The 72,089-nt window shown below is 41.8% G+C and overlaps 1 long non-coding RNA gene across 3 annotated transcripts; it reads left to right on the forward strand.

Annotated features, from left to right (window-relative positions):
* Nucleotides 1–17,361: 17,361 nt before the first annotated feature.
* On the forward strand, nt 17,362–57,063 carry LOC106149394. Of its 3 annotated transcripts, none has more exons than XR_001235549.1 (6): nt 17,362–17,447; nt 23,462–23,534; nt 23,736–23,821; nt 25,199–25,284; nt 26,384–27,858; nt 56,871–57,063. It is a non-coding gene; the product is annotated as an uncharacterized LOC106149394 (long non-coding RNA). The 3 variants fall into 3 exon arrangements; XR_001235550.1 differs by lacking the exon at nt 56,871–57,063 and adding an exon at nt 53,523–53,669; XR_001235548.1 differs by lacking the exon at nt 56,871–57,063 and adding an exon at nt 39,580–41,146.
* Nucleotides 57,064–72,089: the final 15,026 nt, after the last annotated feature.

The following is a 72,089-nucleotide window of genomic DNA, read 5'->3' on the forward strand; positions in this document are numbered from 1 at the left end:
CTTTGCAGGAATAAAAAGGGCACATTTCTCTTTTCTGCACCTTTTTGTTATATATACACCTTTAGAAGAACTGGATGATGCCCAATTACACTGCGGAAAGCCATCTGCCTTCCCATGTCCACCTGTTTAAATATGAATATCATCGAGAAGCACCCTCACAGACACAACAAGAAATAATGTTTGACCAGATATCTGGACCCCATCATGCAGTAAAGTTGAAACGTAGAATTAGCTGTCACAGGATGGTTCCTGGAAAGAAATAGGAAGAGATAGTGGCTGTGTGCAAGGAAAAAAATCTTCATGTGCACTGTCCTGATTGGATAATAAATGTGTTATTACCTGTTCTTGTCCCATTACTCTACGTCTTCATTATGTCACCATGGCTTACATAGGCCATAATTTGTTCTATATTTTTAAATTAAATTGATTTTTGACAGGACCCCACACAAATAATTTGTTCAGGGCCCCACATATCCCAGGGACTTTATATCTGTTTTACAATACCCCCAGCTCTCTCAAGAGACTACTGTGCATGCTTATATTTCATACTACACTGCCTCAAATAATATCTCAATTTGGTGGATATATTTCCATTTGTTTTTCAAAAGTGTGTTTGGCTACTCAGAGGTACCTACCCTTGACTTAAATATAGAGGAATATAGATGTGGTTGAAGAATCAATCTCACTGATGGAGTTTTCAGGGGTGGCAGTGACAGCAGCATTCAAGGCAGAGAACAGAAGTTCAGACAGACAAACTGTGTTTACTGAAGGAAATATTCTCAAGAGAATTTCAGGCAAAGCATACCTAAGGGGTATGCCATAAAGATACCCAGTTTTACAGCTCTATGATAGTAAAGAGGTATGATTACTGTAATTTTAGAGATAAAGCTCACACTATTAATGATAGAGGTAGGTGAGATTTGAGTTACTGTGGACATGATTCTAATATTCATGTTCCTTCCATTGTGTTATCTTGATAAGAATGAACTAGAAGATAATATGACCCCATAGTATCATCTCTGATGGGCATGGGTTTTTAAAAAATAAATATTAAAAAAGGGTACACAGAACAACAGGTGGAGAAATGACCTACACTTTTGACAACTGTGTCAGAAAGGCTAAACTGAAAAGGAGCAAAGGCTTTTGAAAAACTACTGAAGATCAACATGAGGGTTTTACTGAGCTGTTTAGAAATCAGTGACAGGGTAGTTGGCAAAGTCCACAACTTGGATATGATGGTATAATGTTGAGAGTTATTGGAAAAAACATCACAGTTCATCAAGTCAAAAGGGCTTTAATCTGAAAAGAATGAAACTTGAAATAGGAGAAAGATGGAAGCTACACCCCCCACTTTTAATTAATTCAGGTCCCAATCTCACAGGAATTATCTTGCCCAGGGCTTACAAAGTCTTTGTAGAATCTGTCAGTTTCCTTTGAAAAGAATACTGGGAGGTATTGGGATGGCAGAGGGTTGAGGAGGATGGGTAAGATTATTTTGAGTTTCAAAACCTGGGTTCTAGAAATTACAGGCTTAATCAATCTTTGGCAATGAACTAGAAATATATTTTTTAAATGGCATAAGGTTTATGCATGCTTAGAGAGGAAAGAATCAGTTTAGTGCTATAATAGGTCCACTAACAACATGTAATTTCAAAATATCCTTCTTCCTCTTTTTAGAAGTAAGTTTCCTAGAATGGCATCATGGATATTTGTCATTATTTTTTATTTCTCTATAATTTGAATAATTTGGATGAATAATCTTCTCTATGCTCATTGGTGAGATGTGGCTTTACCTTCCACTATGAAGCTGAAATAGCATAATTTCCCAGCCTGCTCTGCAGGTGCTTTAGAATTGATCAGTCAGAGACAACTACCCATGACATGAAGCTGGGTTTAAATAATATTAAAGAACACAATGTGGATGAACAATCAACCTTGTTGATTGAGTTTCCAGGGGAGGCAGTGGCAGCAAAATTTAGGACAAAGTCTTGTGTCCCTGCCAGTCAGATCAGAGGGGTGCAATAGTAACAACTTCTACCCACATCAATTTTACTGTATGATATAAATGGCTGTTTTTGATACTTATTTGTAACTGGTCCTCTCTTCTTCCAGAGGCTTTGTGAGTTTGAAATAAATTAAAAACAAGTGCCTTCTAGGCAAAGATCAGCCAAAATCACTTTCTGTTTCTCATAATGAATAACTGTAAAAGGATGGCCATGTTTGGTATGTCTGAGTAACTTTATAGACCGTTAGTCTTGATTGCAGAAGGCATTTGTCAATGGTTGTCACATTAAAATAAAAAAAGATGGAGAATAGGGGATGAATAGTGAAGTGAATAGGGTGTTTACATCTTCAGATGTTAAGTAATTTGCCCAGGCAGGTCTCCAAAGAGGTCGTTAGTGACGTCTGTAGAAGGTAAGATATCTGTCCTTTGAACATGTCTATATACTAATGTCTGGAAACTGTGACTATGCTATGTTAGATTATATGGTAAAGGGAAATTATGGTTGCAGATGGAATTAAGATTGCTAACCAGTTGTCATTAAAATAGGGAGTCTATCCTGGATTATCTTGGTGGGACCAGTGTAATTACATGGGTACTTACAGGTAGAAGAGGGGTACAGGTTAAAGAGTCAGAGGAGATGTGATGAAAGCATCAGGGTGTAAGAGGAGCTACATTAGTGATTTGAGAATGGAGAAAGTCAAAGAATGTGGGTGCACACTCTGGAAGCTGAATACAACAAAGAGACATACTCTCTGCTAGAGCATCCAGAAGGAACACAGATCTGCTGACACCTTGATTTTGGTGTCAGAACTATATAACTAGAATATATGAAGAACTAAAAAATTAGAATCCCCAAAATAAAAGACCCAGGAAAAAGATGGGCAAGTGAAATGAATAGATGCTACTCAAAAGAAGAGGAAATTGTCAATAAATACATGAAAAAAGTTCAACATCTCTGGGCATCAGAGAAATGCAAATTAAAGCAACACTGAGATTTCATCTTATCCCAGAAAGAATGGCCATTATCAAGAGATGAATCTGTGTTGAATGTCTGACCTATAGAACTATAACATACTACATTCATGTTTTCTAAGCCACTTAGTTTGTTATATCAGTAATAGGAAATGCTACACATTCCATGTTTTTGTGATTGGCTTTTCCTAGGGCAACATTTCAATTATTACATGGATTTGTAGTACTCAGAGTAGACAAGGAAGAGTCTTAAGGTTTTAATGATGTTTCTCAGTAGTCATAAAAGAAGAGGAGTAGGAAAATAAGCAACAGGACTCTGGGATACTCCTACATACTATCAGAGTAATACCTCTGTGATCCCATCTGTGATTCTAACAAAAATGTTTGAAAGTCATCACTGATATAACACATAATAATAATAAAGTATAACTATAATGATAAAAGGTAATATTTACTGAGCATTTATTGTGTTGGACAACATAATAGTTTATGTTTATTATATTAGTTAGTCCTAATATCTACAGGTAGGTATTATCTTTATAAATAGGAAAACTGAGGTTCAGAGAATTTAAGAACTCAGCCAAGTTTTCACAGTGAATAAATGGCAGAGATGATATTTTAACTTAGGCATTCTGGTTCTAGGGTCTGTACTCTTAGGCAATTAGATTCAAATTTTTGATAGGAAAGAAAAAAAATTGGGGGCACAATTTAGAATCTAGCCATATTTTGTATAGTGGAAGATATTTATTTGGTGAAGAGGTGGATTAAAACACAATTACATCAAAGAATGGATATTTCTAAAGAGCTAATTGTGTTATCTGGGGGTTTGTTGCAGAGAGTTATTTCCACTGAGTAGAAACTCATCATCTTCTGGGTATGTACTGAATGTCAGATTCCAGGATTCTGTGACAGTAAAGTCCTTCACACAACAGAATAGGCTGGCTTTTGAAACTGTAAGCTTCCTCTCATTGGCAGAAGTCAAAAAGAGAGAGTTTAATGGCAAGAAGTTGATTTAAGCCCCCTTTTAGATGTAGGATTCTAAGACCAAGGGGTTATTGAACACAAGACCAAATATTTCAAAGCATGAGTGTTTAGCTTTAAACAACCCATCTTCCCTAGACTCCTCTGAAGAGGAAATCCAGGACTGATTCAGCTTAAGGTAAGACACCCAGCCTATGGGGAATGGGTGCTAAACTAAAGAAAATGAGAATCTTTTACACCTGATGTGAACTGATTTGCACTTTTGAGGGTGAAGTATTTCAGAGGAGAAGAAATTGGATCAAGGTTTTAGTAGCTATTATAAAGACTCACATGCCAGGGACACATTCCTGGACCAGAGCAAATAGAGACAGATTTGGGCTGAGAGGGGAAAAGACAGGGTGGAGTCCATGTCAGGACCAGAGAGGTGTGGGTGGGGTGGAGCTGTCCAGAAGTGGTGGTGCTGGTGTCTGTAGGCTGCAGGAACACTAGAGCCCAAGAAAGTCTATAGGGAAGGCTGTCTGGGTAGGAACCCTATGGGAAGTAGGGCATAGTTTTACATGCCTCTACATATGGGTTAGTTAGAAATGGGTCAGGAGCTGGGAGATCAAGCCTCAAGGCAGGTGTAATCTCCACCTCACCTTTGATTTAGAGCCCAAGAGGGTGAGAACAAATGAGAGCCTGACAGTGATGTGAGCCTGGACTCTGAGTAGGATATGGGCTTCTGGGAGGAATGGGGTAAGGGAGGGAGAGAGAGAGGTCTGCCTATGAATTGCCCTTATCAGGAAGCCCAGCATTACAACCACCCCATTCCCCAGCTTCCTGCCACTATATCAACCAGATACAAGGGGAAAAGCACTATTTTGGGAAATCAGCTGTCTTCCCAGAAAGTCTTCACCTCTTCATACCTTCTTATGAGCCTTCAGACTAAAATAGTTCACTATCTCCCAAAATTCAATCACAGCTACCTAATCCTCTAGGACAACTATGTAACACAAGTAGAGTTTTGATTATTAGTTCCTTAATTTTATCTCATTATTGCTGTACCTCTCTTTTCCCATACAGGAAACTGCCTCAGCCTCAGTTTCTTTATCTGTAAAAGGAAGGCAGTAGTAATGACCACTATTGTACAAATAGGAATGCATATAATGTTCTTAGCATATAGAAAGTTCTTCATACAAGTTAGTTGTCAAGAATACAATGTTAAAGCAAACAATCAGAAGTCAGCCTACCCTCAGAGGATCAAATGGTACTGGGTTGTACTGATAAAGCTCAGCCAGACTTTTTGTGGAGGAGATTAGGAAAAGGAGAATAATACATAAAAAGAAAGTGTGACCAGAAGCACAGGAAAGAAGAGAGAAGAGGGGGTAGGATGACAGTTCACAGTATACCAAAGACACAAATCAGAGCATCACTCAGATGCATCTGCTCATAATTACCTGGCCTCTGAATCTAATGCCTGGGTAATTTAAGGATGAGCTGGCTCAGGATGGAGTAATTTTATTTTATTTTTTTGGTTTTTTGCCTGTACCAGGAATCAAACTCACGACCTTGTGCTGGCCAGGCAGGTGCTGTGCTGCTGAGCTAAATCTCCAGCCCCTAGAATGGAGTAATTTTAAACGTGCATATCTATATACATTTTAATCATTGGGAAAATCTAGTTCTGTTCCAAGTTTTTACCATTTATACATGGTGTGACTTTATGCATTCTACTTACCATGTCTGTGTAGATGTTTTTTTGCTCTAAAATGAGGAGTTGGGTCATGTCAACAGTCCCTCTGAACTTTGATATTCTAGGATGTTAAGCCAATTTAGTATGACCTAGCAAGAAATACATCAAACTGAATGAGAGTTTTGAATGACCTTTGTTGAGGGCCTACAATGTGTCAGTATGTGGGTTAGGCATTTTTTATCTTCATTGACATATTTGATCTTCAGAGTAGATTTACAATCAAGGTGTCGTGAATCTCATATTGATAATACTAATAATATATCATCATCCTTATTTCTTTTCATGTCTTATTGCATTGGTTGAATGCTATTATTTGCCTAGTGCCTTGAATCTTCTCAATATTGATTTCTATTGTCTTTCTGAACCCTACACTACCTCTCAAAACTCTTCCTGATTCTTCTGTCCCCTCCTGTTCTTTTCCTTATGACATTCCCAAGGGAACAGATACTATCTGTTCATAAAAGCATAGAAAATACATATGCAGTCATTTTCAGACTACTAATTTTACCATAATTCCAGATATCTTGTGTGAGACTTCTGCTAGTACACAGGGAGTTGGAGTTAGGAATAAACTTTAGGGCACTGAGCTGACAAGATTTGTACAGAGCCAGAAATCATCTAAATAAACTATGTCCTAGTGGCCAGAGATAAATGTGCCTGACATTAATTAGGCATACACACTTTTTCTGGTGTTGGGTTAAACCAGTGGTTTGCAAGCAGGAATGATGTCAAGAGACTTTTGAAAATATCTGGAGAAGACAACATGGGAAATACTTCAAAGAATCAACAACTGGGATCTTATTGTATTACAAAGCTTTTGCACATCAAAAGAACCACCAACAGTGTGAAAACACAACACACCAAGTGGGAAAAAATTATAGCCAGTTGTCCCTGAGACAAAGGATTTATATCTAGGATATATAAATTTGAAAAAATCAGACCCCCCCAAACTGAAATACTCAATCCTATAATGGGCATCTGAGGTGAGTACACACTTCTCAGATGAAGAAATACAAATGGCAAATAGCTATGTGAAGAAATGTTCAACATCATCAGTCATTCAAGAGATGCAAATTAAAACAACACTGAGATTCAATCTCTCCCCAGAAAGAATGGCTATCATCAAGAAATCAACCAATAACAAATGCTAGATGGGCTTCAGGGAAAAAAGAACCCTTCTCTACTATTGGTAGAAGTGCAAACTGGTACAACCACTATGGAAATCAGTACGGAGATTCAGCAAAAACCTAGGATTAGAGGTCCCATTCAACCCGGCTCTTCCCCTTCTGCATGTCTTCCTGGAAGAATGAAAACATCACACTACAGTGATATATGTGCACCCATGTTTGTAACAGCACAATTTGTAACAGCTAAATCTTGTAAACAACCCAAATGCCCATCAACTGAGGAATGGAGGAAAAGATATAGTCCTTTTATACAGTGGAGTACTACTCAGCTCATAAAGAAAGATAAACTTGAGACTTTTATATGTAAATGGATGCAATTTGAAATCACACTCATAAGTGAAATAAATCAGACTCACATGTGTAAACATTTTATTGTCTCCTTGGTGTGAGAAATTGTAAGGTCTAAAATGTACAATAGATATTGTAAAATGGGAAGAAGTTGCTCAAAATAGCAATTTCTATTGGGGGAAAGGGAAAAAGAAGGAAAGGAAAAGGAAAAAAGATGCAAGTTAATTATACTACTGGTATGTTTTAATTCACTGAAAAGAAAGTTTTGTGCTAATATTGTTTGGAGGATTTTTTATGCTCATATCTTGTAATCTGAGTAACTACTTTAAAGTAACAATATGCAATGTATTAATTACTGTTATTTTCCTATTATTTTATTATGAAATTTAAAAATAAACAATTTAAAATTTCCCATAAAATAAAAAAAGAAAATGTCTGGAAATACTTACTTGTCATAACTGAAGGCTCTAGAGGGCCTGTCATACTATGGGCTCTAGAGGGTAGAAGCCAGAGCTTCTGTTTAAGATCCTACAACATACATAATATGTTGGGGGTTTTATATGGGGGTGACATAAGGTTACCCCCATATAAAAACTATTTCTGGACTGAATTTTCAGTAATATTGAGGTTGAGAAACTTTGGGTTAACCTGTCTTTGTATGTTATCTCATTTAATCATAAAACTAACATTTTTAAGCAGATACAACTACTATTACTATGCCTATTTTATAATGGGAGAACTGAGGATTAGGCATATGAAGCCATTTGTTTAAACTCACCAAGGTAGATGGTGAAAGAATTCTGCTATGGTGCCAAGTTTGGCTGACTCCAAAGCCTGTGTACTTCATCATTTAGCTAGAGGTTAAAGGTCAGAGCAGCTGACAATATAGGTCAGTACAAGGAGTATGGGCTAGATAGTAATTCTTAAAGATACCTGAGGGGACCAGGGCTCCCTGTATTCCAGTAACTATGAAGTTTTGTTGCTATGGCAAGAGAAAAAGCAAGATCAGGCCTACTTGCTGGGGGCAGGATCTTCCATAAGCCCTTGGGTTGACCTTGGAGCTGATCTTGATTGTTCCCAGGTGAACTGAGCTGGAGGAGGCAGGGCTTCCTCCCCAGTGACTTTAGCAGCATAATCCTTTGACTCTGATCTCTGCAGCTTCGAAATGAAGTGGAGAGAGGAGACCGATAAAGATCTGGAGGCACCTGCTTACAGTAAGTGAATAATGCTGCAACTGGCCAGGAGTCAGATCTCCTTCAATTTTCTCGGCAGTAACAGGCCTGCCACATAGTAGGTCTTAATAAAGAGTGAATGAATAAATCAATCAGGTGAAGAAGCACATCTTTTATGAAGTCAAACCTTGGAATACAGTAAAGGTCAAAGAAGGCAAGGCAGGGCTGGGCCGGTTGGTGGTATGTCAATGGATGGGATTGTGCCAAGTTCTCACAAAAGGCCAGTACCACAGCAGCTGGAGTTGTATCTCATGGAACACCAGCTACAGATCCTCAAGGAAGCCAGGCTTCAAGCACCTTGGAGGTTTGACTAATTTTTAGATTGCATCATTGGAATGCTTTGGCAACCAGGGTTTAAACTTAGTGACCTCCAGCACCAGGGGCAACAGAGTTTGGAGCCTTTTTCCCAAGGACCTCCCTTGGGTGAGGTTTGAGGTCATGGATAGACTGAGGAATGTGGTTTATTGTTCTTGAGGTAGAAATAATTCTCAATATTCTGATTTCCCTCTTTCTAAGCCTTTTGAAACATGGTTTCAAGGAATCCAGCGAGGCCAGCAAAAGTCACATAAGCGAGATCTTTGTTGTATTTATTCTTCTGCAGAGGAAAGGGGTGAATGAGGTGAGGGCAGAAAAGGAACTGAAATTCACTGATGGTTTATTTAAGGTTGAAGGCTTTCATGACCAAATTAGGAAAGTGGCAGGATGCCATGTCTTAAAGCACGGTGTTAGACAGAACTGGGTTACAAGCAACTTGGAGATGTACCTTAAGTTCTTTAAGCCTTAGTTTACTCATTAATAATATGGGGATATTTATACCTACCTTTTAGAGATGTGGTGATGATTTAACAAGTAAATGCCATAAATGTCCCTATTTCACTAGCCGGTACAAAGTGAGTGCTCACTAAGTATTAATAAACATTATCACTATTTTAAATTTAAGAGTCTGTACCACCCCAGGATGTCCTGGAGATGGGACTCATTGTCTCCCTTTGGACATGAGGAAGCTGAGGCTCTGAGGGGTTATTGTGAAGCAGCTTTGCTCTCAGTTCCTCTGCCAAGTCTCTGCTGACCTCCAGGCCAAGTCAGGTGTCCCTTCTCTGTGCTATTCCAGCCCCCTGTACTTCCCTCTTAGCTTGGGTGGCAGCATGGTGTGAGTGCTTGTTCAGTCACACTTCTCAACTCTCTGTAAGTCCATAAGCACCAGCCCTAGGCCCAAAGGAGCACCCTCTGCTGTATTCCCAGGATTTAGCAGGATGCTTAGTGCATGGCAAAGTTGACCCTTTATCAGCTGATGACTAGGTCATTCTAGACCGTTTGCCTTGGTCTGAATAGTGTTGTTTCTTTCTCACAGTGTGTGTTCATGTAGTGCGTGCGTGCGTGCGTGTGTGTTTTCTTTCTTAGAAATAATGAGCAAAGCAAGTGGCTGGGGTCATCCTTTAGATCTTATCAGGTCTCTTCTTTTTTGGTGAAGTAGTGATAGCAAACCTACCAAACCAGTTTTCCTCTTCTTGATGTCCATTTCTCTTCTCCAATTTGTAAGGAATCCAGGGAATAACCTAAAATTCCTAAAGAGAGAAGATGCCATCTGTTTAGAAAGGATTGAGAGTCAGTTAAACAATTGCTTGTTGTAGAAGTATGTAAATTACAATGGGTCCTTGCAAATTACAGGAAAATAATGGCTGATTTTAACATTAGGTTCTTAATCTTTCAGCAGCTCAGTTTATTTTTTCACTCTAGTTTATCTTTTCACTCTTAACTCATTCAGTTCTCCTGGATCTCATGAGGATTGCTAGATGTGGAACCTTGGCCGGTGGTTGGAGGTTGAGCTTCCCGCATAGAAGAGCTTCTTATTCATTGGCTGATTAATGCATTCACTCATCCATTCATTTGATGATTTGAGCTACTCTGTTCTGGGTCCTACAAATACAAGATAGCATAGAAGGAAACATATTACTGCTCTCAGGAGTCTGCAGTGTGGTGAGAGTCATACAGTCATACCAGTGAGTCCATATTTATAAATAGACATAAGTGCTCAGGAGGAAAAAAATAGTTCTTGGAGGATTTGACCTAGACTCTATGGTCAGGGAGTACTTTCCTGAGGAAGTGAAACTGACTGGGACCTGAAGAATGGATAGGAGGTGGCTAGTGCTTGGTAGTGAAAGAATGTTCTAGACAAAGGCATCAGTGTGTGCAAAGTCTTGGTAGAGCTTTGGAGCCAAAAGGTGGTCATCAGATTAGAACATGGGAGTTGGAAGCCCACAAGATGTGAGATGGGGTGGATACACAGGCAGTATGGACTGCAGGGACCTTGTAGGTTAGGGTAAGGATTTAGCTTTTATTCTAAGAAAAATGAAAGCATAGAAGCGTCTTTAAAAAGCTATTGTATATAATTTTTTGAATATTTTATTACTATGAGGAGAATGCAAGATGTTTGAGTGGATATGAGGAGACAAGTGATGAGAAAAGTGAGATTGTCCAGGCAGAGATACTGTTTACACTCAGTGGGAGTGGAGATGGGGACCCTGGACTCATGGGGAGCTTTGGGAGGATGTGGGAATTGAGGGGAAACATATTGTCAATAGAAACTTAGGCTTTTGGTTTAGGTTTAGGTTTAGGTTTAGGTTTAGGTTTAGGTTTAGGTTTAGGTTTAGGTTTAGGTTTAGGTTTAGGTTTAGGTCTAGGTCTAGGTTTAGGTTTAGGTTTAGGGTGACTGGAAGGGTGATGATCCCCTCAGAGACACACAAGTTGCTGACAAGGGATGAGGTTGGAGGGGAGGAAGGAGTAGAAGGTGAACTTGGCTTTGGATCTAGTTGAGCTTCAGAGCCTATGAGATCTATTAAGAGAAGAAGAATGGTTAGGAAGTGGTTAGTAGTTGACAGTAGGGGAACTCACTTCATTTGAGTATATGAAGTGTCACAGAAAAATATGATGAATGTTTAAAATTTTAAAAATGTATTACAATAAAAAACATACTGCCATTCCCCTTAAAGCACTCTCCCTTGCTTCAAATACATCCCATCATTCTTGCTACTTTCTGAAGCTGTTCTGGAACTGTTTCTTTCTTTAGGAGAAACACTCTTTCTTGTCTGTAGGAGTTATGGTCAAAAATAGGGTGACTATTGCTGTCAAGTGCCACCTGAAAGAAAAGCAGGGTCATAAAAATATTACACAGTATCCTCATCCACTTTACTCACTGGATCTGGCACTATGGAACTTCTGCCTCTTCCCCAAAGTGAAGAGACATTGAAAGCTAGTTGTTTTGAATCAATTTAAGATAATGAGGCAATGACAATGGTGCAACTAAAGACATTCAAGAAAAAAGACTTCCAGAACTGCTCCAGAAAGTGGCAATAATGATGCAATATTTTTATGCCAGTCTGATTTTCTTTCCTTTCTAAGGAACTTGATGTACTTGACTGAAAGAGTATTTTTTTCTTTGAAGTCCCATAGTTTTACTAGAGTATGAGTCAGAATTGAACTTCTGGGAGCAATAGTCAGGTATTAGTGGAAACAAGGACACTTTCAACATGTAGAGTTAAGGTTGTATTGTATGTGTTAGAAAAGTTTTAGGTATATTTTATATATTAAAAAAATGATGGCATAAGTGTTCTCAAAATGAGGAGGAGTATTTTGAAGAATATTAAAAGCAGCATGTCTTTAATTGTAATAAATTCTTTAAAAAAGTAAATATTGACTAATGGAGACCGCTATGAAGCAGCCCTGAGCAGGACTTAAATTAACCAATGGGCTTTTCATGTTTACTTGTAAGTCTGTCCTAAACCTAGGCCCCTTGTCTGGAAATGGGTGGCAGACTCATAGTAAGTGAACCTCTGTGAGCCACTAATCCCTACTGAGGTGTATAATGGCAGGTGAAGCTGGGAAGCCTCAAACAGTAAGACAAAATCACAGCCAAGGATACCAGGATCTAACCTCATCTACATAAAGACTATAGCCTCAGGTATCTCACTCATAGGTGGATCAATTTAATACCTTACTTGAAGAAGTCCTGCAGTAGTTCTGCCCTTGTGGAGTATTCCCCACCCTTCTTCTTACTAAGTGAGTATGAGCCACCCACAGATGGTCTTGGTTTTAGTTCCAAGAGAATTCTGTTAGAGGGCTTTGGTCCTCCTGGAGCCCTTTACCTCTTTTTATTTAGCCTTTGTGGTAGTACACTTGCTCAGGAGATTGTGTACCTGTTCAGCCCACAATAACTAAGGGATATTATTAACCTGATAATTGACCATATTTTTCAATCATATTGTGTAGATGTTGAGCAGTAAGAAAATGGATATGCGCGGCTCTCCAACTTTGTGGTCTCTAGAGAACCAATTTTGTAACTCACTTACTTTTCCCAGTTTAATTTCTTTTCCATCAACTTTGGTCAGGCCATGGTAAAGGCACTTGGATTCCCTTCTTCCATAGTAAGGTTTTTTGAGTGAGAAAATGTGATCTTTCCAATAAGAGGTAAACTTGATTCTATTTATTACTTCTGTAAAGGAGGTTAAAAAAAATGCCAGGTTGAAAGGGCTTCACATAGGCCCTGAGGCAGTGTTCCCTCTTAGAGACAAATCTCTAAGCCTGGGCCTGAGAAAGTTCTATCTCTCTCATATAGAAGTGACAGGAAGAGGTCTATTAAATTGGAGGTTGTATCTATCTTTATTCTAATCTGATCAATACTACACATCTGTTTTGATCACTTTTAATAGTGTCATTTGTTTATTTATTGATTCATGTAGTCAGGCTTTATTGAGCATAAAGCTTTTGATGCTCAGGATACACATGGAATAAGACATGAGGTCTCAGTTCCCATGAAGATTTCATTCCATTTGGAGGAATAGGTCATAGTCAAGGAAACAAATAACAAAGTAATTTTTGATGACACTAGGGAAATTCTCCCTAAAGAATGGCATTTGAGGTATACCAGATGGATGAACTGGCCAGTCCTGAAAAGGACAAGTGGAGAATGGAGAATGGAGTCAGCTGTGGAGTCAGCAATGGGCTGGGTCCTAAGGATGCATTTTTGAGGCATAGAAGGAAGGTCAGGGTATTGGCTCAGACAGCCAATGGAAGACTGATAGAAGATAAAATTATGGAGGCCACAGAGGCCAGATCAGGTAGGCCTTTGTAGACTATGAGAAATTTTGCCCTAAGAATGTTGGGAAGATACTGAAGTTGTTAAAGCAGGGGGAATAAACTGCCCAGGGAACTGATTGGACTGATTTGTTACATGAAAAGATTACTCTAGCAGGTGGAGAGCAGGTGGTTGGAGACAAAGAGAAAGAGTTCAGTGGAGAAGATGTTGCAGTTACCCATGGGAAGTGGATTGAGACTCAGGCCAGAATGAGGATGGGGATCACTGACTTTCAAACCTCTCTTTTATGGGCTTAGGTGGGTGACACATACCACAAGTTCAGAAATCAATTCTGCCATCCATGGCTTACCCTAGGTAACATTATAGCTATTTTCAAAACCTAAGAACTGTAAATAGCGTATCTCTTTTCATTATGCAAACTATAAGTTTGATTTCTTTTATCAGCTGATTTCATTGTCGTGATTTTCACCAATTAGAGTATTGACCAATGAATGATATCTACAATCCTTAGGGAGATTCAATCATGGAAACAAAATGGACAAATGGACATTACTTTAGACATTCAGGTGAGGATAGCTCTGACTGCTAACAGATATCTGGGTTTTGGGAAATATCACAGAAGGTTGAACTGCATTTTCAAAAGCATGAAAAAGTATGACAGGTTTAGAAAAAGCCAGCTTGTTCACTGTTCCCAGAACACATTTGACTTGGTAGGGGTATTGTTAGGAGATGAGAACAGAGAGACTCTGACAGATAGGAGTTTGCAGCAAGTAAAGGGCTACAAAGGCTGTACAGTAGTGCAAAGGAGGGGCATGCTCAAATGGAAGCTTTAGAAAGATACCTTGGCTACATGGAAGACAGTGGATTAGAGACAGTGAGGCTGGAGGCAAGGAACATGATTAGGAGGCTGATAACATAATCCTAAAGTGCAACTGGAGTCCCTGGAGTCAGGGCCAGAAATGGGTCTGGAAGGAAGGGAAACAATGTGGTGTATATGTAGATGGCAGAGGTGGCAGGTTCTGGCAGCTGATTGGATATGGAAGGAGCAGGAAAGAGGCGGTGGGGGGGCGTATCTGAGGTTTCTGGCTTAAATGACTGGAGGGATAGCAATACAACAGTAGACTGTTATAGCTATGAAAATACCTTGCTTATGTGACTTATGAAATAAATTAGAAGCAACTCTAAATTGCAAAAAAATGCTTCAGTTCTCTATCCTCTTCTGTGTCTTTGCGTAGCTGACCTATCTCTTTAAAGCTCCTGTTATCAAAAGGTGAGGCCTTGTTTCCCACCCCATAAACCAGGGCTGGTCCTATGATTAGCTTTCTGGCCCACAGACTGTGATGGAAGTGATGTTGTACCCATTTTTGGGTCTAGGTCTTAAGAGGCCTGGTGCTCTGAGACAGTCGGTTTTCTTGTGAACAGCTGTTATGGGAACAGGTAGACTGCTGGATGATGAGAGGTCTTGGGAAGGCAAAACAAACCCTTCCAGCCAAGGCCATCCTCCACCAGCCAGGCCCCAGCTGACCAAGCAGCTGCCCAAAATGCTATACCTCTGCATAGCTAAGCACTGGTTACCAGAATCTGACCCAAACTCTTGGTCTGCAGGATCATGAGCTAAAGACATGACAGCTATTTTAAGCTATTAAGTTTATGGGTGGCCTGTTAGAGAGCAAAAGTGAGGTGATGCAGATATTTACAAAACAGGTGTAAAGTTGAAATCAATTTTGGTGAGGTTGCCGGCCATCATCCTATTATATAAGTTTTACTGAACTCTGCAGTGCTGATGGAGGACTAAATTAGAATTAGAAGCCTCTTGATTAAAGATCTCATAAAGTTCCTGGAATATTTTGTGTAATGAATCAGTCTGTATATGTTTCCAGAGAATGCATTCCACCCCTTGATAACTGGGTCCTTATTCCTACAATAGTAAGGCTGTGCTAGATTTAGAAGACAGGATGACCAACACTCTTGGTTTGTCTGGGACTCTCCTGAAAGTCTCACATCCCAGAAAATCCTTCAGTTAGTCCTAGGCAAGCTTGGACAGTTGATCACCCTCCATTTCCACTATACTTTGCTGTTTGAGAGTCAGCTATACCCACATTCCCCTACTGATGCCTGACACTGAGGGGGGCTTTACTGTTGCCCGTTTTATTGACAGTGAACCTGACACCCAGGAGGAGGGAAATGCTCACTCAGGATTGACAGCTAGAAGACAGAGCAGAGAGAAATTGTATCTTGATCAGCCTGGTGCTCATGCCTGAGCACTAGGCATGAGCTGTTTGTCTATATCTGCTGCTTCTAGGGCAGCTATACCAAGCCCTTATTGCTGGGCTGAGAAGGTGAGGGCAACATCAAAGACATACTCCCCAGCAGGGCAAACCTCTCTGTTCCTGTGGTTTGCAAACACTGTTGGTGAGTGCCGACACCAAGAGAGAAGAGTCAGTGGCTAATTCTGCAACTCTCTATGTAGAGTGGTGACTCAGGCCACTGGCAGCCCTGATGCCTCCTACAAAGGCAGGAGAGCTGCTGCTTCCGTCTCAAAGTGGCCATGTACATGAGTCTCATAGAAGAAACTCAGCTCAAGGAACCCAGAAAAAGATGATATGTAAGAGGGAAAAGGGACAGGAATAGAGAACTGGTTTCATCTCTTTCAGGAACCTTGTTGATTCTTTATCGTGAACTCTTTGTTTAAAAAAAATCCATTTTTCATACATTCAAAATTCCAAGCTGCTGAAAATTTCCTCCTGTGATGAGACGCATTCAGAACAAAACGTGCGGACTGATTTGTCTTTCCCTGAAATCAAAGGCAGTATTCTAAAGAGATTGCGTTTGCCACACAAAGGTGGCAGATGTTTGCCAAGATTATAGCTGCACAAGCATTCTGCATGCTCGATCTTGGGCGCTTTTCGTTTTTGAAAAGAAGCAGTTTTGTGTCATTCCTGGATGCCTGGGGAGCTTCTGTTCCTGACAGTTTGGAGCCATGGCTCAGGCCAGGTGTAGATGAAGGCAGCTGTGCTGACCTGGCCTTCTATACTTTGGCTGTTCTGCAGAGTAGTTTCTGGGCAAGGCTGGGATCTTTTCTTTCCCTTCTGGTGCTTGGGTGGGACGTGCAGCCTCATGTATGTTAAGCATGTGCTGTATGACTGAGCTACACCTCTAGTCAATTCCTAAGTAAGATTAGGCCGAAGTACAGCATAGGTGGAATTAGTCAGTTCGCTAGGAGTTCCTTTAGCACCCATATGTATCCAGGGTGGTGTTAGGTCTTCTGGGCAGTGTGCTACACTTTTGAGAGATGAGATCTAGCTTTTGCGTTAATTTGACATTCACTGAATTTCTTGAATTAACGAAGTGATAATGCAAACGATGGACTGTTCTTTAACCTGTCCCACCACATCCTTCAGACCTCTTTGTCTTTGTTGCCCTCCCCCAATTCCTATACATCCCTCAAGATCCAGTGCCTGTGTTAACCCCTCCAGGAGCTCTTCCCTGACACCTTCAGCATATGTTCCTTGCTTACCTTTCCATGCTTCTATGATACCCTTTGTGCATACAAGATTCAATACCTCAGTAAGTGTAGGTATCTGTTTTCTTCTTTATCTCTTCTGGGAGGGACTGACAGATTTAATTTTGCACTTGTTTGTTCTACTGTTGTTGCTGGGAATCATGTTCAGCTAGATCCTGAGGGTGGTTTTCATCATTTTATGGTCTGATTCTTGTCTGTCAGAAGCAGAAGGCTCAGTTTCTCACAGTAGGAAATCTAAAGGACATATAGTCAGTAGTAAAGAGGGAATCTTGTGATCTCGTGTGTGTGTGTGTGTGTGTGTGTGTGTGTGTGTGTGTGTGTGTATGTGATGACTCATGTGGCTTCTGGGACAGTAAGCCTTGCCAGTGAGAGGAGCCAAACCTTACTGATCCACAAGCTTGAGTGGAGAAGTGACCTATGGCTGTCCTATCCTCAGTGGTAAGTTCTTTCTTTTCACAGTCTGCTCCACGCCAGACAGGCACTAGGTGTGAGGGTAGTACTCTGAGAGTTAAAGGTATGGGTTCTGCATTTAGAAAGATTGGGTTGGAATCTTCACACCACTACTTACTAGTGGTATGATTTAAGACCAGTTTCTGAATCTATCAAAACTCCTATTTTCTTAGTTACTGAAGGGAATTCATACTAAAATTCAGCCTTTGTAGTGCCCCTATTATGTGCCAGATGTAGTATTTTATTCTTTGGGGTAAGAATCATGCAACATGAAATGTTCAGTGTTAACCATTTTTAAGTGTACAGTAACATTAAGCACGTTCACATAGTTGTGTAACAGATCTCCAGAACTTTGTCATTTTGCAAAACTGAAACTCTATACCCATTAGACAACTTCCCACTCTCCCCTCCCCACAACCTCTGGTAGTCACCATCCTATTTTCTGTCTCTACCAATTTGACTGCTTGAGATTTCTTCATGTAAGTGGAATCATGAATTATTTTTGTTCTTATGGCTGGATTATTTCACTTAGCATAATGTCCTGTAGGTTCATTCTTAGTGCAGCACATGTCAGAATTTCTTTCCTTTTTAAGACTGAATAAATATCCCATTTTATGCATGGACTATGTTTTGCTTATCTAGTCATTTGTTGATAGACAGTTGTGTTACTCAGACTTCACTATTGTTTATAATGCTACTTTGAACCTGAGTATGAAAATAGTTCTTTGGGATATTGCTTTTCATTCTTTTGAATATATACCAAGAAGTAGGATTGCTGGATCAGATGATAATTCTGTTTTTCATTTTTTTGAGGACTAGTCATATAGCTTTTCATAAGTCATGCCATTTTACACTCCCACCAACAGTGTACAAGGGTTTCAATATCTCCACATCCTTCACAGCACTCATTACTTTCTGCTTTTTTTGGTTGCAGCCATTGTAATGGGTGTGGACTGAAATTGCATTGTAATTTTGATTTGCATTTTCCTAGTGATTAGTAATGCTCAACATTTCTTCATATGCTTTTGGCCCTTTGTTTATGATTATTTTTCAAGAGATGTCTGTGTAAGTCCTTTGCCCATTTTAAATCAGGTTATTTATTTTTTGTTGAGTGGTAGAAGTTCTTTATATATTCTGTTATTTATCTTTTATCAGACATAGGATTTGTAAATATTTTCTCCCATTTAGTAGGTTGCCTTTTTTTTTGATTGTGTCTTTCAAAAACTATGTGTAAGATTTTTGTGTTTCATCAATATATAAATCTGTTTTTCAAAATATTTTATATTTTTATTGACATAGTAATTATATTTATGAGGTACAATATGATATTGCAATTTATATATTGCATTATTTAATCAAGGTAATTTGCACCCATTGCCTTAAACTTTGATTTTGTCCTTTTTATACGCAGAAGCTTTTAATTTTGATATGGTCTTATTTATTTATTTTTGCTTTTGTTGCCTACACTTTTGGTGTCATATCCAAGAAACAACTGCCAAATCCAGTGTTATGAAGTGTTTTCTTATGTTTCTTTTGTGAGTTTTAGATCCTGTGTTTAGCTCTTCAATCCATTTTTAGTTAATTTTTATATATGGTGTGAGGTAAGGGTCAAACATCATTTTTTTCCATGTAGACATCCTGTTTTCCCATCAACATTGTTGAACAGACTCTCTTTTCCTCAATAAGTGCTCTTAGAACCCTTGCCAAAGGGACTTTGTCTGCACACATGCCTCTTTATTTTATTCCATTGGCCTATATGTCTGTCTTTATACCAGTATCACACTGTTTTGATTACTGTAGCTTTAAAACCAGTTTTAAAGTCAAGAAATATGAGCCCTCCAAATTTGTTTTTCATTTTTAAGGTGTTTTGCCTATTGAAGGCCCCTTCAAATTCCACATAAATTTTAGGATCGGTTTTCCTTTCTCAATAAAAATGCCATTAGGATTTCCATAGGGATTGTATTGAATCTGTAGATTGCTTTGATTAACAATTGACCTACTAACTATTTTAGGTCTTCTATGCATGAGCATAGATAGGCTGTCTTTTCATTTGTGTCTCCTTCAGTTACTTTCAGCAATATTTTAGGGTTTTTCAGTGTGCAAGTCTTGTATTTCCTTGGTTAATTCTTTTTGATGCCATTGTAAACAGAATCATAGTTATAATTTCCTTTTTGGACTGTTCATGATTAGTGTGTAGAAATTCAGCTGATTTTTGTATGTTGATTGTATGCTGCAAATTTGCTGAATTTATTATACAACTTAGATGTGTTGTTGTTTTATCTCATCTAATTTTCATAATCACCCAATGAGGTAGGCATCAGTACTACTCTCATCTTACAGATGAGGAAACTGAACCTCATAGATCTTGAGTAGCATGTCCATGGTTACCTAGTGGGAAAGGCTCCCAACCTGGACAGACAGTCAGCACCCTGACTTAACATCCATTTTAGCTATGACGTTAATCATTTTATGATAATGGGTTTCATGGTAATGAGTTTCAGGAGTTAATATTTAAAAATGCCTGGAAGAAGGACCTAAATATTCAACAAGTGTTTGTACATATGTCTAAGGTATGTATGTACATACATACATATCTGAGTTTGCAAAATGAAAAGACATAACATCCCAAGTAAAGAGAAAATCTAAAAGAGAATTTCGTCTAAAATATATTCTAGCAAAAATTTCAATTCTAAAGGCAATTTATTTTGATAATTATAAATACCAAGGAAAGAAAAGATTCCTCACAAAGAATACAAAGTTGACTGTATTTGGATTTTTCCTTTGCCTTCTTAAGTGTAAGAGTCTTTTACAGGGGTTTTAAGGGAAAGGATTGGGATCTGAGCATTTGGAAGATTTCATTGTAAAAGCAATAGGTAGGCATTTTTGGAGTTCTCAGGGCTCAAAATAGACTTATACTAGAGATGTGAGACAAATCAGCATTAAGAACGTGAGAATAGGGAAATTCTGGTAGTTCTTTTAGGACACTTAGATCCTAGATTCAGAAATCCAGCAGGGACTCTATGTTTGGTTATTCTGCATCCTTGAATGTGGTGTCTGCAACTTCCCTTATCCGCCTTTCTGACTCTCCCTGAGACCAAGAGGTAGTCTCATTTGTAACTATTCTATTCCCTTGTTTGTATCTGTTTTTTAAAAAATACAGATTATATAATTTAATTTAGGCAAATAGGGATTAGCAGAGCCAAAGTTGTTAGTGGTTAGCTCAGGTCCCACACTTAATGACTGTGCTGTTGTGGGATTTCTGGTGAGTTCTCCAAGACACAGCTGTGCCCAGCACCAAGGTCCACTACCTCAGAGCAGAACAGGGACTGGTACAGGCCTCCAAACCTGAGCTGCTGTTTTACCTGGCTTCTCAGCTTTTCTGTGGTTTGGGAGCAGGGACTCTATGAGGAGGCAGTGATGTCTCCTTTTGGGGAGGACCAGAGTGAAGCTGAGTTCAGAGCGGATGTTCCTGCAAGCCTGCACTCAGAGGAGGACACAGCCTTCCTGCGCCAGGCCTGGCCCAGAACCTTGCTGCCTGGTGTTTTTCTTTAGGGAAGTCTCTCAGCTCCTTAGTTAGAAAACCAAGAGTGAGTGAATCTTCCTCTTTCAAGATAGTCTTTCCTGTTAGCCAAAGGGCCAAAGCAAAGGGAAAGACTGTGGCAAAAAGGGCCCTGACATGCCACAATCATGTTCTGGCCTTGCTGTTTTTAGAAAAGGAACTCTTTCCCATGGTTAGGGGAGAAGTCAGACTTTCCTGTTCCTCTTGGGCCAGGCATGAAGCAACTTTCAGTCCTGATGTTGACACCAGGTCAAAGCCTCAGACAGTCTCCCTGGGCTAAGCTCCTTGGACTTCTGCACTCTGACCTTTCCAAAAGGAAAATGAGTATCCTAGTATAGCAGCAAGGCCTGTGCATGGCCTTGGTGGGAGGGCAGCAGTAGTAGGGAACAGAGGGAGGAACCAAGGCTCTGGGGCCACTGAGATGGGCTGGATCACCAGTTCCATGATGATTGGCTGGGAGAAGTTAGACAAATTAGCTAACCTTTCTGAATATCAGCCTGACTATTAGGAAAGTGGGAGAATAGTACTGTATACACAAGGAATAGGAAAAAAAAAAGGGAGAAAATTTATGTGGAGAGCTCTGTGGAGGGCTTGGTATATAGTAGATAATCAGACATTATTATTATTTGTGGTCTTGGGGACTGAGCCAAGGGCCTGATGCATGCTGGGCAAGTGTTGTACCTCTGAGATACATCCTCCCTTCCTTTTTAAATTTTATTTTGAGACAGGTTCCTGCTAACTGTCCAGACTGGGCTTCAAATTGCACTCCTCATTCCTTGGCTTCTTGAATAGCCAGGTGTCACCACACCCACTCCTTAGACACAGACATTATCTACCTTCAAGTTTATGGAATGGTGTATCTGAATGCTTAGTCTGAGCAGTAGTGGTATGAATGGACAACACATGTGAGGCAGGGTTGTGCACTTACAAAGGGGACTGTGGACTCAAGGAGAACTGAGTTTAAATGTTTAACTCTGTTAATTATTTTTATACAGAGTGCATTTGGAAAAGTTAATTCTCTTCTTTGAGATAATTTTCTCATCTTCTACTTTCCTTCCTTGCATGGTTCTTATTGGGGGTGGTGGTGGCAGGAGGATTGGGTGAAATAATGCACATCCTAGGCATAAGGCATATGTGCAATATATGTTTCCATTAGTAGTAAGGAATCAAGTCTACTCAGTGATAGTCTGAACTTGCAGATAAGACCAGCAGGAAATATGTGAAGGTGATACAGTCCTTTGACTTTGTAGTGTATAAAGAGAATCAAAAGGACACAGTAAGGGCAAAATGGCTTTCTTAGTTGGATCATTCATTTTTTTCATTTTCCCAAGGACTGACTTATTTTAGGCCTTTGTAACATATTTGTCACATTCAAGAAAGCTTTGTTAATGCCTTGCCAACATAGTTTTATGTGGTCAGGACTAGTTTCCTAGGCAGGGCCACATGCAGAGGCCCAAGGCCATCTTGAAATTCTTTGTTTTTCAAGTACAGTGTAAAGTTTATGTTACAAAGTTTCAAATATTCCATCATAATCAAAGGAAAGGACATTTTTTTCTAAATTTCAGTTCTGGAATTTCCACTTGCTTAAAAAATTACACTGATAAAAGTACAGTGATAAAAATTACACTGGTAAAATTCCCAAGAATTTTGAAAGAAAAAAAACCCTACTTTCTCCGTCTTTTCTTCCTTTTAAAAGTATTTATTCCTGAGTTCAATTCCTGCTACCAAAACAATTTTTTAAATTATAGTTATTTAAAACTTTTTAACCCCAACTCTTCAATACCTGAGTTATCCCCTGTTATATGCTTTTTTCACTCTCTTGGTTTTTGGTTTTAACCAGCTTGTCCTTTGGCATGACTTGTTACTTTTGCTTAAACAGAGAACTTGGTGCTTCACAACTTGTAGAAGCTTTAGATGACGGTACCTTTTCCCATCTAGAACTCAAGCCCTCTTCCCAGCTAGAACTCAAGCTCTCTTCCTTGGACACACAGGACGGAAGCTGCACATCTCAATCTGACCTCCCCTGGCTCACGTAGTTCTGGGCCTTGTCTCTTCAGCACACTCCACACAGAGCCAGTTGTGGCCCTCCACCCCCATCAGCACGTCTTCACCTCTAATCTTTGTTTCCTTGGCACCATGAACCTGCCCCCAAGCTGCTCTGCTTTATGGAGATTTTCAGTACAGCCTTTTAGCCTCCTGCTTTTGCACACTCAACGCACGCCATAGGCAAATGCGGCCTTGTGTTTGAAGTCCCTCAAGTCTCCAGTGTCCCTTTAGCCTAGGAAGACCTTCAGAAACTCTTAATAAAATTTTAAAACAAGGGGCCTTCATTTTCACTTTGTGCTAGGCCTCATAAGTTATGTAAAAGGTCTTGTGTACAGGCAAATAAAATGTTTGTTGAAAGTTAAAGGGGCCTTCATTGCCTCTTTCTGTAACCTGTCAGGTGCTTCCTGACCTGCCTCGCCTTCCTTTGCTGATCTCTGAACTCCATCTGCTCAAGCCAGTCTCTTAAACAGGTGAGCCCTGTCCCCACTGCCCACCCCATCCACTGGTTGGCTTTGCCACCATTCTGCCTGCATTCCACCGTAAAGCCCCACCTAACTACTCACTACCCCAGCTACACTTTGCCTTTTTAGCCTCCTTTAAGCTCTTCACAGTTCCATGTTTTCTGAAAGGAACTTGTTTGCTTATTTGTTTATTTTCCCTTTGGCACACAGTAGAAAGGCTGAAGAATAAATGGAGTTGTAGTGCTGGGATTTTCATCTTACAATGCTGATTTCTCAGGACGCTCTCTAATGGGAAGGTGAGCTCAGTGTTAATATCATGAACTGTAGAGGGGGATAAGAATGGCTGTGAGGTTCACAGCCCTGTAGTTGGCCAAGGTGGCCACCATTCCCATAGTGTCCTAGCAATAGAGGCTGTGGAGGGAGTTGGGGTAGGGGTAGCCTCCTCAGCCCAGTCTCGCGGGTCAAGTCCTTGCAGCAGGAATCCACTGTGTGGCTGGGGATGTAGAAAGGTCTGATTGCTGGTATGAATGAAGAGACAGGAAACAAGAGATCCATAGCAATAGAAACATTGTATTGGAGACCACTTAACACAATGTCCCATTTTACAGAAAAGAATATTGAGGCTGAGAACAAAAACATATTCCATAAAAGTAATAGTAAAAATCCAAATTAAGTACCTATGGGGGACCCCATCCACATACACAACAAGAGGCAGTGTGGTGCAAAAACCTCAGTATAAGTAAGGTATTACATGAATTTGTATTGATAAAGTGCTTGGAGAGTTCTGTCACAAAGAAATTGCTGTATAAATATTCACACGTTAAAGACAAATCTTTTGAGTTCGTTGGTTGTTTCACGAAATTTGGAAGCCCCTCACTTGTATCGTTTCATTTACCTCTCCCAGCCACCTGGTATGGTAAAGCTATTGTGATTTTTCTCCATTTTACAATCAAGGAAACGAGGGCTCAAGCTAGAGAGTGGCAGAGCTGGGTGTGGCTCCAGTCTGGCTGACTTTGGGGCTGGGTTCCTGGCCACTATCCTGGGTGGCTTGAGGGGCAGAGCTGTCCTGGCACCTATGTGCTCTTTCCAGTGCCAGGCCTGTGACTGGCCTGAATGGGAAATGCTGCTGATTCACATTTGCTGTGCTGGGAAGCTGCCTTACTCATTGGCTCGTTCATGCCACAAGCATACTCTGTATCTCCCCAGGCAGGCACTACCGAAAGACAGGTAAAGCTAGGCATTCCTGTGGGTTAGAGCAGCAGGCTCCCAGGGTGGAGGGGGCTGACAGAAGGTAGGATGCATACTGCAGAGCCCACGATCCTGGGCTTGCTCTTCGTCCAGGTCCTTGCACCCCCTTGCTGCAGGATGCAGCTTTCCTGGGGGTCACGAGTGGCTGGGATCCTGGATATACCAGAGGAGACCAGGCAAACCTTTGAATCCAGGTCACTGTCCAATGCCCCCACTCAAGGCCTGTGCATGGAAGTTTGTGAGAGAGATCACTTGTTTTTGGCTCTAGATGTGTCTGACAGTCCCACCCAGTGAGTCCACTAAGTTGTGCAGAGAGAGGATAAAGCCCTGGCAGAGGCCATTCCTGGGAGCTCAAGAGCCTTCAAGAATGACTGCAGATTCACCATCCCTACAACTTTCTAACCTCTCCTACTTGGAATTTCCAGGCTGTCCTGCTTCTTTGAGACCTGTCCTCACACCCTGTCACCAGCACCCCAACAAGCCTTTTGGAATTTAAGGTGGATTATTCAAGGTGAGTGTTCCCTTTTCAATTCTCAGCAGAGATGCCCAACCCTATGACGTCCACTGATCTCATTTACCCATTCATTCATGCATTCATGCATCAATGCATTCATTCAACAAATATTCATTGGGTTCCTATTGCAGGCTAAACTTTGTACTGGGCTCTAAGGATACACCTGAAAATAAATTAGTCACAGCTTCCAACATCGTGGAACCCACATTAAAAAGTGTTAGCAACAATAAAGCAAGGAGAAAAATAATTACACATTTTACAAGGTGCACGGAGGGACAGAACATGGTGATATGAACTGGGGCTAAATCATGTCAACTTCAGAAAGACAACCGTTAAATATTCAGGGGCTTTATGAGCCAGCTGGCATACATAGGGATTTTAAATAACTAAATTATATAAATTTATAATTAAGTAAATTATATTAAAATCAAAGGGAAAACATTACTTCCTAATTATTTGACCACTATTTATGCCCTTATGTTTATTTGCTCTGATTCTCTCTATATTCTGGAAATGACACAGTAATGAGTTACTGTTCTTCTCTCTCCAGCTCTGCATTCAGTGACTTACAATTACTAGTTTGGAATTGACTGAGATGGAATTTTTTTTTTTCCTGTACCTGGAATCAAACTCATGACTTTGCTCTTGCCAGGCAGGCGCTGTGCTGCTGAGCTAAATCCCCAGCCCCAAAATGGAAATATTTATACCATGAGAACTGACAAATGCAGCAAATTAAGGCTTTCTTTTTTTCTTTAAGGACTAATTGTTAACATTTATAAGCACTGTACTGTGATATGAGAGAACAGAGGGAATTTGACTTTCAGTAGATCCGTCAAGGGAGAACTCTCTAAGGAGAGATATTTTTGCCTAGAGTGAAGAGGAGAATGAGTGGACTTGTAACTAGAGGCATGAAGTCTCAAGCATAGGGATAAATAAGGGCAAATGCTTCCACTTCTGGGAAGGGAAAGAAAACCAACATGGTTGCTTATGAGTACATGGAGCTATGACCATGATGAGTAATGGAAAGAGGAGAGAGAGGTGAGGTTGGAAAAGCTGGCAGGGGCCAGACTACTCAACGCCATTTTACACTTTACAGAAGAGCAGCAGGAAGCCATAAGAGGGAGGAGGAGGTGATTCAGGTGCCCACTCCTGGTTCTACCTGCAGCAGTGGTACCCAGCTGTTGGAGGAGCACACAGCTTGACTGCACCTTCATGAACTTCACATCTCTGCACATTCTGCTTCATGGCTTCTCCAGAACCTCGGGGGACGAGGAGTGTCAGGAAGTTAACTCTTCTAGGGGAAACCTTGAATCTTGAGACCATGGAACCTCGTGGATAGAAGCCCAAGCCTCCTGCTTTTCAGATAGAAAATTCTGCTATCTCTCTTTATAACTCCTAGAGAGAGGCCCTGGTATACTCAAGCCCACTCTACCTGTTGTACTGACCTTGATATATTTGTCTTTTCTCCTTTCCCTATCTTTTTCATCATCTTTCCTCCTTTCTGCTTCCTGGGATCACTTCCCATGTTAGCTACCTGTGCCAAAGTCCTTGTCTCAGGTCATGCTTTCAAGGGAATTCAAACTAAGACTGGGTCACTTGAGGGTGATGTGAATGCATTGAGTGTGGAACTGGCAGATGAGGGATGATGTGGCAGGGCCATTTCTGCTCACTTAGATTCTTCTACCCATGGCTGGGTCATCTGTACTGGTTTCATGATTTCCCTTACCCTGGGTCTTGGAATCAGTACTGACTATGGATAGCTTAGTTTTTGTTTCAAGCCATGAGTATATCAGCCAGGAGGTACATAAAACCCAGCACTACAGCGTGGGGACTATTCCAGAGACCTCACTGCATTTTGTCATGATACTCAGTTTTCACTCCTGCTGCATAGCTTGGGTCTGGCTCCTGATGCTGATCATCCTAGGCTAGCCCCACCTTGTCTGGCTCTTGTCTCCTCCTGGGGGTATACTCATCCTGTCTTCCACCAGATTCTGTCACATGTGCCACCTGGATCTGATGGTTTGGGGATCTATCTGGAGCTCTGAGAACCCCATGTAGTGGCATAGAAAATCACCACCACTGGCCATATGCTTGAGGAAGATATAATCACACAGATGTACACTCTATCAGTAACTCTCTGTAGGTACCTGTGTAGGCTCTGACATGGGAAGCTGACCCTATCTACCCAACCTTGGGGCAAATAGGATACCCAGCATTGCTGCTTCCTCAGTTTCCCCAGTTCAGCATGAGCTATCTATACCCCACTTTCAGCAGACTAAGCTAGCATGGGGAGAAAGTCTGAGGCTGAGCCTCCATGGATGGCAGGTAGCTGTAGGAGCTTCATGTGTCTCAGAGCACGTGTTCCCTTCCTAATTTTCCTCCATTTTGTACCCCCTGGCATAGGCTGTCCTTCAGGACACAAGCTGGTGAATTGGTGGACCCCACTCCTGCCTTGGAAATATGCTCATTTGCTCCTTCCCTCAGGGACCTGGCTTCCTTCCCTACCAGCAGCCCCTCCTGCTGTTCCCTTGTGAGGCTCTCCAGAACAATCTGACTCATCCTCTGACTCAGGTAGTCTATTTTTGTTCCCACAACCTGCTTCCTGATCGGCTGGAGATCACAGCTGTCACCTCTGTACATGTGTGCCTGTGTGTGTGCAAGTATAAGTGCCTATGAGTGCATTTTGTGTGTGTGTGTGTGTGTGTACCTGTAAAATATGTATGGCTGGTACATACATATGTATATGCACTCATGTGCTTGTGTGTATACACGTATCACCTGTATAGGTACACCTCCTCCACAGAAGGGCAGTTCTTCTATCCCATCCCTACCTGTATGTACATTCTCCAACCCATCAGGAGCATACATGCATCCTTAAAAAGCCCTTGGAAGAGTGGAAGGGTGGTCAGTGGGGATTCACACGGGAATCTGCAAGTTAATCATTCCAAGATCATCATTGAAGGTGATTTGGATAAAGAAAGACCAACTTGATGATCCCATCTCCTCAACCCTGAATCTGGAATCTCTACACTGTAGAACTGGTAGGAACCTAAGGGTTGAAGCCAACATCTCGTTTGATACCTTGGGCCTAAAAGACCCACATTGGTAAGAATCATGCTCAAAATTAATCAGCAAGCAAGTAACCAAGCTGGATTTGAGTAGTCATTGATTCATGCTGTCAGCCCAAGCCAGACTGCTCCATGCTCTTTCGTCTTGCCCCATCTCAGGCAAGACTCTCACTTCTCTGCCAGACCTGTGCTGTTCAGTGTGGTGGTCACTGGCCCCACGAAGCTATCAAATGCTTCAAACACGGCCAGTACAAATTGAGCTGTATTCTAAGTGTGAAATATGTACCAGATTTCAAAGATTTCATATAAAAACTGGAAAATATTTTAATATTTTTTCTATTGATTACATATTTAAATAATATTTTAGATAGATGACATTACATAAAATATATCCCTAAAATTAATTTCATCAGTTTCTTTTCCTATTTAAAATGTGGCTGTGTTTTTTGAGTTTGTGTGCCTGAGTGTGTATGTGTGCCAGGGATCAATCCCAGAGCCTCATGCAGGTCCTCTTTTCACTGAGCTGTACTCACAACCACCTCTCTCCTGTTTTATATATAAAGTTTTACTGAAACACAACAGAGTCATTTACATGGAGGGCATAAGAGATTTTGCTTTGCAGTGGCAGTGTTGTCCTGGAGACTCCATGATGTGCAAAGACTGAAATAGTTACTTTCAGGTACTTTACAGAAAAAGTTTGGTCACCCTTGCACTAGATCACTGATTTCATTAAAAACAGGGGTTACTGGGTTCACCTAGAATAAAAGCTTAAGAAATATCAGTTGAATGAAGGAATGACTTGACAAAATTTTGGAAGGCAAATGTGTTAGATTTCCAGGCAAAAAAATTAGACTGTGTCAAAGTGTGGGCCTAGAGACAACATATAGTATTTCAAATACTTAAATCAGCTGCCTGTTTGTGGCCTGGCCTCCTGTTTCCCTTTCCCAGGCAAAATTTCTTCTACCACCACAAACTGCAACAAGTTGTTGGCCATCTCCCAGAACTTTAATGTCCGTTGGTGGAAGGTAGCACTCCTTAGCATGGCCTTCTGGGTCTTCCTGCACCATCTCACCCAGCCCTTTGGTCTGGTTGTCTGCCATCTCTTTGTCCCCTGGTGCTCTAGGACCGCTCCCACAATGCTCCACCCATTCTGGTCTTCCTGGCTTTCTGCATACTCTTTCTCTGCAAGTCAAACATCCACCCTTTCAGGCTCAGCTCCAATATTTCTTCCTTGAGACTCATGTGGCGTTTTGCCAATTTCAGAGTTTCTTTTGAATAATTGTTACCGTAAGATAATGACAGGTGAGAATTGGTTCCCACAGCACGTTTTATCTTTCCTCACTGTCATATTAATAAATTAAAGCAGAAAATCTCACTTTTTACTTGAATTTTTAATTTTTATTAGTACATGTTTGCAGTACATAATGATTACATTCATCATGGGGATTTGGTACATGTACATAGCATGCCTCAATTCTTTTTTATGTCACCCTGCTCTTCCTTGCCTATGCCACACACCACCCTAAATTCTGTGCATGTGTTGTCTTTTAAAATTCTTACAACTTTATGAAATGGGTACTATCTATACTCATTTTATAGATGAAAAAATTGAGATTCAAAGATGTGGTGTAGAAATTGTGAGTGGTCCTGAAATTCAAATTTGGGGTGGGTGGACTGAGAGTCCAAGCTCTTGATCTCAGCTCTGTTCTTCTTCTTGAGATGATATCCTGTTCACTGCGTCTGGGTCCATTGGATCCTTCCTTTCTGGTCTCTGTTCCAGGTCTTAGAATACATCCAACTGGGTGCAGCCCAGTGTGTACTCTGAGACCTGTGTTAACTGTTCTTCATCTCTGGGTCTTCATGTTGATTCCCCCTGGGAAGTTCTCCATGATTGCACAGATAGGGATAAATTCAGGATATATGTTTACAAAGCACCCAGGTCTTCTTCCATAACCTTGTGTTTTGGAGGAGGGGGTCTCACTATATAGCCCAGCTTGGCCTGGAACTTGCTACCCTTCTACCTCATACTCCTGAGTACTGGGATTACAGGCATGAACCTTCACACCCGGCTTCCTATCATAACTCTTCTCACATTTTCTAAATGATTCATTTATCATTTGCTGCCCCCCTGGACTGTAGCACCATGAAGGAAGAATTTTATTACAGTGTTTCAGCAATACCTTAGCGTCTGGTGTGTACAGAGGCACAGTGAATACCCAAACAGATGAATGACGCTCTGTTTTATCTCTTCACCTGGATCTCAGCCTTGCCAGTCTCCAAATCCATAGTGAAATAGAACAGCATGAGTTTCTGTTCCCATGCCCTCCCCTCCAGGAGTGACTGAGAGTTGAAGACACTGGTATACATTAAAAGGAGATGAGCGATTTCTGATTGCAAGGTCAGTTATGTCTAGGTTAGAGCCAAAGCTTGCGACAGACAACACTTTCCTCAATTCGGCCCAGGAAACTTGCCCCAACCACCCCTCCATGCCCTGTCGAGGGGCATGGCCTGTGGCTGACAACATAGCAGAAAGAGGTGGGGTGGGTAGGTCCCCAGTCTGGGGATGAGCAGAGAGGCCTATGGCCTGAGAAATGAGTCAGACAGACTCTCCACCCTGACTCCACCCCAGGAAGTGAGGGAAGTGAGCTGATCAGTCACATACACGACAGCTCCTTGGAGGAGTTTGATCCCAATTACAGCCCAAGGGCTCCCTATTCTCTGTCTCCTCCCACCTCAGTGGGTGTGGCTTAACAATTTTGGTTTTCACCTGATTCAGGGAAGGCACTAGCAGATGTGGCCTGTCGTAGTCAGAACTTTTATATCTGCCCTGCCTGTCCCCGAAACACCTCAATGCTTGGTTGGTGGTGGGAGGCACAGTTGACATTCTAGGTAGGACCCCTAAAAAGCAGGCCTCATGGGCATGCTTAGGTCTAGTGTGAACACTCGTTTTGGTTTGCCTGGGCCTGTTTGGTTCTAAAAACTGAAAGTCTGGCTTCTCAGAAACTCCTTCAAACAGTCCCCAGCAAGCCAGAATAGCTGGCTACTGCTCCTAAGTGCCTAGCCCTTGAGAGATCAGTTTCAGCATCAGATACTACTGGCTGCTGGGAAACTCTTCATCATTTTTAGTACAAGGATGCTGGTCACTTTTGAGGCTTGTGGTGGGCTGGGGCTCCTGACATGCAGCAACCAGCTCAGATCTGTTAATCTGGTCAGACCACAAAGTCTTTAAAACTGATCTTGTAGATCCTGTGAAGTTCCTGTAAGTGGAGGGACTTCAGGATCTGATGTACTGGGCTACTATAGTGACCACACTGAGCAGGCCTGAATTTTGGGAGACATGTCCATATAGAATGGAATAAGCTAGCTCAGAAAATACAATAAAAATATAATGCAAGGCATTTATATTATTTAAAATTTTATAGTAGTTAGATTAGAAAAGAAACAGGAGCCATTAATTTTAAAATATATTCTATTTAACCTGATTATCTAAAATACTACCATTTAAGTACATAATAAATATAAAATTAATTAATATAAAATTATCAATGAGATCTCATACTTTCCTTTCTTCATTCTCAGTGTAACTTCTGTATGCATTTCATACTGTCAGCATATCTCAGTTCCAACCAGCCACACATCAAGTGGTCCATGGCCATATGTGGCTTATAGCTCCATATTGGATAGTACAGAACTTGGCCCTTTGACAGGAGAGAAAAGAGGTCTTTATCGAGACAGGTCTTGTAGGGTCCATTTTATTAGGGGGGCATTTTGGGTCTTTACTGATCAAGATATATCTGTATTTGAAAGTCATGGCTTGCTCTAGTACTATACTAAAATTTTTAGAGGAGGATTGGAATTGAATGCAATTTGGGGAAAAAGTGGCTTTGTCATGTTCATTTCTGTAGAGCAGCCTACACTAGGAGGAATGTCCATGAGTGTGCTAGTGGAGGAGCTCTTTTATTATTCTCAGTCTCTGCCAGCATTAATCCCAATGAAGCACATCTCAAATAGGCCCTAATCAAAGAGACTCCCACTAGAGCCTGTGACTATCCTTCCCACTGTCTTTTGACCCTGGGGAAGCAGTCTGTGGACTGCATTCTAGGCCTGGCCCCATCTGATACTCTGGTAAGCCCCAGTGCTTCTTAGGAATTGGTTTTGCAAATGGACACCCACAAATCTACAAATGGCATACTTCAGAGGCTCCCAGAAGTATTTCTTCATGGTATAGATTAAGCACTTCTATAAAAATTTAAGTCTCCTGAGCTGTGTTTCCAGAACATTTAGAGTAAAAAGATAGAAAAGATAAGTCTAAATGTTGAAGAGGGTAGGGACCACGCAGAACTTGTGGTGGGGATATAAAGGACATAGCCACTATGAAAAAGATATTGGTGGTTCCTTAAAGAGTTAAATAAACATCTAATCTGTGACCTAGTGATTCTGTTTCTTGGTATTTATCTAGGAGAAATGAAAACATATATTTATAAAAATCTTTTATAAAAATAATTTCAGCTTTAATCACAATGAACTTACCCTGGAAACTGTTCAAATATTCATTAACAGGAGAATGGGTAAAAAGTGATGGTCTATTTATACAATAGAATATAACTCTGTAATAAAAATAAACAGATTAGTGATACACATAATATGAGCAAATGTAAAAAAAAAATCATGCTGAGCAAAAGAAACCAGACACAAAAGTTTCCACCTCTGATTCCACATTTGTGAACTTCTGGAACAGGTAAAACTGCTCTGTAATAAATCAGGGCAGGGGCTACTCCTTTTGGGGGTGTTATTGGGAAGGGGCATGAGCGAACAACTCCTCTTCTTATAAATCTGTGCATTTCATTGTATGTAAATTGTACAAAAAATGGGAAAGAAGCCAGTTGAGGAAGTGAATTGTTCTCAAGGCACTTAAAAATCTGGTAAGCATCTAGTCATTTTTGATGATGTTAGGCTCTCTGAGCATGAGCCAGCTTTCTTCTCTCAAAGGTAATGTATGTAAAGTCACGTACAAGATTAGGAAAACTGGGAGATTCCTAAGGGTGGGGACAGGGTCTTATTCATCATGAAGCTACCAGAGCTCAATGTGGAGATGAGTCCTTAGCAGGTGGAAAAAGTCATCTCTTCATTGTATAAGTGAATAAACAAATGACTGTTGATAAAATGATTCATGGATGGTCTTAATCCATGATCTTAGTACTGGAAGAGAAAGCAGATCAATTGCATTTTCACTTTAGGGGACATTAGGAAGTCAGTCTTTTTTCCTTTCCCTCTATCCTTTCTCTCATCTTCCCTCCCTGTTCCTTTTTCTCTCCTTTTCTTTTCCCCCTCCCTTTTCTTTCCTCCCCTTTTTGCCCCCTCCCTCCCTCCATCTATTTCTTTCTTTCTTCCCCAGCCTCATCTCACAGGAATAGCTATTAACTTAAGGCCTTTTGATTATGAGTTCTTGCAGCACAAAGTTTATGGATTTATGAGTGTTTCAGGTATCTATGAAAAGAGCTCAGGTCTGAAGAAGTTAAGAAAACTGCAAAGAATAAGGATAAATTTTGATTAAATTGATTTAAAATATCATATTTTGTCAGCAAACTCAATTCAATTCAACCCCCGTAGTTACACAGGAATTATATTCACTGTAAAGATTGTTATGGCTTAGATCTAAAATGTCTCTCCCCCACAGTCTCATATATTCAGAGCTAATTGGAAGAGATAAGCCACTGGGGATGTGACCTGGAAGGGTGTTTTCTTCTCCCCATTCTCTGTGTGCTTCATGGTTTCCATGGGGCAAGCAACTTTCCTCTGTCATGCAGTTTCACCATGCCATTTCTTCCTTGGAGCCAGCAGGACATGGACTGAACCCACTAAAACTATGAAGCAAAATATATCACTTCTCTTTTCTGTTTTGTCAGATATTTTGTCTCAGTGGCAGTAAAGATGATTAATACCAAAAATTGGTACCAAGAGTGGGGTCATTAGGGTGATTGTGCCTGACTGTGTAGTTCAGAAGTCTTTGGAACTAATTTGTAAGAGGTGTTTAAAAAAGTTTGTAGTTGCAGGTTAGAGGAACCATAGAATGTTGTGAGTAGCTTCCTGTGCCATAGTGCTCAGGGCTCAGAGGACCCAGAACGCTGATAGGAAAGCAGACAATAAAGGCCGTGTTCAGGTTTCAGTTGGCAACAAGGACTCCATTAGCAGTTAGTTGGAGTACAGTCCATGTGTGTTATGCTCTGGCAGAAAGTTTGTCTACATTTTGCCTATCCTGAGTCTTTGTGGGAGACTGCGATTAAGTGTAGCAGACTAAATAATTTGGTGGGGGAAATTTCAAAGTAACCCAATGTTCAGGCTTTGGAAGGAATACTGCTGGGCTGCATTCAGCAATATTTACAGTGAGAATCAGGGCTAAAAAGCATTGAGGTGAAACTTGGCTAGAGAAGAAGGGATTGTAAAATTGGGACAAAGAAGAATGTGTTTACTGAAGAGATTAGAATTAAAAAGAAGCCAAGTATTTTGCATCAGGATGATAAGAAAATGGCTTGAAGACATCTCAGAAATGGATCAGACTCCACCTAAAAGCTATTGCAGTTTCAGGGGTGGAAAAAGATAAACTTTGAAAAAGTTTGCTCTGAGAAGAGAGGTTCAGGGCACTCTTGCTCCTTCAAGGATGTATAGGCTCAGAGAAGTATTTCCACAAGTTCACCTATTCAGGCACTCAGAGGTCACTGCAGCCATGGTCCAAAAGGGTCTTCCTCCTACTCAAGCTGGTGTCATACCTTGACGTCATCCATATGGTGCTGGTTTTTCAGGCATGTAAGAGTTATGGGATCATAAGGATTTTAACCTAGATTTCAGAAGATTTGGTAGGGAAGGGAAAAATGTTTTGCAGAATCACAGTCCTTGTCAAGAGCCCCTGAGAGGGCATTATGTGAAGTTGTGAGAGTGAAGCTGAAGGTTTCAGATGGAAATGCTAGGACTGTGGAATGCATGTTGAATAAAACTGTAGGCAGCTATCAGAGCCTACCAAGAGAGAGGCCATGTGGGCTGCAACTAGCAAGGCCATAGGGCCAGGGATGTCCAAGCTCTTTAGAGCTCACATCTCACCACAACCTGTCTGGGGTGCTGGACATGGATATGTAAAATTTGATGTGTGCCTTGCTTTCATCCAACTTCTGTTTTTTGTTTTTATTTTAAAGAGAAAAGAACAAAAATAAATTTACAAATACAAAGACATAAAACAATAGAAAACCACTAAAAATGATTCAGAATTTCAAAAAATGTGGTGGGAAATTAACAATGATTGTTGTATTACATCTTGTTGTATTCAGTTTGGTTACTCAGATAACCAGATATAGGCATGTAAGATTGATCAAACAATTAAACATTAACTGTTCCTTTCAATAATCCAATAGAAAGTAGTAGTACAATTATCTTAGCTATCTTGTATACATATATATACATAATGTTTCCTTTCCTTCTTTCTTTTCTTTTACTCTCATCCCAGTTGTTCTTTCCTTTTAAGCACTTTCTTTCCCTTTTACAATGTCTATTTACCTTTATGATTTTACCTACTCTTTCAGGTTCTTACATTAGGGAGACAATATGATGTTTACACATGTGAGTCTGATTTATTTCACTTATGAGTATGGTCTCCAGTTGCATCCATTTACCTATAAAATCCTTGAGTTTATTTATAGCTGAATAATACTCCATTATATAAAAATACCACATTTTTTATCCATTCCTCAGTTGATGGGCATTTGGGTTGTTTCCAAATAATTTAGCTATTACAAATTGCTATAAACATGAGTGCCCATGTGACCCTGTGGTATGATGTTTTCAGTTCTCCTGGAAAAGTACTCAAGAGGGAAATAGCTGGGTTGAACGTGACCTGTAATGCTAGTTTACTGAGGAATCTGAAGACTGATTTCCACAGTGGTTGCACCAGTCTGCACTCCTATCAACAGTGAAGAAGAGTTCCTTTTTCCACACAGCCCCTCCAGCATTTGTTATTGATCAATTTCTTAGTGATAGCCATTCTTTCTGGTGTGAGATGGGATCTCAGTGTTGTTTTAATTTGCATTTCTCGAATGACTAATGATGTTGAAATTTTTCCATGTACTTATTTGCCATTTGTATTTCTTTGTCTGAGAAGTGTGTATTCATCTCAGATGCCCATTTTTGGATTGAGTCTTTGAATTTGGGGGGCCTGATTTTTAAAAATTCTTTATATGTTCTAGATAGGAGTCCTTTGTCCAAGGGACAGTTAGCTAAAATTTTTCTCCCAATTTGTGGGTTTTCTTTTTACTCTGTTGGTAACTTCTTTTAATGAGCAAACACATTTCAATAAGATGAGATCCCACTTGTTGATTCTTTGAAGTATTTCCTGTACAGTTTGGATTTTGTTCATGAACTCTGCCTACCCCTATGTCTTCTAGATTTCTACCTATTTTCTCTTCCAGTAGATTTAGTGTTTCTGTTTTAATGTTTAGATCTTTGATTCATTTTGACTTTAGTTTACAGCATGGTGATAGACGTGATTCTAGTTTTAGTCTATGGCATGTGGAGAACCAGTTTTTCCAGCACAATTTCTTGAAGAGGCTATCTTTCTTCCAGTGAACATGTCTGATATTATGGGGTGGAACACTCTGCAAAAGTCTACTGAGTCCATTTGTTCACAAGTTTAGTTAACTTCTGTTATTTCTTTGCTGATTTTTTTTGTCTAGATCTATCTTCTTGTGTCAATGGGGTTACAAATATGTTAATAGTCATTTGGTTTTTCATATCTATTAAGATTTGTCTTATACAGTGGGGTGCTCCTATATTTGGTGCATACATATTTATGATTGTTATCTCTTCCTTTTGAAGTTTACCCCTAACAAGTATTGACCTTCTTTATCTCTTTTGATCCTTCTTGGTTTGAAGGTCACATTGTCTGCAAACAGAATAGCTACCCCCGCTTTTTTTTGTTTTTCTTCGGAGGGTTAGTTTTAATGATTTAAAAATGAGTCCGTACAAAACCAGCACCACACTGGCACCTCCAGTGCCCACGTTCCAAGGTCTCTTCCAGCACTATCTCTTTGGCTAGCTGTACCTGAAGCCTCTGTCTGACTTTCCCATTGGGAAGGACATGCTTTTGTTCCCAATGATTGTTTCACTTTTTTGGCTGTAATGCATTTCTTGCCAGCCATGGCCTGCTTGTTCAGGTCAAACTGGGAGGAAGGTTTGGATTTACCATCTCCAGTGAAAGCCTTCAAGTCTGACTAGCTATAGTCACAGGAGTGAACTGTTTCTCAGATGGAGCTGGGTCTTTTGGCTTCTTGGAAGTCTTGAATCGTTTCTTCTCCTGTTTCTGTTCTGTGGTCCTTGGGTCACTTGTCATTCGCTCTCTCTTCTTGGCAGCGTTTCCTAGCACAGCCAGATGTCATACAGAGATGGCCTGCTCTGTGGTGGCTCTGTAGTCTTCCTTGGCCTGTTCCAAGGCTTCCGTTTGCTTGGCTGCCTTCTTGGAAGTTTCTTTAGCTTCTTTTTGTACTTGTACCTGGCTGGACAGCTTTCAACAGCTGTTGATTTCATAGATTTTCGAGGATAGGTCGAAATGCTGCCTGGGAGATGTGGGCCCGGTGTTCTAGCGAAGGCAGGAACATCCTGAATGGGTTTTCGAAGGACTCCATGATGTTCTGGGTCTTTTCCTGTGCGACTGTTAATGGAGTCTTTTTTCTGAGTTCCTGTCACATGGAGAATTGTTTTCCATCCTTTTACTTTCAGTCTATGAATTTCCTTTTGAGTTAAATATGTTTCTTGTATACAGCATATTGCTGGATTTTGTTTCTTGATCCCTTTCCTGTCTGCTTCTTTTGATTGGTGAATTGAGGTCATTTACATTAATGGTTATAACTGATATGAATTGGCTTATCTTTGTCATGTTATTTTCTTGCTATTGGTTCCCTACTTTTTCACTCTGTTTAATTGTTTGCTCTGTTTGGTGGTCCCTTCTTATTGTTGTTCCGGAAATTGTGGCCATTTTTATCTTTTCTAGAATATCTTTCAGTAATCTTTGTAAGATTGGTTTAATGCTCATGAATTTCTTCAGTTGTTCTTTATTGTGGGAACTATTTTATTTTCCCATTAATTTTGAAAAATAGGTACATCAATCTGGGTTGGAAGTTGTTTTCTTTCAGGACCTAAAATACTTCACTCCAAGCTCTTCTTGACTTGATGGTTTGTGTTGAGAAATCTGCCATGATCCTGATGGGCTTTCCTTATAGGTGATCTGTCTCTTTCCTCTAACAGCTTTTAATATTCTGTTCATTTGCTGAATTTCTGGGTCTTGATTATTATATGCTTGGGCAGAGATTTATTTGAGTTATGGCTAACTGGAGTTCTATATGCCTCACTTAAATGTATGTCAGATTCTTTTTCCTTGCTTGGGAAATTTTCTGCTATTACTTCTGCAAATAATCTTTTTATGTCATTTCTGTTGACTCCTGCTCTTTCATTGACACCTATTTGCCTTACATTATGTTTCTTTGCCTGATCTTGCAGCTGTTGAATTGTTGGTTCCTTGTTATTTTTAAGAGACCTTTTTTTTCATGATCATTAGCTGCAATGCTCTCTTCAAGGTCTGAAAGTCTATCTTCAGTTTCATTCAAGAAGTTTTGCCAGCTTTCAATGGAATTTTTAATTCCTTGGATATCACTTTGAATCTGTTTCATGCATTCTAATTCTTTCCTATACTGTTCAATCAAGTTTTCCATTTTTCTATGCTCTTCTATTTTTTAATCTATATATTCTTTAGATGTGCTGAGTAATTCTTGCATTATTGTTGTCATTTCTTTTTTTACTGGAGAGATTATTTCTGATCTGATTTCTTCTATGGTCTGATGGAGTTGTTTCCTTACTTCAGTTGCTATCATTTCAAAAATTTCAGGTGCATGATTTCTGAATTCTCCTATGTCATTGTCTCCTGGACTCGTGCTGGGTGGGGTGGAATTCTGAGATTGCATTTTGCTCCTTCTCTTGTCATTTTTGATACAGGAGGTGGAGCACCAAGCCTCACCCTTCCTGGGCAGCTCACTGAAAATCCCTGTGTTCCTTGGTGGTTAGACTCATTTTGGCTTTTCCATGGGGTCACAAATTTCTTTCTATCTCACTATTTTCCTTTTTGAAATGGAAATGTTGACCCTCTGGCATTGTACATTGAAGTATTTAGCTTTCTTTTTCATTTTTACAGGGTGTCACAGCTGAAAGATTGCCTTGAGTCCAAGAGGAGACTTTGGACATCAACTGTTTTCAGCAATGCTGGATCTGTTAAAACTCTGATAACTCTGAAGATGGACTAGCTGCATTTTCCATAATGAAATGAACATGAGCCTTTTGGGGGCCAGGGGCAGAAGGTTACACATTAGATCTAAAATGTCCAGCACAGTTTCATGTGTTCATAGATGGGGTCTGGCTGGAGGTGGGTCACTAGTAATGTGACCTGGAAGTATGTTTTCTTGTCCTTAGATCCTTTCTTCTCTCTATGCTTCCTGGATGTCATGGGGTGAGCAGGTTTCTTTTACTTACACTTTTATTGTGTGTTGTGATCTGGTTTAATGATGATGGAAGGGAGCTGCAAAAGTAGAAGGACTGTGGAACCTAAGTTCTTGAACTAACTGTACAGTGGACTTACATTTGATGTTGTAGGAACTCACTTGCAGTCATGTATAAGAAAGTTGTAGGATGCATGGGAAGTGCAGAAGAGTAGAAGAGTATCTACTTATGAGGACTGATCTTTCATTTTTCCTTTATGAAAAAAATCACTGTAAGTACATGCAGGTAAATATATACATTATAATAGTCCCCTTAAAGATGTCCATGACCTAATCCTGTGGACATGTTATCATACGTGACAAAATTCTTTTGCAGATGTGATTAAGATTACAGACCTTGAGATAGGAAGACTAGTCTGAAGTATCTGATCCAATCATCTTGGTCCTTAAAATTGGAGAACCTTTCCTAACTGGGGTCAGAATAAATGTGAGTAGGTGGAAATGGTAAGAGAGATACAATGTTGCTGGCTTTAAAGACAGAAGAATAGGTCATAAGTCAAGGAACATAGTGAACACAAGAATCTGGGAAGGCAAGAATATGGATTTTTTCCAAGAGCACTTGAAATAGAACATAGCCCTGCCAACACCTTAGTGAGACCCATTACACCAGTGTTGAACTTTTAATCTACAAGGTAGTAAATATGTGCTGTTTTGGTTCCTGAATTCAATTTGTTATGCCAGCAATAGTAAAGTAGCATAATATATATGGATCCACATAGCATTTATTAGATTTTTTTTATGTTGTGTCCTTTCTTTGTGTGACCTTGCAGAACTTACAAAGCTTAAGTGAAGTGGACACTATTATTACCTCCATTTAAGAGACTGAACCATAGAGAGAATAAGGGAAATGGTAAGACCACAGAGATTGTGAGTTTCAGAGACTTGAACCATTCTGTTTCTTAGAGTCACTCACATCTAGAGTAAAAACTTTTTGAAGTGTCTGTTACTGATCCAGCTACAACTAGGAAAGTCTACCTTTGCAGAACCCATGAAATAGAGGTGCCTATGACTCTGGGATGTGACAGCTCTTTAGGGCATCATGCTTTAATACTTGAAGAAGCATCTTTTTTTCTCATAAATTGTGTACACAACATATGCTTTACAACTCAAAGAAGCATTTCTCTTTACATAACCAATTACAGAACTAATTGCCAACTGTTTTTATCTGTTCATTAAGGTAGATATAATTAAAGCAACATTTTGTTAATAGTTTGAGTGTGTGCTTCAAAGTAATAATTACTACTTTTATTTCTTTGAGAGTCATTCTAATTTGTCTTGGCTACATCACAACCTACCTTGTGTTCTCCCTTGTTCTGTGTTCTGTATCAGAAGGTTGGGCCCCTTGGTCCTGCACAGCTGCCTTTCTGGCATCTTTAGGGAGGCTTTCTTGATTCCTCAGACTGGATGAATCCTCTGATGTTCATTCCCACAGTTTTTTCCCTTTACCTACCTTATTATATGCCTCAGCATATAAACTGTTGGCCTGCATTTGCCACTGTAGAGAGAGTCAGGCCTTCACATCTGTGCCATTTCCCACAGTGTCCTGAGTGCTTCCAGCCATACTTAGCTTACAGTAAAGATCAGTAAATACCAGCAGATTGGTTAATGATATGTATTGGTCTTTGTTTCTTACTGACCACTGCTGACACATCTACATTAGCTGGGTCACCACGTTTATCCCATCCTCCACTTTCTGATTCCTCTTCCTCTCATTTTGCAAATATAAGACATGTAGGCACACCTGGGCATGTGCATTCGTATTTGTGAGTGCATAGGCACACACAGGCAGGATGAGAAACATCTTTTCCTATGTCCTCTTTGCTTCCCTTGGCCCTGCTTAGCTAGTTTCTGTTTTAGAGAAAGGGGTTTCCATGCTGCTTATGAGGAGAGGTGCATTGCTTTCTGGGAGCAGCTACCTTCTCAGGGTGCCTGCAGTCTACTCAGATTGTCATTCTTCCTCTACTTCTGTTCTGACCAGCACCCTGCGGGAGGCCTGCTTCATCCTGAACCTCATAGCCTGCAGATTATTCTGAGAGTTCCAGGCCATGTCTCCTTCTCTCCTCTTCTTCTTCTACAACATTCTTTGGTAATCTCAGGTTGGTAGGAGGTTCCTTTCCTCCAGGCTCAGGACTGCTGACCACATAGCACACAGCTATTGGCATGAAGCCAGGGCACATTCATAAACAGGCCTGATCCCTGGACTGTAACATTCTGGAGCAACCCTAGGTGGAGGGTGTCATTGGGGGTGTCATTGCACAACAAACGGTGAAATCTGTGCTGTGGAGTATAAGACCTTTGACCTTGGAATCTGGGATTTTTGAATCAGATTTAGCCAGTGGGTGTTCTCTCATGTCTCTGTTCCCACCTTGCTTCTGCTCCTCCTCCACCCCATCCTGACCATGAACTATATCACCTTCTGCCCTGAACCCTGCCCCTTCTCAGTGTCCATAGTCAGTTCCACCTACTGCCTGAACCAATGAGAGACCAGAAGAGGACAGTGTTACAGGAGGGTTGGGGGTGGATAAGTCTTCATATCTAAAGGCAAAATTAGAGCAATCCATAGTCTCGGGTAGCAGCTTTCAGAGTTTCATGGGGGAATGCTCATTTTGCTGTCACCCCAGAGTACTGGGTTATCTGGTGGGTGTCAAGGTGTTCATGCCAGCTGACTATCGAGCCTGCCTCCTTGCTGTCTACTGTATTCCTCCCAGTACCTGTGATCATATCACATCTTCTCTTTAAAACTGTTCCTCCATTCTCACACCAAGGACAGAGAGGGTGTTGGTATGACCTTTGGAGTGCAGAGACCTGGTTCAATACCTGACTGTTTGACCTTGGACATGTGACTTGAGTCTTTCAGCTTCTGTTTCCTCATCCCTAAAATGGGCTTACTAATCCCTTTCTCTGAGGGTTGTAATAGAAATGAAATAAGGCAACACAATCATTTGCACACATTTTCTGAGCACCTATAACATGATAGGTACTGAAGTAGGTGCTGGGTGGTGACGAGTCTGACCAGAAGATGCCTACAATCTAAATTTGAGTTAGAAATTCACATGCATATACAGAGATACCACAAAAAAATAAACAGAGCCATGATTTCCCACTCAAATTGGATGGTCCAGAAAGCAATCAGGTGGAAAATAGTGATTGAAAGCACCAAGGAGGATTTCCTTCACTGGATGGCCAGGGAAAGGTTTTTAGATGGTATCAACTAGAACCAGGAGAATGAGCCTTCTAGACACAAGTTGGTGAGGCCCAGGCCTGCCCCCATTGCCTACTCTGAGCAAAAGGGAGATACTTCCTAGATGCCACTGATGCAAGATCACCAGCTTCTTGTAAGCCTCAGAATTTAACTACGCTTAGTCTGTGACTTGAATTGGGGCACAGAGTCCATTTTCCTGCAGCCTGTGAAGGTTGGCCCAGCTGGGGAAGAATGCAAAACATCTACCAGGTTCTCCCTCTCCAAGCATTTAAAAAGCAGTAATAAATAGATGAGAGCCTGGGAGGCGTGATTGATTTGTTTTATGAATCACAGAAGAGGCTGTAACTCATGGGAGATTAGGGCTGAAGTAAGTTGTACGACTCTTGCATTACACGCGGAGATTAATGACTTATCACATGAGGCCCCACTGTTAACCTGGCTCACCCAGAGGGAGTTTAATGGCAGGGCCATACAGGCTGACTTTTAATACTTGAATAAATGCTCCTGACTTGTGTGTGGCCCTGATTCTCAACAAATGAGCACCTGCTTTGTCAGAATTATGAGTGCTCAGAATTTGGGGAGCAGCTTCCTCTCTTGGGGAGAAGTTGTTAAGGATTGCCAAGGATCCATTGCCTTTCCATCCTGTTTTTATCCTCAAAGCAATGAGCAGACTTTCTCAGGAAGGCTGAAGGATGATGTCACCTCTATTACTACACTGAATAGCACTTGCTGAGAATTCCAGGGGCTATGCTGGGTGCTTTATAGATTCTCAGTGAAATCTCTGAATGACCATATAAAGTAGGTATTGTTGAATCTGTTTTACAGTTGAGAAATTGGCTGGAGGTTTCATGGATTTAGGGAAGGAACATGGTGTGGAATGACATAGACCTGGGTTAGAACTCTGGGTTCATGCTTCCTTATTTAGTATCCTTACACCATGGAGTTCCAATTACCTTTTTGTAAAATGGATATTGTAAATCCTTTGCAGAGGCGCTCTGAAGACTATATGATGACAATGCCTGGCATGCTGCAGGTGCTCATTTAGAAGTCAGCCTGGAGATTGCTTGGGATAGTTAAGAAGGCGAAGGAATAGGGAAAAAAACACCATGAGACAAACCTGGCATTCTGCAGGTGCTTCTGGAACCGTTCCTTGGAGTTTAATGGGGTTAACTGGGGATAAATTGATACAGGCTAGAGAATGGGGGTGGTGAAGTTGTATTCTAAAGTTGGTCATGACACAAAATCTTGAGCTAAGAGCACTGGGGGATGCATATTGCAGAATATAGCTGGGAGAATTCAGGAGATGCACTGGAAATTCCAGCTGTAGATGCTGCCTGTTTCCCCTGATGTCTGTCCTGAGCAGGGCAGCAGCTGTCAGAGGCCTCAGCTGAGACTGAACGGGGGCTGGAGTTACTTATGTTACTGTCGGTTTCAGCAGCCAGTGAGGCCATGGAAAGCCCTTAGCATTCCTTGCCTCAGCTCGTTTATCCATTTTCACATCTCAGCTTCTGCCTCTGCTTCTTGCTCAGCACCTCACTTGCCTAATGGATCAGAGGCTGGCGTCTGCATCTCCCACCACACACAGGCCCGGCAGTTGGACTTCATCCACCTGACTTAGCCAGGTGGAACTCCAAACTCTATATCTACCTGCTCTCTGATCTTTGTACCCACAGGGAAGACCTTGGGTTTTTATGATTGCTTATATTCACCAGTTTCCATTTTGCTTAGAAACCTATCTTCTCCTGGAACGAATCCAAGTTAATACCTATGAGCTCCCATTATTGAACCCTGATAGGTAGTAAAGATAAGGATCCTGGCATGAAGCTCAATGAACTAACTCCGGGATCACTGAAGAGTTTGCTCCCCTGCTTGTAGTGGGAGTCACACCTTAACGTTTATTGCACGGATACTGCACACTGGGCCAGGTTCTTCACCCTTTCCACATGAGATGGTCCTTCCACCAACTGTGTCCATACCTCCCCTCAGACCCTGGCCCCTTTGACTCTTCTTGCTTTATTTCTGGATAGTAGGTAGAACTGCCTACTTTATGATATCCTTGTTTGTTGTGTTTGCCTCTGTCTCTACCCTCACTACAAAGGGAGCACACAGGACAAAGCTTTTTTGAAATACATTTGCCACTCTATCCCCATCCCTGTACAGTATCTGACATGTAGTAGGTGATCAGTAAACCTCAGATTAATTAAGTATTTATGATCTTTTGGAGATCTGGGTCTCCTCCCCTCAAGCGCCTGTTTGTCCTCGCCTGGCTTATTGACTCTAGTCAGCTCACCAGGGGCTCACTGGCCCCTGATCTGGCCACTCAACTTTGCTCCTTGTATCTAGTCTTGGCTTCTGGCCCAGACTTTCCAGGGAATCCAGACCCAGCTGTTCCTTGTCTTGACTCTGTTACTCCTATCTTATCTCTGAAAATTCATGAGGCTCTCCTCTGTGGAGATCCCAGGCATACTGGATCTGCAGTCAATCTTGTGGCCACTCAGCAGGTCTTCAGTAAGGCAGTCATTCAAGAAGCATTTATTGCCCAAAGGCAAACTAACCAGACTTCTGGGTGATTTTAGTTCTCCAGGGAGGAGATGGAGTGTAGGCATCCCAGCTCCCACACTTAGAAGCTGGAATCATCCCTGCTGGAATTCCAGCTCCCACACTTAGAAGCTGTGTGATACTGGTATGTCAAACTTTTTGAGTAAGTTGTGTCAGTGCCCTAACTTTATTTGCGCAGATCCTTTTTAAATTTTGTACACTCCAGCCAACAGCCAGTATGTGGGCCCCCTAATTTCAGGAACCACCTATGGTTGTGGCTTAAGTGCATGGAGTATTAGAGCTGACAGTGACTGCTGGGGCAGGGATCTAGCTTCCAGCTCCATTGTCCCTCAGTTGGGATAACTCTGACATGTGACCAACTCCATTTGCAGAACTTGCCTGTGGGGTGGAGCCAGACTTTCCCTTCATGGGACTTGGGTGGGAAGAGCAATTTTTCTGGCCACCCTCCTTTCATGGTTCTACATCTCACCACTCCACCATTTCTTCCTGGAAATGCTTTTCAGACAAACAGAAATTGACGAACATCCTAAAACACTCCTAGACAATACTCTGAAAAAAAGTGAATGTTCAGAAGGCAACAAAAGGCTGAAAAATGCTATAGGTTAAAGGAGATTAAAGCGACAAGATAATTAAATGCAAGGTACAGCACTGGATAGGATCTTAGATCAGGAAAACCAGTTATAAAAGGCATTAATAGAATAGTTAACAAAATTCTAACAAGGACTTTGCAGGTGTAATGGTATTGTAACAGTGTTAAATTGTGTGATTTTGATAATTATACCATGGTTATGTTAAAGAATGTCCTCATTCCTAGAGTAAGCACTGAAGTATGCAGCAGTAAATGTGCATGATATCTTCAAATTACTTTCAAATGATTCTTTTAAAAAAAATGACAGAGAGGAGCAGGGAAGAACATGATAAAGTAAGGAGATTAAACTACACCAATTGACAAATCTGAGTAAAGAGTGTATCTGAGCTCCTTGTCTTATTTGTTTGTTTGTGCGGTTTTTTTTTGTTTTTCTTGTTTTTCTTCCGGTACCAGGAATCGAGCTCACGACTTTGCACTTGCCAGGCAGGCACTGTGTCGCTGAGCTAAATCCCCAGCCCCTGAGCTCCTTGTCTTGTTACTGCAACTTTTCTTTAAATTTAAAATTATATCAGAACACAAATAACTTTGGGTTCAGGAACTATTTCTGGGGAACCCAATCTGAGGCTTGCTGAGCTCAGTTTCTTCAGTCACTAAATAGAGACAAAACCTTTACTCCACTAGGCTGCTGTAAGGTCTAAAGCAGCTAATGTCAGAAACAAGCCTTGGGTATAATGGGTCTCTTCTTCTCACTTAGAGCTCGTGCATTCTGGACATATAGGGCTGGGATGCCTCCAAAGCGCTCATCACACATGTTCAGAAAAATGCACTGATGTTCCCAGTTATCTCTTTCTCTGAGCCCGTGCTGGCTCACTCTGCTTTGCTTGTCTCATTACAGAAACTTTCTCGGTCTGCAGCTGTGGTCAGTGATTTTCGTAGATTAAAAGAAAATCCAGGGGTGGGGGGGGGATGGTTTCCTGGGGAGATCAAAGAGTCAGCCCAACATAAAAGAAAGCTTATAAAACTATATATATTAGGAACAAAACAAAACAAAAAAACCAACCTGGGAGCAGGATCCATATGTCAGAGTCAATATGTCCCATTGTCTACAATCTGCTCTATTGAGTTGCCAGCTGAGGCAGGAATGTTGCCTCATCCAGAAAAGCCAGTCGCATAAAAGGGACATTTTTATGGATTTTGGCACAAGGATGAGGCAGGATCTGTATGTCCAAGGCTTTGTGAAGAATCTCTAGGAATTGAAGTGGTTTCTTTTACCCCTATTTTTTTTTAAAGGAAGTAGCTTTATTGAAGTATAACTGATATTAAAGCACACAGATTTAATGTGTACAATTCAATGGTTTGGGTCATGGGAAAGCATTTATGACACCGTCACCACAGTCAAGGTAACAAACATGTCCTTCATTTCCAAAATTTTCTTCGTACTCCTCCAGTTTTGGTGGTAGGGACACTTCAAACTAGATCTTCCTTTTAAATGAATTTTTAGGTGCAGAATAGTACACTGTTGCTCTAGATGCAGTGTTGTAGAGTAACTCTCTAGAGCTTATTTAGTATCTAGTATAATTAAAACTTCATGTCCACTGAGTAACAGCTCCCTGTTTTCCTCTCTCCCTGTTCTTCTCAACCATTATTCTATTCTCTGGGTTCATTAAGATTGTCTATTTTAAATACCTTGTATAAGTACAATCATGCATCTATTCTTTGAGAGGCTTATTTCACTTAACACCATGTCCTCCAGAGTGATGCATGCTGTCACAGATGCTAGGTGTTCCTTCTTTTTTAAAGGCTCAATAATATTCCATTGTATGTGTGGAGCATATTTTCTTTATCTGTTTTGTTACTATATAAATCCTCCCTCAGCCAGAGAGCTGCATTAAGTTTTGTTGCAAGAAACTGGCTTATCTGATGTTGGGGGCTGGCCAGGTGAGACCGAAGTTCAGAGATGTGGCTATCGATTGGGACAGCTGGAACTTGTGCAAAGGCTGGAGCTGCCTCTTCCAGGCAGAATTTCTTCCTCTTCAGGGAAGCTTCAGGTCTGCTGTTGAAGCCTTTTGACTGACTGTATCTGATGCACTCAAATCATTTAGGATAAATTCCTGTAACTGATTATGGATTCTAATCACAGTTACAAAATACCTTTATAGTTACTCCTTGATAAGAGTTTGATTAAATTACTAGAGACTGTAGCCTAGCCAGGTTGACACATAAAAGTGATCATCACATCACCAAAACCACTTGATGGCACCTGCTGATATCTTCAGAAGGCCTCTCTTCTCCATCCTCACTTATATTTCTCAAGGTCAAGCCCCAAGAATGTATCCCGTATCCCAGGTCAGAAATCATCTGCTTCTTCTCACTGGTTATGGGAAAAGTTCCAGTCTCTTAAGCTGGGCAGTTACTACTCCCCTACGTTGTACTGAAGTCCCAAGGCACAGTGCCTTAGTCCTCTGTTTTGCACTTTCCTTCTGTATATCATGGCAATGGCTGATGTTTCGGGTGCTTCACAGTTTCCAGGCTCTATGCCCAGCACTTCAACATAGATTATCTAATTTAGTAATCAGAACAATCCTATTTGTAGATGGAGATATTGAGGCCAACTGCCTAGACTCAGATTTTAGTCGGTTAGAAAATATCTGAATTGACTCACCCAGATGCCTGGGCTGTTAATGGGAGGTGACGGTGGTACTGCTTACTTATCAGTTCGTCTAGTTTCCTAGTGATCCTGAATTGTCAGCATTCTAGGTAGGACGCTGTTAAATTTTCCCCCAAGTGAGGAAGCCCCTCCTGTTTGAAAAGGCACCCAACAACTTGTCTTTTTGGCAGAGAAGCGATTTTCTCCAACCTATGGAAAGCATCAAGGATAAATAAAAAAGCCTAGTATGACCCACTCTGGCAGGGAGCAGAGGTACAAAGCCAAAAGAGCAGGAACTTTTAAGGCCAGGTGATATTATCCTCCTGCCCATCAAGACTGCTAACGCCATGGTCCAGGTGTCTGTGTACCCTCTCAAAGGTTGAAGACCTAACCCTCAATGGATGGTATTAGGAGTGTAGCCTTTGCTTCTGATTGGGTTATGAGGGTGGATTGGATATTCAAGATTGGATTAGTGCTCTTTGAGACTTGAGAGCTTTCTCTATCTCTGTCTTCAGCCATTTTAGAGGACAGCTAGAGATGGCTTCCTGTAAAACAGGAAGAGGGCTTTCAACAGAAATAAGATTTAATCTTGAACTTCCAAGCCTACAGAACTGTGAGAACTAAATATTTTCATTTAAATCACCCAGTCTATGGTTATTTGTTATAGCAGCCCAAACTGACTAAGAGGGCTAGTGGTCATAGAAGGATTAGAATGGTGGTTCCACTAGACCCTAAGGATGAAAAGGAGAGATATAATGCTTGGCAGTCCTCCTTATTCTTCATGGTAGCCTCAGAGCAGTAGCTGAAGCTGTGACTGATTTGTCCTGGGCTTGCATGACTTTTCTGCCTTCTTGTATGTGTACCAACACCCTCTTTTTTATTTTTAATATATTTTAATAAGAGAATGAAAAACAATGAAAATAATACAGAATTTCAAAACAAGATGATAAGAAATTAACTATCATTGCTTTATTGCATATTGTTATCTTCAAAGTAGTTGTTCATATTATCAGATATAGGCATGCAAAACTGACCAAACAGCACTCTATGGCTTCCCCAGACTGGGTGTTTCCCAAGGGTTGGGACTCTGTCAGTCATTCATGTCATCCTGACCTCCAGCACAGGGCTTGGCATACCACTGGTACCTAATAAATACCTGATGAATAAAAATGAGGTACAGATCACAGACAAGGCATGATTGCTTCATCTGTACAGACTAGATGACTGGCTGAGACCAGTTGTAATTTCACTGAAGAGTGCAGATACAGCTAAATGTCCTCCAGGCAATGAAGAAATCTGGCATTATCTAGTTAATTTTATTTGTGTTGGCAATTATAATACTAATTATGATAGTAAAAATTCTCCTTCACCCCCAAATATTCTGCTTTGGATATCTAAAGTGCATATTTGCCAGTTCTCTTTGTTCTCTACTCTATGAGTATGGTATTGATCTTCTAGAATGCTAGTGCAGAAATGAATTTTGAGTGTTAAAACTAATCAGGTGGTGAGTGCATACTTTATTTGAACTGGATGGTGAATTAGCTGAGAGATTTTGAGGTGAACATGAAGCTCAGAGGCCAAAGAAACTAAGTTCCACCATGATAAGACTTCTACTATCCATGTAATTTTGGCTAAATCACTAACCTCAGTTTCCATACCTATAAAGTGGAAATAACTATATTTATGACATAGCATCATCCAAAGTGCTAAGACACTATAGGAAAGATTCAGAGATAAGAGGAGAAGATTGATGGGGGAGATAAATAATTAATCAAAAACTTGGTCTACAAAGTCAGTGTTTTGGCAGGAGTCAGTCCAAGGCCACTGTGCAGCCTTGATTACTGGGCATCTCCTGAGATGCATAAGCACAATGCTCTGGCCCCCCACAGCCCCTGGCCTGTGCAAATCCTGGCATGGACCCTAGAGCCCTGTCAGCAGTGGATGATGAAATGACTCTTTGGGTGTAGTGTCTTGCGCACAGTGAATTTAGCTTGGAGTGCATGTTAGTCATAGGAAACAGAAAATGATAGCTTTCAGGAGGCAATAGCTAAATGGTAGCTGCAGAAGGCACTGGCTTTGGACACTTGGTGGAAACATGTACTTTACTTGTAAAGATCAAAAACTGTCCCTCTACTAAAACCACATGGAACAGAAGGACACTTTGTGACCATGCTCAAGGTGCATCACTCAAAGGTTAGAAGGGGGCCAAGGAAGGGACCAGGAGGGCTGTAGATAATTTGTCTTATAGATCCTTGCATCTGCTCCAGTGGGAATGAGGGTGATTCCAGCAGGGAATATTCAGGTACATAAAGGTATCTGGTAGTGGTGTGGTAGTTCTCCAGCTCAAGGAGAAATGCGGGGAGTCTGGAGTGGGGACTAAAGCTGGGTGCATTGTCAGATGATCTAAGCCATTTTACCTGGCCTTGCTCTGCCTCAGTTTCTTTCCTTGAGAACATGGTGCTGATATGTATTCTGGGCACAGTAAAAGTAAAACAGGTGATGGTTATAAAGTTCTTTGATTACACATAACATTTAATTATTTATAACGCCTATGGTGATCTTAGGATGAATGCTGTGGAGGCTACAGCAGGTTATTAATTGGTTGTCAAGGACCTTTGTTCAGGTAATAGACGTAATTACTACATTAATTTGATACAGTGGTGAGAGAAGTAGAGTGCCTCCTGTGACTGCTTCCTCCTTACTCTCGCCGGGTCTTCCTAACCACTTCAGGGCTGGAGTGTGTCCACCTGTTCTGAGCATTGGTCCTGATCTCATGCGTGGCCTGGAGGCTCAACTGTTGTAATCGCCAGGGAGTGCAGTGCGAGCCAGGGCTTCCTCAGGTTTTAGGGGTTGATGAGGTTGGTCTCTGCTGTCCCTGTGTATCAATCATCAACTCTAATTAGACTGTAAATGTCCTTTTTTATCCTCTCTACGCTTGTTGCAGGTCACATGGCCCATATGTAAATCTCAGCCCCTGGAGCAGTTTAATGGCTGCAGTGACCATAGGTAGTAACTCAGGCTCCCCATAAATGGAAAATAAAAACAACAACCCATTATGGATGATGGTAGGTCTGCAACCTGCACGCAGTGCATCGTAAACTTGAGCAATTGCTGCTGTGCTTGGCTGACGACAGGATGGAGGAGGGGGCTTGAGGTGGAGGGAGATTTGTGACCTGCAATTTCCAAATTGTCTCTCCGCTCTCTGTCCTGACCTGGGCTAGCTACAGGTGGCAGAAAACTTCAACCTGCCTTGCCCCAGCAAGCAGGAGGTGGCTTCTCAAGTCTCCACCCATGGGTGGGGTCACAGTGCTGGATTCACTGGGAAACTGGGGTGTGTGCTGGGGCCAGTGTACATCTGGGATCCCTTTTCTTCCCTGAGCACAAGTGTTGAAGAGGCAACATGGCCAGGTGGAAATGTAAACACTGTGAATATGGAGATGTGTTTTGTAATCACTGCTCTATCCAAGCTGGGTTGAACACATAGTAGAGTCTCAATAAAGTTTTCTTTGGAATGAAACAATGAATGAATAAGTAGCATTTCTGGGGTTGGGGGTCTGATCTGAATCCTAGCTCTTGTGCTTGCTAGCTGTGATAAAGTGGGAAATCCCTTAATGTCTTTGGATTTTGCTGTCCTCATTTATGAAACATAAATCATATACTGTGTCTGGATTGTTGAGAAGGTTACAGAAGCTGACATTTCTAAACATTTGCAGTCTTGGATGGTCTAGGTATCACTCCAGAATGACAAACAAAGACACTGAGGCTTAGAAAGGGTAAAAGATATAAGAATGTTTTCCCAGGTGTTGAAAATATAAAAGGAAGAGAAATCAGGTGACCTGAAATCCAGATTTAGCTCTCTTTGCAGTTTTGAACTGTGTTACAGATCCTAGTGGTTTCTCTACCCACCTCAGAGAGACTTGGGAGTCCTCAGAACATGCTCAACCTTTCAGCAAGTGCTTGCTGAGCATCCGCTTTATGTTAAGTTCCGCTGGACAGCGGGATACAAGTGGGGAAGAGGAGGTGCACTAAGCCCATGTTCTAGAGGAGCTCATGGTCTAGAGAAAATTGAAGATGGGTGTGGCCACCCCACTGCACTGTCCCATACACAGCTCTGTGGCCAACTCGTGGCAGGAAGGGTCTAACTTTGTGTAGGGGTACTCGGAAAAGGTGTGGAGAGTCCAGGATGAAAACAGTGTTCTATAATGAAAAGAAAGCCTTCTGGTGGAGAAGGGAGTGGAGTGGTGGAATGGTATGGAGCATCAGAAACTATAGGTCACAGGGCAAGATTTGAAGATGTGGTGTATGTATGAATGCTTTGTAGAGGAGTAGAAGAAGAGCCTAGGCTATGCAAGAAAGGGCTATTCTAATTACGTATTTTTCCTAAGGGAAATGGGGAGCCATGGAAGAGTGTAAATGAACGAATCACATGACAGTTTCATAAGCTTACAGGTGACTGACTGGTGAATGAAACAGAAGGCTTCAAAACTGGGCACAGTAAACTCAGATTCAGATGCAAATAAGGTAAAGTGAGTGTGTATAATATGCTTGACTCTTTGTGTGCCACCTTAGTTACTCTCTGCTGCAGCTACAGGCCAAGAAACTCCAAGAAGCAAGAGCAACCATCAGCAACTAAGAAGAGCTGTGGAAGGAGCCCCCTCTAAGTCTTTTGGTGAATGGCCCTAAGAATCTCCACTTTAAAGTCATGGCCTCCAGCACTGTGAGAGAATAAATTTCTGCTGCTTGAAGCCTCCTAGTCTGTGTCAATTTGTTATGAAAATCCCCAGAAGCCTCCTACATCTTCCATAAGAACTGATGAAAAAATGTTTTTTAAATTTTTAAATAAAGAAAATCAACTTTGGAGGGATGGAGGAAAAAGCCTACTATGATTTGGATATTGTTTGAACATGTCCCCCAGGTAATCCCTGGTGTGAGCTATGAAGAGGGTGAATAGTTAATCTGACTCCGGTATTTAGAGGTGAGGCCTTTGGATGTGATTAGGATTAGATAAACTCATTAGGGCGTAACCCCCATAATTGGAGCCTGGTGGCTTTACAAGAAAAGAGAGAGAAAGACCAGACAGACACACATACACAAGGTACTCTGTATTTTGTCATGATCTATGTCACCTTGGAACTCTGCCAGCAAGAAGGCTAGCGTCAAATGTCAACTCTTGACCTTGCAGCTCCAAAACTGTGGCCCCAAATAAATGTCTTTTATTTATAAACTCCTCATATTGTAGTATTGTTTTATTAGCAATAGACAATGGACAAATCCAGGACCCATGATTGTCCTGGAAAGTGCTGGAGCTGGGATTCAAAGACAGGTCTCTCTGACACCACACTTCTCTTTCCATTGTACTAGGGAGGATATCATGAGCAGCCCATCTGCTCACAAAAAGATGTTAGCCATGGGTAGGTTCTGTCGGGTGAGAAGGGTACACATCATCTTTGAACTTCCCCATGGGATGTTTTTGAAACTTTTCTGAAGCCGGTATGTACCATTTAACCAGCTTGAGGGACAATAAGGTCTTTGCATCTTAATTTTTTTCCCATAGGTCATGTCAGTTCCCACTTATAAATTGCAGTGCCTGGAAATTTTCCAAAGATCACTTGGCATCTTGTTCAGTTAGAAGGGGGCTAGTTCAGTTCCAAATATGAAGAGAGAGAACTACGAATCCTGACTCATTTACTGAAAGAGCACTTTGGTCCTGTCCACATGGGGTTGCTGATGAACACCGGTATCATACAGCCCCCTGGACCCTTGTTCACTGAACTGAGATTTTATGTCTGAAATCCTGGCCTAAGTCACACTTGGGGGATCCGTACGTGACCAGTCCCAGAATGGGCCAGACTTTCATTATAGCAAGACACAGCAGTGGATTCCAAAGTTTCTCTGCAGGAGAAGGTAGGTTACCTCTAGAATGATGACTGAGTAGTTTTGTGACTTAAGGTATCGCTAAGCCTCTGCTTCCTCATCTGAAAAGTGGAAATAAGAATGCATGTGCTTCAGAGGATGGCGTGAGACCTGAGTGACGTGATGAATGGACAATCACACCAGGCTGGCACAGAGTGCTCACTTTCTACTGATTTCTAAAGATTTCTCCCTCCCTTTTTCTTGTCTTCTTTGCTTCCTCCATCTTCCTCCTACTGCTCACTTCTCCACTCTGTCAGAGCACTGTATGTGTTTGTGGGTGCATGTTGTATGCATACAAGTGTGCATGTGTGTAAGCATGTATATTTGAATATAGGTGTATGTATGTGCATGTGTGTATGTGTGTATATTACGTAAGTGTACATGGATGTTTGTGCCTATTTGTGTATATATATATGCCTGTGTGTGTATAATTGTATGTGGGTATGTGCATATATGTGTATATCTTTTCATATGTACACGTGTATTTCTGTGTATATGTGTGTTTGTGTATATGTAGGGATATATGTTTATGTGTACATTTGTGCACACATATGTATATGCACATGTATATATCTACATACATATGTATGTGTGCTTGGGTGTGTGTGCATGTGTACCTCTAGCATGAGTACTCATCCTCGAGGAGTGAGGAGAACTGGTAGTCCAGGGCTCCTCTCAGGAGGCCTGGTCTCCCTTTCCAGGGCATGTAAGGACAAGGAAGCACTTGGAGCTGTCCTCACCTGCCCTTAAATTAGCACTGCCTGCCCCAGCCACTAGCAGGGGAGAAGCCTGCTTTGTGGTGAAGCTGGATACACACATTCCTGAGCCAATGTTTTACCTGATCATCCAGGTCTGCTGTAGCTCCTCCTGGCCTCCAAACCAGCAGAAGTGGTCCTGAGAGACAGAGATCAGGGCCACTGAAGGGACTTCTTTCACTGACCCAGGCATTGCTGGAGGTCTGTTGTCAGGAAAGACCTGTGAAATGCCACTACTAGTGACCATACCAAGTTAAGCTCTTGGTACCTCAGTTTTCTCATCTGTATAATGGGGATTTTTGAGTTGTACTCAAGTATCCAAGCCAGGTAACCAAATGAACGAATTAATTTGACAATATCCTTATCCAAAGGACCAGATGCACTTTCAATCAACTGTTGCCATGTGAACAGTTGACCTCAAAACTCCCAGCTTTCCAATGACTCAAGAAAGAGTGAGAATTTGAAATTGTACATAAGATCCTACAATTTTTCATGGTGGCAAAATATAAATATTTTCTTAAAAATACACTGTGTGGCATAAATAAAATATCCAGATATGGCAATGACTCTGGGGATGAAAAATGGGAACTTGGGAGAGGGAGAGAAGACAAATGATATGCAAAGTAAAACATAGCCTGGGATAGTCAGAAAAGGCTTAAAGGGCTGTGGAGGGGGAGATTCAGCTATGAGGGTGTTTGATCCCATCTGATCCCAATGTAGGGCCCCTGAGGCATACCGGGATATCTCTTCCCTGTGGATGCAGATAAAAACCAGCCCATAGCCTCAGCCTTGGGATTTCAATATGGAAGCCACCAGGGGGTCTGAATCTTCCTTTTGTTTCTGGGGTCACAGGGTAGGATGGCAAGTCCCTTTCTCCCACTCTATGGGCAGTGAGCTGTGTCTCTAGAATAAAAAGAGATTCAGTTCAAAGCCGGAGGGTTTTTGCATTTTTCCATCTGTGATTTGATGTCTCCAGGCTAGACTGGACCAGACTTCTCCCCTAGGTTTTCATGTTACACTAGGTGCTGTAGAGGCTGGGGTCCAGGAAGGGTGGGGGATATGAGTGGGCCCAGCCACTTACCAGCCCAGGTGGTTTATTTAAAATGTATCTCATCCAGCGTCCAGAGAGCTGCAATTGTCCTTGACAAAGAACTTCAACCTCCTGATCCTCAGTTTCTGTATCTTTAAAGTGGGGATCATAACACTTGACTGTCATGTTTGTTGGAAAGACTGAGTGGTTTCTCTCTTCTCTTCCTTCTCCCCAGGTTGCATTTGCTCCTTGGATCCACTCCTTTGTGTCCCCTCTGTGTGTTCAAGCTTTCCAAGAAGCCCACCGAACCCTATCCCTCTTCCCTCCTAGAGCATCCACATTGGGGTTTGAAGAGGAAATCTCACTAGGCTGATGTTCTGTAAACCCTTGATTCACTCAGGTCCTCTACTGGTAGGTGTAAGTGTAGATTTCAACACACACACACACACACACACACACACACACACACACACTGGAAGAATTTGGGCTTCTTCAGGGTTGGCAGAAAGATAGAAAAACTGCTCTTAGCTTCCCTGATCAGGGTAAAGGGGCTCAGGATACTGTTGGAACCAGTTTGGGAATCCACATTTAATTTACCTTTGGGGAAGCATGGAATTAAGACTGTGTATCTAGAGTCAGGCAACCTTTCTGTTCTAATTTCAGCCCTGACATTATGAAACTGGGTGTCTTTGGGCAAATGACTTAACTTCTCTGAGCTTTAGCATCAGTTGACAATAATGTCAACTTCAATAATAGAAATGACACAAGGAATAAAAAAAAAGAATGCACAGAGGATGGCATTCAGATTTTTAAATCTCTATAATTACTGTGTTGGTGTCAATATATCATTCAGTCCACAAACTTTACTGAAGATAATACCTTTATTTTTTGATAGAATACAAATCAGACGGAAAAGTCCTAGAAGTCTTTAACAAAATGGATGAGTTATCCAGAGATGTTCAGAGGGGCAGAAGGTGGTGAGGTTAATATCGAAAAAGGCAAAAATCTTAGGGAAAAGAAGCTGAGGTGGGAGTGTATAGACTGTGAATAAATTCAATTAAAAAATTTTGTTTAGTATTTGCTCTGATTCTAGGCAGATTGGATGGATGTGATCTATAATTGATTCACAGGCTCACAGACCATAGAGGAGATGGATACTGAGCAGGAAGCCCAGGTGCAGAGAAGACTACAAAGGAGGAAGTTCAGGAGAGGCAGAATGAGTACAGGGAGACCCAGGATACCCTGGTGAATTCCCAAAATGGCACACTGGGGTTTTAATTGTAATAATAATAGTAATAACTAACAATTATGGAGAACTTACTATCTACCTGGCATTTTGCATGCATCGTCTCACCAAATCCCCCAGAGCAAGCCATTGAAATTGACATTTTAAACCAGTTGTGGCTCTAGGAGGTGAAGTAATACCTGCGGTCACTTGGTCATCAAGTGGTGAAGTCCGATTTGGGTACAAGACCTCCTAGAGGTAGAGACACAGGAAACTCAGGCTTTCAGCTCATCCTGCTTTGAGGTTGGCAATCTGCGTGTGCCCAGAAATCAGCCTCAAGCATCCCCCTCTGTTCTCTTTCTTAAGGGAGTACACAAGCCCTTATTAGGTAGGTGGGGAGAGCCTGGAAACATAGACACACTAGAAAGAGAAACTGGAGTACAAGAAAGATGGGAGAGAGTGCCATTCTTATCTTTTCCTTTGGAGGTGGCCTAATTATCTCCTTCTTTCAGGGATACACAAACCCAGCATTCATTCAAACTTTCTGGGTACAGGTTTCTCTATGAAGCTCATTCTGTCTATGGAGCTGGGTCCCCTATGATGTGTTTCTGACTTTCCCTTTTTTATTTGACAAAGATGAGGTTTAGTAGGTGCCTGAGGTCTGTTCCTCTGAAGACTGAGGAGGTAGCCTGATTTGCAACTCTCTGAGCTGTCAACTTGGGCTTCAGAAATATCCTAGGGACCTGTGTCTCATTTAAGTAAATGAATGAACAGAGAACATATTTTTGAGATCCTCCCCATACTTGGACCAAGCAAGAGGTCCATGGGAGAGAGGAAGTAGATTCCTAAAATAAAATCTTCCTGGATTTATGAATAGCTTGTACCTGAACCACGAGGAGGGTGTTTGGCATTAGAAGTTATTCTCTTTTCATACACTCCACAGATGTTGTATGTATAACCGTAGCAAAGGTGCCCTACTTATATAATCCATCCTCCAGGCAAGGTGTAGACTGAGCAAATCTATTCTGGGCAAGAAGAGGAAGAGGCACAGGCAAATATTTTGAATCAAACTGAACTACTCTTCTTCTCGTTTCTTTGCATATTCAGACAACATTTCTTCCACCTTCCACTTCTGGTTTCCTTTTTCAATTGGAAGTAGTCAGGACTAGAATTGGAAGTGGTGGCACCTAGGAGGGAGACTGACCTATCTTTAATGAAGTCTTTTCTTTTCTTGGAGAGGTCAGGGTGAGACTGTGTGCTGGGTAAGGTTGGTGAAGACCTCGTGACTCAGCCCAGTATTTTGTTATACATTCAGCAACACTGGGTTGCTGCTTCTTCTATGCCAAGACTTGTTCTGAGAACTGGAGATTCAGAGATAGAGAAGAAAAGCCATCTGTAACCTCAGACCTCAAGAACTGATGATGGAGAGATCATACAGTCAAAATGTCCCACTGTGAGGACTAAGGGACAACAAGAATGCTATGGTTATATCGAGAGACAGAATTGATTCTGCTGGGCTGGGAAAGGTGGCCAGGGACTCAAGAGCTTTGATTCAAAGTGTTCAGAAAGTATAACCCAAGGGGCTGGGGATTTAGCTCAGCGGCAAAAGCGCCTGCCTGGCAAGCGCAAGGTCGTGAGTTCGGTTCCCGGTACCGCAGAAAAAACAAAAAAAAAAAAAAAAAAAAAAAAAAAAAAAAAAAAAAAAAAAAAAGAAAGTATAACCCAAATAAATCTTGAGATCCCATATTGTTCAGTCTAACTTGGCATTGTAGCACAACAGATTATAAAAAAGTAACCACAATTTAAAGTTTTTTAATTTTTAAAATTTCAATTAAGTTTATTGGTACAATTTAGGTCTATATAATGATCCCATTCATCATAGGGAATTTAAACGTGTTCATGATGTACCTTGGTTTGTCTTTTTTCCCTTCCCATTGCCTTCCCCTCCCTTCAAACCCTCTTGCTATCCTTATGTACAGAGGTTTGCTTCCATTTTATCCTTCTTTTCTCATGTTTTCTTTTCTCTTCTTTCTTTCCCTTGCCCTCCCTAGTTCTCCTTTCATTTTGAACAATTTCTTCCCATTTCACCATATCTCTTGTACAATTTGGTTCTTATTTACACTTTCAGTTTCTCACACCAGTAAGACAATGCAATATTTACACAGGTGTGTCTGATTTATTTCACTTAAGAGTATGATCTCTCAAGGTCCATCCACTTAGCAATAAATGTCTCACGTTTATCCTTCCTTATGGCAGAGTAGGACTCAACTATATAAAAATGATTTTTTAGAAGGTAAAGCTTTTATTCAGTTGTTGAAGGAAATCCTGCTGAGGAGAGCTACTCTATAAATACTCTCTTCTTATAGCTCCCCTACTTAAGATCCTCCGTGTGGAAAAATTTCCCAATCTCAACTTCTACAATCACAGTTTCCATTATTCTCTGGTTCCTTCTATTTTTTAAAGATGTATTTCTCCATATTACCTATATATCAGCTCTTTGTTCGGCAGATAACGCATGTGTCAGTCCTCCATAGGTATCCTTGTGAGGAATATTGCCCTAATTTTGTTTCCTAAAAAAGTAGGGAAGAGAGAAGATATTGAGTACTCAAATTTTAGTGATCTTTATTCTTGCTGCAGTTAAATGGGGTTCCACCGAGGTAAGAACTGAGAAGAAAACACCCCGGTAGTAGGGAAACCTTGCATAAAGGAATGGAAGTGTAAAAGAAAACCTTGTACCCAAGATAGCAATTAGAAGTGGACAGAGCTGGTATTATTCATGAGAAAGTGGGAAGGATAAGATAGGGTAGGGGAGGTTAAAAGGAACTGGATGGCAAATGGCCTTGAGGGCAATAACTAGTGATCTGGACTCAATCCTGAGAGTAATGGAATCCATTGAAAGTGTTCTGTTTGTTTGGTGTTAGCTTTGGTTAGAAACAAACAGGATTAGATCTTTATTTTAAGAAAATGGACCTGATGGTTTATAGGAAGATTGAGAGAGAGAGAGTCTGGTAGCCAGAAAGCCATTAGGAAACTGTTGCAAAAGCCGGGCAGTAAGACCTATATCACTCTGCCCATGGAGATTTGAAACGGGGTGGATGTTAGAGGTCTCTCAGGTGGGAAAGGCAGGAGAAATGGTTTCATGTGCTCACCAGTGTCTGCCCATTTGTTGAGACTGTCGTGAATAAAGGCATCAGGACCAGCACCCGTAGATACCTTACACCTTAGCACCCAAGCTCTGTGTGCAGTTGGGTAATTGAATCTGTAATTAATTATAAGTCAGGGCTTGGAAGTCGCTGTCTGAAGACACGGCCCTATGGACTCAGAGCAAGCATCTGGGCGGTGCCTATCCACATTTCCAGCTCTCTTGGCCACTTCCCATTCAGATGCTCATCTCCCAAGACCTACCTGGCAGTAGTGCCCTCTTGCTCAACCCGTCGCTCCTCCCTTCATGGCTCAAAAGCTAGGTGGAGGTAATAAGGACTTCTTTCCCAAGTCACATCCAAAAAAGAGAGATGAACAAATCCCGCCTTCGGAGGTAGACAACCAGAACTCATGTGCAAACTCCACCAAGGTTGATGAGTCACTTCACCTCCACAGATTTTTTTTCTTGTCTATAAAATGGAAGAAAGAGTCTTCCTTAAATGGTTATGAAAATTACGGGATAACCCGTATAAAATGCCTAGCCATGTGCCTGTCATATGTTAGGTGTTCAGTGCATGTTGATTTCCCTCCACTAAATTTTAACTTACTGTTTAAGAGAAGTAACTCTGTCTGGTGACTTAGAGGGATTATTTAACAGATGAGGACACTGAGGCTCACTGGACATGTCAATCTCAATTTTTACTGTCTTAGAGACAGAAAGTTACCCTAATTCAAGTTGGATCTGGATATGTGCCCTACTTCAAGCTGAGTTCTGATTTCTGGTTCTAAAGGACTCCTAAAGGCAAAGTTCTGAAACATATGATATAATTTATGATACATGACACTTTAGTTGACCAGAAGGGTGGAAAGTTGAATTATAAGGGTTCTCAGAGAAAGTTGAGACCATTCAGACCATCTTCTGTCTTCTCAGCCGGAATAACTTGTCAGTCGTTCCCTTAATGGGAGATTGGTCCACAAGATAGCTCATCACAGACCTTGATGAATCTAGCAATGAACTACTTTATAGTACCTGTAATTTCACTGTAGAAGGAGAAGAGTGGGGGAGAGAGAAGGAAACATTCCAGAGTCTAAAGAGGAGATTGCGGAGGCCTAAACAGGGTGACTCTAAGAAGTGAATGAGACAGGGGGAGTTAATGATACAGCTTTGGAGAACCTTCCTCTTTCTGCCATGAGGAGCAGCTGAATTCTAGAACATTGTATTAGTAAGGGGCTTTCTACCTTGCAGGAATTTAACTTTGAAACAAAAATAAAGACAGGAAAATAAAAATAGAAATGCAAAGGTGGTTATGACTCTCCTCTTCAAACATAGGTACTTCCTGAGGGTGTTGGTGGCGAAGTAAAACTCCCCCTGGGTGTTCACTAGCTCCTAGTCCATGTGCCTCTCTACTTGTGTGCCCTCTTGCAAGGCCCAGTGTGTTTCTGACAGCTAAAAAATTTAACATATCCACGCAACATTGCCTCTGTTTGATGAAGAAATGGTGTGTTCTTCCAATACAGGAAAGTAATTTGGTTTTGTAGACAGATTGAGAGATGTGTGAATCTCCACTAAGGAGCCTATGACTAGTTCATCATGCTTTCCAGCTCCTGGTCCTTTTCTCCTGCTGAGGACACAGAAGATTGAGTAATTTTGAGCAGGGTGGAGCTGTGTGACAGGTTCTGACTGAGAAGTTGGGAGCAGAATTGACATGTGTTACTACAGGAAGAAGTATTTAATTGCTGCTGTGTGGATTTCCAGAGCTCTCTTTCCTTCTGGCATGGTAACCACTTGTGTCTGCTTTATGAGGCTGAGATCTTGAGTGACTGTGGCACAGAAAGCCTCTTTGCCAATCTGCTTAAGAGACATGTGGCCCTGATAGATCTTTGTGGGTTTATCTGAGATTTGGGGCTTGCTTGTCATAGTAGCGTAACCTAAGCTATCTTGACAGACACAGAGAATTTTTTGGAGAGGAATCTTAGGTACACATGATTGCCACTTTATGCTGTGATTCAGAATCTGTGTCCCTATAGCTCTGCTACAGTAATAGCAGGGTCACCATTTATAGAACCTTATTATATTTTAAACACTGGGCTCAGTAGTTCATATATATTATCTCATGACCACTACTAATACTCTTTGAGATGGACAGAATAATTCCTATTTTGTAGATGAGCAAATGAGTGGTCAGATACCTTGTCCAAATCCACAGTGGCAGGGACAGATTTTAAAGTCAGATTTTCTGAGACTGAAGCCAGTGCTCTCTCAATTGTATTTCCAGATTCAGAGTCAGGTTCCCCCAAGACAGGGTTAGGCAGCCGGGAGTTGGGCAATGGAACTGCTCCACCCTGCTGTGGCACCCTCTCACCAGTCCAATGCCCACCGTGTGCCAAGTCTCCAAGCACCTCCACTTACCCCATATTCCCTCCTACACTAATGATATTTATTCTTGCCACCCTGGAAGGGTGTTCCACTGCCTAATTACTGTTTAGAAACCTCTGAAGGCGGAAAACATGATGTTAAGTGCTTAATGGTATAAGGACTCACGTCAGGTCTAGAGAGGAGGGGGACTCCTTGGGGTTGCTGGTGCAGGTAGTGTAGAGAAGCCGGGAATTTAAACTAAAGAAGGTACATTGTGTCATAGAAGGGGAGGGCAGAAGCAGAGGCTCTGGCAGTACTTACTGAGGCTGAAGTCAAGACTCAGATTATCTGGGTTACATGGCTGCTGGGAATATCATTCACCACTGTCATCCCCAAATTCCTCATAGAGCCAAACCCTTGTTTTTCCTGGATTTATCACAAATATAATAGCCCATGTATTGAGCACTTATGGAGTGCCAGTATCCTGATTAAGAACATACCAGCCACAGTCTTTTATTTTTTACTACCATTAGATAGGTTCTTGTCCCCATGTGGGATGTGAGGCTGGTGGGGTGACCCGACTTGCTCAAGGATGCATGGCTTTGAATGGCAGCTCTGAACCCAGGGCTGCTGGGCTCCTGAGTCCGGGCTCTTCAACAAGCAGCCATAGGGCTCTTTTGAGTGAAATTTAGAGGAACAAAGTGAAGCATGTTTGGGAGCACACGACATGACCGTGAGACTTCAAACTCAGTGCCTGTGCATTTTAATCTGATGCCTGGTACCCACTTCACTCAGGTGAGAACTGTGAGTATACACAGAATATAGTTTTAGAAAATTGTGTCCTTCCTGAAGTTCTTGGGTCTTAGTTTTGGAAGACAGTTCAGTGATGATTCTCTCTACCCCAAACTTAGGAATTTATAGCTCTTTTGAATATCTCCAAAAGGGGGAACTCATCACCTAACATGCAATCTGCCCCCTTGCTGTACAGTTTCAGCACAGGTGCAGGGAGGGAACAGCTCTCACCTCCAGGGGATGTGGGAAGAGTAGGAGGAGAAGAAGGGGTGAGCATTTAATGACTGCGTCCTAGTGGGTGTCCAGGGGGCACGCCTGTGATGGTGATGACTAGATGGTGATAATGGGCCATTTCCCTAATTGACATTAATGACCCTGCTTGGTCTGAGCACCCACCTCCTGCTTTCTCTCCTACCACACCTCATTGAATCTCTGTTCTGAAGGTAACTCCTCACTCACTGATATCCCATCTCTCTGGCCAAGGCTTGAGAGCTAGATCAAAGGTTGTGCCTGGGTTTGGGATCCTTCTAGGCCCAGACTATAGTCCTGGTCTGTCTTGTCCTGAATACTAGAGAAAGCTTGGTTTCCTTCCAAAGTGGGCGAGCAGAGACCTCCCATGACCCAGAAGTGGTCTGGACTAGAAATCATCCCTTACTGGGATCTGACATGGCTTTAGGAGCCGGAGGCTGATTTCCCAACAATCCACAGAAGGGGAGGGACCTGCTGACTGATGGAGACAGAGAGGGAGCAAGAGATTTGCAGATTCATAGACAGAAGGAGGCTCGGAGGCTCAGATTGGGAAATAAGGAAGGGAGGCTACAAGGAGTAAAGAAAGTATGGGAAGAAAGGAAGGAAGACAGAGCAACAAACTCAGAGACATGGCTCTGATCATGCAAATGATGCAGCAGAGCAGGCGAGACACTAAGGACAACCACACAGGTTACTGAGGACGCTGGCAAATTCCACAAAGAAAACGCAGCAATGTTGTAAGGCCAAGGATGATCCAGTGAGGGGGTGGGAAATGTTAGGAAATGTCTTGCTGAGGAGGTGACATTTGCAATGCTGTCTGACTGACTAGCACCAGCTCTGCAAGGATCCAGGGAGGGCACAAGTGCAGGGAACAGCTGGTGCAAAGCAGGGAACAGTAAACCCAAAGGATATGAGATAAGAAAGAGCTTGGTGTGTTGGTAAAATGAAAGCGGGTCTTTGGTCCTCCTGACCCAGCAGAGGATAAACTTTGGGCTGAAAGCTGCCTGCCTTGGAGACCTGCTGAGCTGCTGAGGCAGCTCCCTACTTCTTGGCCTTGCTGTTTCCAGTTCCCCACTTCTGTTTCTCCCACGCCTTCCTTGTTTCTCCTTTCATTGCTGTATTCTCAGCATGCTCTGCTGCTGAAGCCAAGAAACCAAAGGCCTCTTTCTGGACACAAGTTCTTACTCAACCTTGAGGTCAGAAAATCTTTCCTCAGACAGAGGTCTATCTGTCTCTGATGTGGTGTGCCTGGGGGCACATGGCACCTCTTTGACCCAGGTTCACAGATTGGGCAAGGCCACACTGAGTTGGAAGCAACGTCATTCATTCATTCATTTATTCATCAGTTATTATTTGCACCACCATCCACAAAAGTAACAATAACAAAATAGCAGTTAATGAGGGGAAATTAGCAAAGATGTCTTTCCAGGGTGCATAACTGGGATCTAGGGCTTAGGCAAGAGTTTTCAAAGGAACTGGTGAATAAATTGAAATCTGAAAGAAGGGTAGGAATTAGCTAATGGAGAGGCTCAGAAGAAAGAAAAGAATCTCAGGTTCTAGAAACTGCTTGTGAAAGGCCCAGGGGTAAGAGAAGCATGGGACCTCTATGGAATTGCAAGGAGATTGCACATACACAGCAGTGTTTGTAAATGGGTGTATATGTATGAACGTGGGTATGGGGTAAGAATGTGGGTATGAGGTCCTCTAGCCTGTAAGGTCCAGAGTGTACAGGACTCAGAGTCTGTAGCTTCTGTTTTGTTTGGTTTTTCTTTTCTTCTTTCTTTGGCATCAAAGAGTGCTTTGCCAGAGAGTCAGAGGTAACTTATCCCAGAGGAAGAGCTAAGAAGGAAGGAATGGTGAACACTGACTCTAGGAAAGTGGTATCTGTGGACATCCCCTCCACTCCTGAGCCAGGTTTTCCTCCACCAGGTTCTGCCTACACGTCCCTGAACTTTTCTAGTATCTTATCCAGCTACCCTTATAACCCGTCTTTGGAAAGCTGGAGTCTTTCTACCAAGTGAGGTTTAAGCCATGATGCTCAGGTTGGGTAGGCAGATGCCTGGGAATAGAGAATACACTGAAGAAAGAGAGCACATGGAAGAAAGACAGCAGGGAGGGAGAGACACCCGATAGGGAATGTTGGGTCATCCAGGCCTAGGGTAGTGGGTGCAAAGAGTGGCTACATATGAGAGATTTTTCAGGAGGTCTTTCGGATGGCTTGGGGTGGCTAGGATGAATCTATGAATGGATAGAGCCACAAGAGGAGCAAACACAGGAGGAAAGGCAGGGAGGTAGGAAGCAGGGAAGGTCTAGCTACAGCACCTTGAGCAAGTCTATAACCCCTCTGACTTCCAGTTTCTTCATTCATACATTGGGGATATAAACAATATCTATCTTGTGGGGGGCCTGTAAGGATTAAACGAGTAGCCTGTGGTATAGTAATTGGCACATGCAAGCTCTGTATCCCATTTTGTTAAATGCATTTCAGTAAGCACGTGGTCAGCACAGACCTGAAGTCTGGGAGAAGACTTGGCTCGAGACAGACGTGTGAGATTTATTTTCCAGGTTGTTGCCCACAGAGTAAACAGTAGTAGAGTTCATGTTGAAGCATTTCAGGGCATCAGCTATTCAAAAGCAGCTTCAGATACTTTGGAGGAACTTACTTGCATCCAAACAATTAATATGCCAATTGCAAACCAAGCCACTCCACTCGTCAGAGCTGCCCTGGAGACTACTTGCCGGCAGCATTTTACTATTTACTTTGAATTACAGTATATATTCTGCAGCAATAAAACCACAGTCCATTTTTAAAAATGCATTTTACTTTCCCTTATTCAGTCCAGTCTTCCTGCCCATTAGCCTATGTTAATGAAGTGACTGGAATCCCTCTGAACTCACTCGTATTTTGGTTCCAAGTGGCAAGCTCCTGTGCTCTAAAGGGACAGCAGCCCTGAGATAGAGTGAGTACCCAGTTGAAGGACATCCTCTTTAGTCATCTATTAGTTTGTTCCAAGTGGCTTGGGGTGGTGGCCAGTGTAAATTAAAGTGAGAAACATGTGATTTCTTCTAATCTGGCTTTAGATCCTACACTTGCCCCGGTAGTCTAGTTGAACCAAAGGAATTAAGAAAGTGTGAGTGAAAAGAAGAAATGACTGGGTAAAAAGAAAAAGCAGCTTCACGCTTCACAGTCAAATTAGTTATGTGCTGCTGGGAACAACACTGCACTACCACTTAGTGCCTTGGACCAACAGCTGAGCCAGCTGGCTAAATTTGGCTGGTGGACTCCACTGGGTTCTTCGTACAGCCCCATTCAGAGGTGGACCGGGCTCAGCAGGGATGGATAGGATCCCTGTTCTTTCCCTAAGGAATTCCTCATCCTAACTGTCCTCCAGGCAACCATCTCAGGACGGATGTCTCATTGGCCAAAACAAGTCACTTGACCAGGCCATTGTTGGGGAAGGGACTACACCAGGGCACTGCTCCTGAGAAGGGTGCTCACTGAGAGTCACTATAATCAATCCTGATACTCTAGGCAATATTTCAAAAACTTGTATTTCCATATACAAATAAATCACATATGCTAAATCATATAATGATGGTAATAAAGATGCTGGTAATAATTTGAAGGCTATTATGAACAGCATTTTTAGTGCTTATTAAGTGCCAGTGACTTACCTAATGCATTTTGTAATTTAATGTTCACAGCAATTCTGCCAATTTGATACCACCCCCAGTTTACAGATGAGGAAACCCAGGCTCAGAAAGGTAAAAACTCTTTCTGTAAGGCTATCTAATGGCTGCAACTCTTTCTGTAGTTGGAGGAGCACGGCCTCAATCCTTATATCACAGCCAAGAGATCTTTGGATATAGCTAAATCATTTTTTCAAAAGTGGTCCTTAGACTTGCTGAAATGTAAGTGGCTCTCACCAAAAACAGTTTGATGAGCTGAGCATAAGTGAATCAGAAACATGAGGCTATGTTTGTGTTCATCTGCACAGGATTTTGGCAGTTTCCAAGTTCCCTTGGCAGGCAGGATCTAAGCCCTGCCAAAACCTGGGGCTCTGTCATAATAGTGCTGGCCTGCAGGTCAGGCCAGGCCTCCTGCCCTCCTGCTGTCCAAACCAGAGTGCTGGCCCCTTATAGCCTCTCCTGCTGTTTCTTCCTGCCTTTGAGCCCTAAGAACAGAACAGCAGGAGGTATCTCTATAATGTCACATGGGGAACAAGATGGCACTGAGTGTGGCTTTCTGGAGTACTGTCAGGGCAGCTGTCCCCTAGGTGCCAGGATACTCAAGTCTTGGGAGGAAGGGTTCATCCTCCAGCATCCTTCAAGAAGAAACTCTTACCAGGGGGCCACTGGAGAGGTGTCCTACCTGGTTCTTTAAGAGCACCATTGATAATCCAAGAAAAGAAGATGCCATGCAGAAAACAGTCCTTGTAAGACTTCTCAGAACGTCTAACATTTTGTGTGGCTGTGAAGGAGGGAAGGAGGCAGTACAACAGAGTCCAGATCATCTGCTGCTGCAGCATTTTGTTTGGCACTGGGGAGACTGCTATTCTACAGATGCCTGGCAAGAGCAAATTTCTGGAGATGTGTTCTCACAGGTGTCAGATTGCAAACTCCATCACAGCGAGGACCAACCTTACCTGCTTATCCATGCTCCCAAGATCTAACACATATAGAGTACATAAATAGATGCAGGACAGTCCCAGACTTCGCTCCCTCTCTCCTCCCTCCTTCCCTCCATTCTGTGCTTGCTATGGTGTGGATCTTGAATGTTCCCCAAAGGCCCATATTTTACAGGCTTGGTCTTTAGCTTGATGCTATTGGGAAGCAATAGAAGCCATTAAGAGGTGGGGCCCAGGGGGAGGTCTATGGAGATTGTCCTTGAAGGGCACTGTGGGACCTTGGTCTCTTTCTCTTCCTTTCTTTTGCTGCTGGTGATGAGATGAATGGGCCTTGGTCTGCCACAGGCTCTCCTCAGTGATGTGCTGCCTCATCACACGCTCTGAAGCAACGGGCCAGCCGATCATGTACTGGACCCTCCAAAGCTGTGGTCTCCAATAAACCTCTTCCCTTATAGGTTGATTTTTTTTCTGGTGTTGTCAAATGATGGAAAGGTGACTATCAGTGTATTTTTCTCCTTTCTTCTCTTCCTTCCTTCCCTCCCTCCTCTTTCCCTCTCTTTTGCCTTTCCTCTTTCCTTCCAAATATTATGGTAGGCACTGTGCTAGGTCCTAATCACAACAAAATAATAGTGAAACAAAATGGATCTATTGTGCACTAATCAATGAATTGGTTACAATTTTTGACTGCAAGAGGCTGACTGCTTTTGCCCTAGAAGCTGGGATCTCAAAAATGAGTACAAGTTAGAGGTGAGTGTGGAGGGGCAGGAACAAGAAATATTCCAAAGAAAGAAGAAGCTTATGCAAGGTCCCTGGGTCAGAAGGGATCCTGTAGAACAGAGAGCAAAGGGTTGGTGGTTCCTGAAGTGGGAGCACAGGAAGACCCTATAATATTTTAAGCAAAGGAGAGAACATGATTGTATTTGAATTGGAAAATACTCTCCTACTTCCTATGTATTGGGATATGTTTCCTCATAATTTCTGACAGAAAGTGTGGCAAAAGGGACCGACAATTTATTCATGATGAATCAATTCCTTTTGATACACCTCTCCATCTGTAGGGTGAGTTTGGATTTATTGATTCATAGTTTCAATCAACTTTGGATGCTTTTTCGCCTCTTCCTCTCTCTGTGCTAGACGGGACAGTAAAAGCCTGGGGAGAAGAAAGTCTTTGCTTTTCTATCTTCCTCTTTAGCATTTTATGTGAATGCCTGGAAAGTGAGTCCTATGTGTATATAAACTCGTATTTGCAAATACTTATAAAGGGTGCAGATACAATCTATTATCTTGGGAGGACCATGCAATGTATCTATTACTCCTAAACCTTGTGCCTGCACTTGGCATTGACCTTCAGGCAATAGCTGCATGTGGACAGGGAAGACTGTAGAAAGATGTTCATTTCAGTATTGCTTATAAGTAGTGAAAAAATGGGAGATAGTTGTAAAGTCCACTAGCTGGTAACGCTTAAAATTAGGGCACACTGAAAGTACTGAACACTAAGATACCTTTAAAAGAAATAAGTGGATCCTCTATGTAACAAAAAGGAACATTTCTAAGGCATTCTGATGGGTGAAAAAAGTTGTGGAGCAAAAACTCTGAAAATAAGTGTGAGGAAATTCCTTCTTCCCACCTTTCTGATGGGCTTCTACGTGATCACCCCACATCATGCAAAGAACAATTGTTTGAAAGAGAAACACTTAAGTGACAGTAGTACTGGTTGCTTCTGATGAGGGGTGACAACAGTCAGGGAGGACGTTTGTTTTCTCATTAGTATTCTAAATATTTGGACAAAGAAGAATGCATTATATGCTTCTTATATAAACTGAGATTAATTAGAAAGCAAGACACGGCCCTTGAAATACTCAGGAAAATGACCAGTTTTGCTACCGAGGAGGGTGTGTGGTAGGGGCTGATGGAGTAGATTTCCATTCCTATTTTTCTATGTTTGATAATCCTTACATTTTTTAGTAAGGAGAATGTATTTATATGTTCATGGTACAATAAAGAATGGGAAAAAGGAAGTAGTTCTTCCAATTTAGCTCTTCTCCAAATGAGCTCAGCAGCTAGGAACAGTCGGGGAACCGAGGCTCCAGCAGCCATGTGACTGGCAGGAGCGTGCAGTGAGTCAGGAGTCAGTGAGCCAGGGGAGAAAATCACCGCGCCCCCCCGCTCCCCGCCTGCCCATATCACGTGACGCCAGAACACAGCACACTGGCTTGTTTTGCAACCCAGGCAGGTCCTTTAACCACAGCCTGCTGGCTGGCCCCATGTGGCTGGGGGAGATGGTGCCAACCCTCTTCCCTCAAGTGAGTCATGCCTCTTCCCGCAATAGCTGGGGGAGGATGTGGAGAAGTTGGTCTCGGGCAGAGGTGCAGCTATTGCCCATGGGCCCTGCCAGGCTCAGTACCCCAGAGGCTGAAGGGCCATGGGCGTCCTGGAAGAAGTCCCCAAATAAGAGATACTGCTCTTGTGCATAGATGAACGCAACCATGGGCATCTGCTTCAGACCACTGCAGCATGCATGTGTAGTGATCACAAAGAACTGGGTTTTGAGGGGGGTTTCCATCAAATACTGATTGTCTGTTGTGTCCAGGGTACTTTGCTCATGAACCACAATCACCTGCAAGGCATGCTTTGTGGATGGAAGTGAGCACTGGTGGGAGTAAGCTGCCTTTCTAAATTCTAAGGTCTCTGCTGCAAGTGGCCACGTGTGACTAAATCCAAAGCCCGGATAATTTTCATTGCACTCTGGTTGCTTCCTTTGGTCAGAAAGTATGTGCTCACAGGAAGGTGCCCTTGGAAGCTACTTTTCCTGGGCCACACTCTCAGATTAGATTTGCTGTTGGTAGGGGAAAGTGAGGTAAAATGTAAGGGAAGTGAGAGGTCCTCAGAGATGGCAGCTACAAGTTTGCTTGTAGCTGCTAGACTGAGCTCTAGGTCTTCTTAGCAACTGGGGGAATCATTATTCCTGTTTTGCAGGTGGGTAAAATGAGGTGCAGAGAGTAAATGACTACCTAATCATATAGCCAGCAAGCAGAGGCAGGGTTTAAAGTCAGGTCTGTCTGG

Source organism: Chinchilla lanigera, unplaced genomic scaffold (genome assembly GCF_000276665.1).
Source record: "Chinchilla lanigera isolate Chin_1 unplaced genomic scaffold, ChiLan1.0 scaffold00044, whole genome shotgun sequence".
NCBI classification, from domain to species: Eukaryota; Metazoa; Chordata; class Mammalia; order Rodentia; family Chinchillidae; genus Chinchilla; species Chinchilla lanigera.